Below are 61,840 nucleotides of genomic sequence, written 5' to 3' on the forward strand. Positions count from 1 at the left end.
TGCAACTCCCAAATACCGGAGGAACACTTAGTGTGCTATCAAACGTCACAACATAACTGGGTGATTATATAGATGCTCTACAGGTGTCTCCGATGGTGTTTCTTGAGTTGGCATAGATCGAGATTAGGATTTGTCACTCCGATTGTCGGAGAGGTATCTATGGGCCCTCTCGGTAATGCTCATCACTATAAGCCTTGCAAAGCAATGTAACTAATGAGTTAGTTGAGGGATGATGCATTATGGAACGAGCAAAGAGACTTGCCGGTAACGAGATTGAACTAGGTATGTGGATACCGACGATCAAATCTCTGGCAAGTAACATACCAATGACAAAGGGAACAACGTATGTTGTTATGCGGTTTGACCGATAAAGATCTTCGTAGAATATGTAGGAGCCAATATGAGCATCCAGGCTCCGCTATTGTTTATTGACCGGAGATGTGTCTTGGTCATGTCTACATAGTTCTCGAACCCGTAGGGTCCGCACGCTTAACGTTCGATGACGATTTGTATTATGAGTTATGTGATTTGATGTACCTAAGGTTGTTCGGAGTCCCGGATGAGATCTCGGACATGATGAGGAGTCTCGAAATGGTCGAGACATAAAAATTGATATATTGGACCATGTTATTCGAACACCTGAAGTGTTCCGGGTAGTTTCGGATAAAACCGGAGTGCCAAAGGGGTTACCGGAACCCCGCGGGGAAGTAATGGGCCTTAGTGGGCCTTAGGGGAGAGAGAGGGCAGCAGCCAGGAGGTGGCGCCCCCCCAAGGGGAGTCCGAATAGGACTAAGGGAGGGGGCGCGGCCCCTCTTTCCCTCTCCCTCTCCCTCTCCTTCCTTCTTCTCCTACTTGGACTAGGAAAGGGGGGACCGATTCCTACTTGGAGTAGGGATTCCCCCCCTTGGGCGTGCCCCTTAGGGATGGCCGGCCTCCTCCTCCCCTCCTTTATATACGGGGGAGGGGCACCCCATAGACACACAAGTTAATCTTTAGCCGTGTGCGATGCCCCCCTCCACAGTTTTACACCACGGTCATATCGTCGTAGTGCATAGGCGAAGCCCTGCGCCGGTAACTTCATCATCACCGTCACCACGCTGTCGTGCTAATGAAACTCTCCCTCGGCCTCAACTGGATCAAGAGTTCGAGGGACGTCACCGAGCTGAACGTGTGCAGATCGCGGAGGTGCCGTGCGTTCGATACTTGATCAGTTGGATCGCGAAGACGTTCGACTACATCAAGCGCGTTACTAAACGCTTCCGCTTTCGGTCTACGAGGGTACATGGACACACTCTCCCCGCTCGCTGCTATGCTTCTCCTAGATAGATCTTGCGTGATCGTAGGATTTTTTTTGAAATACTACGTTCCCCAACATAATCAACTACAAGATGTAATCAACACTACTAGTCACCCACAAGCACCAATCTATAGTTCCGATACAAAGATTGAACACAAGGGATGAACTAGGGTTTGAGAGGAGATGGTGTTGTTGAAGATGTTGATGGAGATTGCCCTCCGCAAGATGGGAGAGTTGTTGGTGATGATGATGACGATGATTTCCCCCTCCAAGAGGGAAGTTCCCCCGGCGGAATCGCTCCGCCGGAGGGCAAAAGTGCTCCTGCCCAAGTTCCGCCTCGAGACGGCGGCGCTCCGTCCCGAAAGTCCTCTCCTTATTTTTTCTAGGTCAGAATGACCTATATACCAGAAGATGGGCACCGAAGGTGGGCCTGGGTGAGAAAAACCCACCAGGGCGTGCCTGGGGGCCCAGGCGCGCCCTGGTGTCTTGTGCTCACCGGGGTAGCCCCCTCTGGTACTTATTTGCTCCAATGTTCCTTAAATATTTCATAAAAAATCTCCGTGAAGTTTCAGCTTGCTTGGAGTTGTGCAGAATAGGTAGCCTGACGTAGCTTCTCCAGGTGCAGATTTCCAGCTGCCGGAATTCTCCCTCTTTGTGTGTACCTTGCATATTATGAGAGAAAGGCATTAGGATTACTCCAAAAAGCATATTATGCATAAAAAATCATAAATAACAGTAGGAAAACATGATGCAAAATGGACGTATCAAGCACCAACACCCCACCTGACGAGTCTAAAAGCAAAGACAAGATACAGAGGAGGGATGAGTGCAAGAGTCCATCCAGCAAAGCAAAAATAAAAAAAATAAAGCAGCAGAGACGGCCGGGCACCCGGGGGGCTAAGTCCGGGCACCCGGGAAGCCGCCCAGCGGATGGCCGGGCACCCCGCCACAACGGACCAGGCACCCGGGGTGGGGAAGGGAAAGCCTCAGGCGATGGCCCAGGCACCCGGTCACAAAGGACTAGGCACCCGGGGTGTGGGAAGGGTGAGCCCCAGGCGACGGCCCGGGCACCCGGCTAAAGGCCGGCCAGCACCCGGAGACGCCACAGTTGTGGAGCATAGGGCGCACGCGGCTCCCACCGCACAAACAAAGAACGAAAAAACTACCATGCAAACCTAGATCAAATCCGACCTAAACATGAACAAGCTACATTTGACCAAGAAAACGAGGGAGATACCAGAGGAGGCCATGAAGGGAAGGGGAGAAACTCCTGGGAGGGAGCTCCGGGCGCCCGGAGAAGCTCCAGCGGCGACCGGCGGCGAAGGGTGAGGGAAAAAACCCTAGCCCCCCCCCCCTCATGCCCGACTAACGGAGGCCAAGCGGCCTGATCCCGTCCGGGTGCCCGAACCAAAGCTGTCCAGGTGCCCGGGGTGCCCAGAGAGTTTTTTTTTGAAAAAGGAAAGAAGAAAAGAAAGACCCAAGAAGGAAAAAAAGCAAAAGAAGGACGAACAACGAGAGCATGATCAAACGGGACTCTTGCAAGGGTGAAAGCATGTCTTTGGGGATGAGAGGGGCTTGGGATGGAACACAAACAATATTGTATAGCAAACAAATACACTCATAAGTGCAAGAACCAAACAAACGGAACCACATTAGTGCAAAGAATGCGAGAGAAATAAAATATAAATAGGTGAATAAAACTAATAAGAACCAACTCTAGTAGCTAACTCTCAAATAAGAGGGCGGTGGCCGAAGCCACCTATGTTTGAGTCAATTGGTATGGCATCGCGAAGATTTTAACCTTGGGCCCATGACCAAAACTCCTCTTTGAAGCACAAGTACCATCAACAATGGCTAATGTGAAAGACTTGATCAATTTATGCATAATGGGGGGAGGGAGAGTTCATTGAGAGAACACCACTCCCCCTATGTCCATGCCTACATCTAGAACAAGATAAAATGGTGAATGCGGTGGGGTGTGCCTAGATTCAAGCCACACTGCTCAAATCAATGATATTTAGCTCATGCCTTAACTCGCGAAATCTTGATTCATCTAGAGGCTTGGTGAAAATATCTGCTAGTTGCTCTTGAGTATTGATGTAGGTGATCTCAATATCTCCACGCTTGATGTGATCCCAAATAAAATGATGACGGATCTCAATATGCTTCGTCTTGCTATGTTGCACCGGGTTGTGAGAGATCTTGATAGCACTTTCATTGTCACATAGAAGAGGCACTTTGTCACAAGTGACACCGTAATCCTTTAAAGTTTGCCTCATCCATAGCAATTGTGCACAACAACTTGCGGCGGCTACATATTCGGCCTCTGTGAACAAGAGAGACACACAATTTTGCTTCTTCGAAGACCAACTAACCAAAGAGCGACCAAGGAATTGGCACCCTCCGGAAGTTGACTTCCTATCCACACAATCTCCCGCCCAATCCGAATCCGAGTAACCAATGAGATCAGAACTTGCTCCTTTGGGGTACACTAAGCCAAAGTTTGGGGTATGAGCCAAATATCAAAAGATTCGCTTGACCACCACATAGTGGCTTTCCTTAGGTGCGGCTTGAAATTGTGCACAAATTCCCACACTCAACATGATATCCGGTCTAGATGCACAAAGGTAAAGCAAGGATCCAATCATGGAACGATGTACCTTTTGACCCACCACTTTACCATTGGGATCACTGTCAAGCTTGCATTTAGTTGGCATGGGAAACTTGACCGGCTTGACATCATCTAGCTTGAATCTCTTGAGCATGTCTTGGGTATACTTGGCTTGGTTGATGAATGATCCTTCTTTTCTTTGTTTGACTTCAAACCCGAGAAAGAACTTCAACTCTCCCATCATAGACATCTCAAACTTCTCGGTCATAAGTGCAGCAAACTCATCATTGAAAGAATTGTTAGGAGAACCAAATATAATATCATCAACATATAATTGGCATATGAACAAATACCCTTTGACCCTCTTAGTAAAAAGACTGGGATCCATTTTCCCAATTTCAAACCCACGATCTTGCAACAACTCGGTAAGGTGCTCATACCACGCATGTGGGTCTTGTTTAAGGCCATAGAGTGCCTTTTTGAGTTTGTATACATGAGTGGGGAACTTGGGATCCTCGAATCCCTGAGGTTGTTTGACATACACCAACTCATTCAAAGGACCATTAAGAAATGCACTTTTCACATCCATTTGTTGCAATTTAAAGTCATGATGAGATGCATAAGCAAGCAACATGCGAATAGATTCAAGACGAGCAACGGGGGCAAAGGTTTCACCGTAGTCGACACCCTCGACTTGGGAGTAGCCTTGTACCACCAATCTTTCCTTGTTTAGAACAACCACACCATTTGCATCTTGCTTGTTCTTGAAGATCCATTTGGTTCCAATGACATTATGTTCCTCTGTTGGCCTTGGCAGTAATTCCCAAACTTGATTGCGCTCGAAGTTGTTGAGTTCATCGTGCATTGCTTCAAGACAATCCTCATCATCAAGCGCCTCATGTACCTTTTGGGGTTCAACACACGAAACAAACGCGTGATGCTCACAAAAGTTTGATAATTTTTTACGAGTAGTTACCCCTTTTCTCAAGCTTCCAAGCACATTCTCCATGACATGTTGTTGATGCTTTAGCTTGGAAGCCACCTTAGCGGCACGACGCTCCAAAAGTTCCTCAATGGGCATTTGAGGATCATCTTGAGCACCGTCTTGAGTTTTCTCTTGATCTTGAGCTTGCTCTTGACCTTGAGTTTGCTCTTGATCTTGAGCACCGTCTTGAGCTTGCTCTTGACCTTGAGTTTGCTCTTGATCTTGAGCGTGCTCAGAGGCATGAACTTGATCTTGGGCATCATTTGGTGCATCACCACCTCCATGGAGTCGATCTTGCCCTTGATCTTGTTCATTGGGTTGAGGGCCTTCATTTTGTTCTTCGGAAGCGTGTGGGTCTAGTGTAGGTGATGGCTCCACTTGTGTAGAGCACTGTCCTTCTCCTTCGGCCACAAGGGGTTCCTCAATGGGGAGTTGCTACCTCTTGAGCACTGCGTTGGTTTTCCCTTGAAGAGGAAAGGGTGATGCAGCAAAGTAGCGTAACTATTTCCCTCAGCTTTTGAGAACCAAGGTATCAATCCAGTAGGAGGCCACGCACGAGTCCCTCGCACCTACACAAACAAATAAATCCTCGCAACCAACGCGATAAGGGGTTGTCAATCCCTACACGGTCACTTACGAGAGTGAGATCTGATAGATATGATAAGATAATATTTTTGGTATTTTTATGATAAAGATTAAAAGTAAAGAAAGCAAAATAAATGGTGCTAGAAATAACTAGTTGACGGGAGATTAATATGATGGAAAATAGACCCGGGGGCCATAGGTTTCACTAGTGGCTTCTCTCAAGAGCATAAATATTACGGTGGGTGAACAAATTACTGTTGAGCAATTGACAGAATTGAGCATAGTTATGAGAATATCTAGGTATGATCATGTATATAGGCATCACATCCGAGACAAGTAGACCGACTCCTGCCTGCATCTACTACTATTACTCCACACATCGACCGCTATCCAGCATGCATCTAGAGTATTAAGTTCATAAGAACAGAGTAACGCCTTAAGCAAGATGACATGATGTAGAGGGATAAACTCATGCAATATGATATAAACCCCATCTTGTTATCCTCGATGGCAACAATACAATACGTGCCTTGCTGCCCCTACTGTCACTGGGAAAGAACACCGCAAGATTGAACCCAAAGCTAAGCACTTCTCCCATTGCAAGAAAGATCAATCTAGTAGGCCAAACCAAACTAATAATTTGAAGAGACTTGCAAAGATAACCAATCATACATAAAAGAATTCAGAGAAGATTCAAATATTGTTCATAGATAAACTTGATCATAAACCCACAATTCATCGGTCTCAACAAACACACCGCAAAAGAAGATTACATCAAATAGATCTCCACGAGAGAGGGGGAGAACATTGTATTGAGATCCAAAAAGAGAGAAGAAGCCATCTAGCTAATAACTATGGACCCGAAGGTCTAAGGTAAACTACTCACACATCATCGGAGAGGCTATGGTGTTGATGTAGAAGCCCTCCGTGATTGATGCCCCCTCCGGCGGAGCTCCGGAACAGGCCCCAAGATGGGGTCTCACGGGTACAGAAGGTTGAGGCGGTGGAATTAGGTTTTTGGCTCCGTATCTGGTAGTTTGGGGGTACGTAGGTATATATAGGAGGAAGGAGTATGTCAGTGGAGCAACAGGGGGACCACGAGGGTGGAGGGCGCGCCTAGGGGGTAGGCGCGCCCCCCTACCTCGTGGCCTCCTGGTTGATGTCTTGACGTAGGGTCCACGTCCTCTGGATCACGTTCGTTCCGAAAATCACGTTCCCGAAGGTTTCATTCCGTTTGGACTCCGTTTGATATTCTTTTTCTGCGAAACTCTGAAATAGGCAAAAAAACAGCAATTCTGGGCTGGGCCTCCGGTTAATAGGTTAGTCCCAAAAATAATATAAAAGTGTATAATAAAGCCCAATAATGTCCAAAACAGAATATAATATAGCATGGAACAATCAAAAATTATAGATACGTTGGAGACGTATCAGGAGTATTTGACCAATCCCCATTCTTCTTATGGCTTGGGGAGGAATTTCATCACCAACATCACAAATACCACTTTGCTCCACTTGGGAGCCGTTATTTTCATCAAACTCCACGTTACACGTCTCCTCAATGAGTCTGGTGGACTTGTTGAGGACACGATAAGCATGAGAGTTTGTAGCATAACCAACAAATATGCCCTCTTGAGCTCTAGGTTCGAATTTGGACAAACGAACACCTTTCTTGAGAATGAAACACTTACAACTGAACACCTGGAAGTACTTGAGGTTGGGCTTGTTGCCGGTAAGTATCTCATATGGAGTCTTGTTCAAGCATTTGCGGAGGTAGAGCCTATTGGATGCATGACATGCGGTGTTGATGGCTTCGGAAAAGTTGTACGGAGATTTGAATTCCGCCATCATGGTCCTTGCAGTGTCCATCAATGTCCGGTTCTTCCTCTCCGCCACACCATTTTGTTGAGGGGTATAGGGTGCGGCATATTGGTGCTTGATCCCCTCGTCACTAAGAAACTCATCCAAGGTGTAGTTCTTGAACTCGGTGCCGTTGTCACTTCTAATCATCAAGATCTTTGCTTCATGTTGACTTTGAGCTTCATTTGCAAAGTTGATGACGGTTTGTTGAGTCTCACTCTTCCTATTGAAGAAATATACCCATGTATATCTTGAGTAACCATCCACAATCACCAAGCAATACTTTCTTCCACCAAGACTATCAAAGGATGGAGGTCCAAAAAGATCCATCTGAAGGAGCTCCAAGGGCCTCTTTGAGTAGATGATAGTCGAGGGTCAGTGAGCCGTTTCATGAAGCTTTCCTTTGATACAAGCACTGCAAGCACGGTCTTTGGCAAAACTCACATTTGTTAGTCCACGGACGTGATCCCCTTTGAGGAGACTTTGCAAAGATCTCATATTGACATGGGCTAGTCGGGGATGCCAAAGCCAACCCACATCAACTTTAGTCATTAGGCAAGTCGCGGTCTTAGTGGGTCGCTCCGAAAAGTTTACCACATAGAGACCGTTCTCGACATGCCCAAAAAAGGCTACTTTAAGAGTCTTGCTCCACAAAATGGCCATGGTATCAAGACCAAAGAATGTTGCAAAGCCCATGAGTGCAAGGTGACGAACGGAAAGTAAATTGTATGCAAGGGACTCAACAAGCATGACCTTCTCAATAGATAAATCTTGAGAGATGACCACCTTGCCAAGTCCCAATACCTTAGAAGTTGAGGCATCACCAAATTGGACATGGGTGGGAATAGATGGAACTGGATGCACCTCCACCACCAAGTCCTTGCTTCCGGTCATATGATTTGTTGCTCCACTATCGAGCAACCATGATACCCCACCGGAAGCAAACTCCTACAAGAGATCAATGCTTGGATTTAGGTACCGATTTTTGAATGGGTCCTTTAATGTTGGTAACAAGGGTCTTAGGAACCCAAATAGACCATTCAATGTACTCATAAGAAGAACCGGCAAATTTGGCATAAACATGACCATCACTAGCACGACACAAAACATAAGAGGGGTTAAAGTCGCCGGATTTGTTGCTCGGGGCGGATTTGCCCCTCTTGGCATTTCCACCCACTTCCTTGGTCTTCTTCTTCTCATGAGCACCCTCACTCGCCTTGACAAAGGTGTCCTTGAGCGGGAGAGGTTGTTTGGTCTTGTTGTTGTTCTTCTTCTTCTTCTTCTTTGACTTGGGTACAAACCCAAGTCCTTCCTTTCCTACAACTTCCTTTTGATTGCTCAAAAGGTCATTGAGGTTCTTCTCGCCTTGTATGCAAGTCACAAGGCCCTTCTCAAGTTGCTCTTTCAACTTAGCATTTTCCTCCACAAGATGCACATGCTCGCAACAAGGGTTAGTAGCATGGGCATTATCAATTAGAACGAAAGGAGGGCAAGTGGAAATCTCCTTGGTTAGTTTCACTTGGAGTTGATCATGAGACTCTTTGAGAGAAGAATGAGCACCCTTCAAGACCTTGTGAGCCTTGTCAAGTGTATCAAATTCTTCCTTGAGTCTATCATGGCCAACCCCAAGTGCAACTTTCTCGGATTTAAGCACACGAGTAAGAACAATAGCATGATCAAGATCTTTTTGTAATTTAGCATGATCAACATTGTGTGACTCCTCAAGAGTCAAACGAAGATCTCGCTCTTCCTCTAGAGCAATGGAAAGATCCGCAATCTCATCGGCATAGTCGCGACTATGCCCCTCCAACTTGGAGATAGTATCCTCATGCGACTCAATGATATCATTGGCCTCACCAAGTTGTTCCAAGAGAGCAACAAAGTGCTTCTTGGACTCACCCTTGAGTTTGCTCACAAACTTGGTGAACTCATTCTCATTAACTTTCTCCACCTCACTATCATCAACACAATCTAACAATGAAGGAGTAGTAATGATGGTGGTTTTGATGTTGGGAGTTACCCTTGTTGATACTTCTGGCCAGAAGACACTTGGCAATGGTGTTTTCGTTGGGGGCGCCGAAGAGAGACACCTTGGAGGGAGAAGATGTAGCAATGGCAATGGTTGCCGTTACCATTCCTTCTCCACTTGTATCTTCCTCATCATTATCGGAGGGGCACTCTTCATGTGCCACCAAACCCTTTGGAGGAGGTTTCCTGGTGAAGTTGTTCTTGGTAGGGAAAGACTTAGCTTTGTCTTTGCGAATGAGTTTGCCACCATTGTCTTCCCTCTTCTCGTAGGGGCAATCCACCACAAAGTGACTCACATTGCCACAATTGTAGCAAGTTCTTACTCGTTGCTTGTTCTTTGACCCACTTGAGTTGTTCTTGGTGAAGTTGGGCCTTGAGTTCCTCTTATTGCTCCAAAATTGCCTTGACGCAAGAGCCATGTGCTCATGGTAAGCATATTTGGTGTCCTCGGGGCCACACTCTTGTTCTTCTTCCTCTTCTTCTTCCGAGATTGCCTTGGCCTTCAAAGCAAGGGTGGGAGTGCTTTTCTTTGACCGGACCCGAGCAAGAGCATTGTCGGCGGTCTTGTTCATGATGTTCATGGCAATAAACTCATCCAACACTTCACTTGATGTTAAGGAGTGAAAGTCTAGCCTTTGACTAATCACGGAAGACATGGCCTTGTTGAAGGGCATGATGGCCTTGAGGAACTTGCACGTTATCCAAGTATCATCCGTATCCTTGCTTCCATGGTCTTGGAGAGAAACCACAAGAGTAGTCACCCTCCGGTAAAGGTCACGCGGATCCTCATCTTCGAGCATCACAAATTCATCGACCTCATCAAGGACCACTTCAAAGTTGGATTGTTGGATGCTTGATCTCCCCTTGTACATCGAAACAATGTGCTCCCAACAATCCTTTTCATGAGTGAAAGGTCGAAGGTGTGCAAGGTCTTCGGGAGGGACCGCTTCTTGAAGGATGAACGAAGCAGAGTGATTGTATTGGTTGTCCACTTCTTCTCTTAGGGTGAAGTTGTTTGGATCATGCAGGTAGAAGCCTTGCTCAATGATTCTCCAAAGGTTAGCTGAGCAATTATTCAAATGAGACTTAATGCAAAAGATCCAATTAGCAAAATCACCCTTAACAAGCTTGGGAGGAGGACCATGAATATTAATGCGAGCTGTAGGGACCGGTCCTCCATAGACCGGGGGAGGGGGAACCGAGGCAAAGGTTCCTGTACCATTCATGAGTACCTTTAGCAACTTCCTTGGCGGAATTGGCCTCCGACTTTGATGCCGTGGGATTTACCACAAGCAAGGGATCGGGAGTTGATTTCATCCCCTCAAGTAATTCTTTAATCATGGACTTGACTTCGGCCGTCATAGACGTCTTAAGTGAAGCCATAGCTTCATTTAAGTCATCTCGAGTGATCGAAGTCAACTCCACGTCCTCGGGCACTTCCTCCTCGGAGTCAACCATACTCTTCGGGTGGTGAAACCCTTAATAAAGAGACGAGGCTTTGGTACCAATTGAAAGGATCAATATGGTTGACTAGAGGGGGGGTGAATAGGCAACTAACAATTTTTAGCTTTTCTGAACAAACTAGGTTTAGCAACAAATAGGTTGTCTAGAAGTGCAACTAGGTGAGCAACCTATATGATGCAAACAACGACAACAAGTGCAAGAAAGAGATACAACACAATAATAGCTTGCACAAAGTAAAGGGAAGAGATAACCACAAGTGGAGCCGGTGGAGACGAGGATGTGTTACCGAAGTTCCTTCCCTTTGGGGGAAGTACGTCTCCGTTGGAGTGGTGTGGAGGCACAATGCTCCCCAAGAAGCCACTAGGGCCACCGTATTCTCCTCACGCCCTCACACAATGCGAGATGCCGTGATTCCACTAGTGGTGCCCTTGAAGGTGGCAACCGAACCTTTACAAACAAGGTTGGGGCTCTCTCCACAACTCAATTGGAGGCTCCCAACATAACCACAAAGCTTCACCACAATGGATTGTGGCTCCGAGGATACCTCTTCTGTCTAGGGTGTCAAACACCCAAGAGTAACAATTTGATGATGATGTAGAAGCCGGGGAACACAAATCGGTTTGGTGGAAGTGTAGATTGGGGGAACCTCCTCCTATCCTCAAAGTATTGTGAAGTTTGGGTGGTTGAGGAGGGAGATCTCAAGCTTTTGGTGATTTGGGAATGGAGGAGCAAAGCTTGGGCAAAGGTTACAGTTGGGAGGAAGAAGAAGGGGGTATAAATACCCCCACGGAATATTTGCCCGTTGAGCAGCCGCCGCCCTGGGTACCCGGACTAAAGGGGTCCGGGCGTCCGGACAAAACAGAGGAAAACAGAGGAGTCCAAGCACCCCGGGGGGTCAAGGCCCCGTGCACCCGGAGTGGATAGGGGAGGCGCAAGGACCGGGACCGGGCACCCGGGGGCCGCAAGCCCCGGGCACCCGGAGCAACCAGAGAAGGGGGTGAAGGGGCGCCAGGGAGGAGCCGGGCACCCGGGGGTCCCAATCCCCGGGCACCGCACCGGGTAGGGAGAGCGAGGAGGCGCTGGGCAAGGGGCCGGGCACCCGGGGCCCCAGACCCCGGGCACCCGCACCGAGCAGGGAGGGCGAGGAGGTGGCGGGCAAGGGGCCGGGCACTCGGGGGCCCCAGACCCCGGGCACCCGCACCGAGCAGGGAGGGCGAGGAGGCGGCGGGCAAGGGGCCGGGCACCCGGGGACCCCAGACCCCGGGCACGCGCACCACGCAGAGAGGGCGTCGGGCAAGGGGCCGGGCACCCGGGGGCCCCAGACCCCAGGCACCCGCACCGAGTAGGGAGGGGCGAGGTGGAGGCGGGAAAGGGGCCGGGCACCTGGGGCTCTAGACCCCGGGCACCCACACCGATCAGGGAGGGGCAAGAGGAGGGGAGAAGAGAGGGAGGCAGCCCCTGCAAATGGAGAAACTTCCGATAAAGCCCAAAACGGATGGAATAGAAGGAAGAGAGAAATTTGAGTTCCCCAACTCCGAGATCATAGCAACCCCTCTTGATAGTACGGTTGTTCCTAAGACTCAAAAAGAAACCGAAAAACTTCTTGAGCCGACAACGAACACCGTCTTTTCTCTTTTTGGTCTTGATAGGGTTACCGACGTCCGTTGACGCACAAGAGGCGATAATGTCCTGAAATAAACTTGACAACCGACATTAGTCCTCGCAAATCATATTGTGATCAATCATCAAAATGTAATTGAGTGACGACTGCACTTTCAGTTACAAAAGAGCTAAAGGATGAGAAGCGGAAGAATCAAGAAATTTATCTCCGAGGAAGAAAAGTTTGATTGTTGATCATGAAGATGAAGATGGCGATGGTGGGGGCGAGGAGAGAAGAATGAGCCTCACTCCTCACTCAACGACCAAATCATATAGGTCGGACGGAAGTGAAAAAAGCAAAGGGTTCAAAGGCCAGAGACAATGATCTTAAAGAAGGACTTGATGTCATTGTCATTCAAGGAAAGGGTATGCTGAAGAAAAAAATTGTTCAAATTGAAAGAAATGGAGGAGGGTGGGGGAGAATAGCGACGGAGGGCGGCCGCCGAGGAGAGAAAGGTTGAACCAGAGGAGAGAAAGGTGGCGGCCAATGAGCTCAAGATGATGGAGGAGAAGGCCCTCAAGTTTATGTTTATGGACACAAGTGGCCTCGCCCCCAAAGCAAAAGCGTATGTCGAGCTTTGTCGCGACAAAATGATTATGAATAAGACCATGCTAACGAGAAACATGATGAGAGGGGGAATGGGAGGAACAGAATGTGCCATTATTGGTGGAATTGGAGGAGGAATGGATGGAATAGGAGGTGTCATGGGCGGATGGGAGGAGGAATGGGAGGTGCCATGGGTGATGGCTTTGGTGACAACATGTGTGGTGCCTTCGGTGGCAACATTGAAGGTGCCTTTGGTGGCAACATGGATGGTGGCTTCGGTGGCAACATGAGTGGCATAGGAGGTGGTTTCGATGGCAACATGAGTGGCATGGGAGGTGGCTTTGATGACAACATGACTGGCATGGAGGTGCTTCCGGTAGAGGTGACGGCATCAATGCATCAACGAATTGAGAGCGTCGACAAAGAAGCCATTGAAGATGATGATGATGCAATGTTTACAGTGTGACTAATGATAACGAAGAGGATGAAAGTTGAGATGCTATGTTTATATGCATTTTTATTTATTGGACCCGAATTTTGTTTGATATGATGCACTTCTATTTGTTGCATTATGACTATCTTTGGTATGAAACTTGAGTTCAGGTTGAGTTTAAAAATATTGTTCATTTTATATATCTATGGGATAATTTTGATTGAAGGAGTGCGGCTATACAACGGTTGGAGCGCGGCTGAAATGCTTATGTACATCGGCTATAGCGCGACCATTGGCCGTTTTACATTATTTGTTGGAGCACTACCTTTACATTATCAATTATAGGTGAATTGAATGTTTTTTATGTAAGAGCATATTTTGATGATGTAAATTACTCCCTCCATCCGAAAATACTTGTCATCAAAATAGATAAAAAGAGATGTATCTAGAACTAATATAGGTCTAGATACATATCATTTTATTCATTTTGATGACAAGTATTTCCGGACGGATGGAGTATTTATCTATCACTTTTTGACGATGTACTTTACATATTGGAGATGCTCTTATAGAAGCTTTGGATAAGTTCATTTTTTTCTGGTAAATTTCGAGCTGCTTATCTTATCCATCGTAAGAACAACAAGAGAGGATTAGCTTCATTTTTACCATGATGATGATGATGATGGGTTTCTTTCTTCGTATTAGCAGCAGCAGCAGCAGTCAACAGAGCAGCACAGGCGGCTAGAGTTTAATCCCCACACGGCATCAGATGGCCGGCGCGGGCTCGTCGGACGCGGAGGCGGAGCTGCGGCGGGGCTTCAAGGCCCTGGCAGTGACGCGGCCGGACCCGGCGGGCGCGGTCTACGAGGTGCGCCTCAGCCGCCCGGCGCAGCTCAACGCGCTCAGCCCGGACTCCTTCGCGGAGATCCCGCGCGCCATGGCGCTGCTCGACCGCATCCCCGCCGCGCGCGCCGTCGTGCTGTCCGCCGCGGGCCCCCACTTCTGCGCGGGCATCGAGCTCGGCGGGCCCGGGAACCCGCTCACTGCGCCCCCCGCCCGCGGCGCCGACCCCACGGCCATGGCCGAGGGGCTCCGCCGCGCGATCCTGGGCATGCAGGCCGCGCTCACCGCCGTCGAGCTGTGCCGGAAGCCCGTCATCGCGGCCGTGCACGGCGCCTGCGTCGGCGGCGGCGTCGAACTGGTGGCCGCCTGCGACATACGCTACTGCTCCAGGGACGCCACCTTCGTGCTCAAGGAGGTGGACATGGCCATCGTCGCCGACCTCGGCGCGCTGCAGCGCCTGCCGCGGATCGTCGGCTACGGGAACGCCGCTGACCTCGCCCTCACCGGCCGCAGGATCACCGCCGCGGAGGCCAAGGAGATGGGGCTCGTCAGCAGGGTGTTCGATTCAAAGCAGGAGCTGGATGCCGGTGTTGCGAAGATAGCCAAGGGTATAATTTCTCTCTGCTCTTTTTTCTTTTCAGTGCTGTTGCCCGCCTCTGTTCTGTACTCTGCTAAAATATGTAACATGAATTGTGCAATTCAAAGTTCAAACTAATAAGGGATGTTACTTGGAATTTCACATCCTACAGAAGAGTCCTTGTTTGGAGTTGAGAACTTGAGATTCCATTACATCATTATGTAGTTCATGTCGGTAAGAAAATGAACAAGGGTGTCTCTCTTGGGTATCCATCACTCTTCAGATCGGTTGCAGAGTTGAGAACAAAGCTGTAGTATATGCTGTCAATAAATCTTGTTTGTACTCTAGTTGCAGTTGATCTAACTGGAATTGGCAGATCCATTTTACTGGAAAATCTTTGATTTTATGTTAGTAGAACCCGTTGGATGTTGGTTCTGATTCTGAAAAAGAGAGAGGTTAAACTACATGTTAGTAACATTCACAGCACACATGAATTGTATCGTTAAATACAGTTAGTGATTTGCCGGTATTTTAGAATTTCACAAGCTTTCTTTCTCGAATTCCAACTCTACCAGCTTTCATAAATATTTATCTATGTTCTCATTCCGTGGTTTTTGTGAATTTGCTCTAGTGTTCCGTGTACTACATTAAGCAGCAAAATCCATCACTCTTCAGATCGGTTGCAGAGGCAGGCTGCTCTATTTCCAGTGTCATGGAAGTAAACTGGAAAGTTTGGATCATATAGTTAGTGCTGTTAGTTCGATGACACTTGAATCAATCAAATGAAGCATTGTATAATGATTTGAAGGGTTCGAAATTCACCAGTGTCACCCCTCTAATGAGTCAGAAGCAGGCTGGATCTGTTCATCCAAGTCGCAAGTAAATGCACATATGTAGGTGTGACTGTAAGACAGTTCCATGTGCATGCATAAGACATCCCTGCGCAAAGCTGTTCCTTGTTTACTATGCATGCCACCTTTTGCTACATTTTTCTCCAGCAACTATGTTAACTTAATAAGCTGAGACAAATTTGTGTAATTGTTTCAGAAATATCAGAGAAGTCAGCAAATGCAGTATTGGGAACGAAGGCCGTTCTGCTGAGAAGCAGAGATATAACAGTAGAGCAGGGCCTGGAGCATGTCGCGACTTGGAACTCAGGAATGCTGAGATCTAATGACCTGTTGGAGGCCATCAAAGCTTTCATGGAGAAGCGGAAGCCTGTTTTCTCTAAGCTCTGATGATCTTCATCACAGGCGAAAATTTATATGTGAATCCTAGCAACCTAAGAATAAAATGAGACGGTAGAAAGTAGACAAGAAATACAATTTCTGCAATTTGGAAAACAAGGGCTCTTTTTGGTTGTATCTTGTATATTTATATCATATATAAAGCGAGGATTTTCTGAAATTTCCTTAGCATTACTGATGTCCATATTGATTTGTTGTTATGCTGGGATGCCTGTAGATTGACCATTCCCACTTACAAGTGTGACGCGCTTTTGCAGAGAATTGACGGCCTTCACAATAGGCGTGTGATTGACATGATCTGAGGGACCGAGGAAAGTTCGCTGAGCTTATATTTGGGTTGGGTGACCCTGGTCCAGTGAGCCTGCGATGGCCCCATAGCTTGTCTAGGTATAAGTTGAATTTCAGTCCTGAAAAGGTGAGTCTGGTACTCTAATGTGTTCGCACTACCACCACCCCATTTTGCTACCATGTTAATTTGTTATTTATTTATAGCTCTGATGTGTTTTAAGTTTGCCAAATTTAGCTTACAACATTTGTTTCATTTCAGTGCTCACACTTTGTTGGCCATTACTCTTTTGTGTTGATATCCGTTGAAATTGCATTTGTAATATATTTGAGCAGGTATTTGTGGGTTGGTTAGTAATAGGACTTTAAAAAAATATATTCAAAGATAACCCTTGAATAAGTGAGAGAATGGTACACTTTTTTCTGGTTTAGGTTAATACCATGAATCAATGATTGTTCAGGCGATTTCCTTAAGTGTTGGGTTCTTAAACAGTCTGGTTAGCACTTCCCAAGACAGAGCTCACTAAAATTTCCCTTGTAAACTCGGTGATAGCCTGGTGGTTGACTTGAACAAGCTTCATTCAAAGTTCTCATCCATACTGTGCTAGGGAGCTCGTAAACCCTGCCGGCTAGCACATGGTTTTTATTGTTACACTGCCTTGTACTACCTCTGTACCAAAAATAAGACATTTTTGCAGCTCAATTTAAACTGCAAAAATGTCTTATATTTTGGTATGGAGGGAGTATATATGTACTACATATATAGAGAGATACCATGTGGGTGTACAGCTGCCAAGTTCAACTGGCAGCTCAAGTGGGTACAGACGTAGTGCTGTCCTAACCAACAGTCTGAGTTTTATACCAAATTGAACTACCAAAGCGACATATATTTAGGAACGGAGGGAGTAGATCCCAAGTGGCTTCCCGTCAGTTAGCTGAAACATGTACTGTTTGATATATGCCTTCATCCTAATTGTCCATTCTATATACTAGGTGATATCCCACGCATTGTTGCGGGAACTTGTGATTTTCTTACCAGTATATAGCAAAAAGTTTGAACAATGTGATGGTACATTAGCATGCCAAACTACCTAAAGAGACAATATATTAAAGTTTGAGGCAAGGAGAAGAAAACATAAAACAGAGGGTACATTGCGAAAACTTTTGAACTTGTCCATACAATTAACTTTTTTGTTGAGCGTACAAAGAAATTATATATTCTATTTCAAATTCACCATTCGAATTAGGGTCCCTTCTATTTACTATGAATGCCAATACAGTTGAGAAGGCCTTCGACTTGGCAACTCCCCGGAACAATAACAAATGTTGAATGACTAAAAACATATGAACTTAGTTATGGAGCAAAGTCACGCTCAAACACCATGAGGAAACCATAGATATGCCATCTTGAGTAAACCCCAAAATAGCATGTTTTGACGACAATCTCTAACAAAGTAGTTGACACACTGTTATTCAATTGCATAAATTCTTTGTTATTCAATTACATAAATTCTGATGAGAGAAATATATTTACTTTTACATATGAGAAGATGGCAATAGGGTCAGTCAGAAGTTATTAGTTGCTTCAGTGTAATTTTTTTAAGGTATATGCTGCAATAGTTTTTGGATGCAGATTGTGCAGTCATGATAAAAAAACATGTTGTATGCATACTTCTCCCAAATATCTCAAAGTGAATAATTTTATTCACATCAATTGAAACAGTAATGTTACCTGGCCCGATGACTTCACAACCTGGGATTACCTGGCCCGATGACTTGAGAATCAATAACGTAAAAATCTTAGAATAAACAATCTTACATCAGACAAATTGATGACCTAAACTGTTGAATGCCAATGTATTTTTTCTTTTCTTTTCTTGTTGAATCCAGAAGAGATCAAGATGGACTGCAATACTTAGGATAACCTGCTATCAAGATAAAAATGGTTTAAACCATGCATTTTTTTTATGTCCAAAATCCTACAGCGAAAATTCTTAACACATGTCCTTCAGAAAAAACAATTACGGGATCTCTCACCTTCTCAAACTGTATATGATCACGATTTTACAACACTACACAAAATTGGAAGAAGATTGGCAGGGGATCATCCCAGCACCTTGCCATTGATTATGGCGATTGCGAGGCTGGCGAGATCGGATGTAGAGTCATAGCCGTCGGGTAGCGAAGATCTAAAGGCATCCGCCGATTCATTGAGGAGAGGGAGAGATGAACTGCAGAGTGCAAACCAAGAACATCGATCAGACAAAGATATAGGTGGAAAGATTTTCAGTCGCGGCAAACGATGGTGATTACGTTGCGATGAGACGGCGTTGATCCACTTGATCTCAATTAGAGAGGAATGCGTAGCTGGTGCCCACAGTGGAAGAGATATGTAGGAGGGGGGAGAGAAAGAACCCATATGCGCATCTTCCTCACCTCCTTTTGCACGGCGTGGCCACCAATGTCGTCAATGGCCTCCACCGGCCCCTGAACATGCCCTACCCCAACGCCGCCACGCACCACCGCTACGCACCTCCGCCGGAGTCCTCTGGAGTGGGGAGTTCCCAAACATGGCCGGGTAGGATATGAGGGCGACGCTGCAGGCGATGGTTGCGCGGCAGAGGCAGTGTCTCCCACAGACAGCCAGCTGGTCCTATAATACTTGTGGGAAGAACAACCCATCTATTACTACCCCATCTATTTGGTGGAGAAGAAGAAACGGGAGCGGTATAGAGATGGAGAGATTAATGGGAAACCAATCGACCGAGGAATTAATTTGCGCTCGCACTTGTTCGATTCGAGTGGCCTAACGCCAAAGTGTTAGGCAGGCCATAGTGGGGGTAACATAAGTAGTATCATGCACTTGGACTCGCAAACATGCTTATGTGGCAGGGAATTAAAAAAGAGAGAGATGGTTATAGTAACATAGGTAGATAGCGTAACATAATAAATGTGATGCTACTATGTGTCATACATGGCAATAAATGAGACCACCTATAATACTAATCTATGATATTATGCACTATAGATGTAGTATCATACACTAGTATCATATGAAAGATACTAGTATATGATACTCCCCACTATGACCAGCCTTAGTATCCCTAATTAGGGAGGTGATAAATGTGTGTGGTTCCTATATGGCGCGGAGGTCCCCGCGTAGCACCGTAGCGCGTACCCCCTGTGTCTTTCCTTTCGTTATCGGGCCGGCCCAGTTCACTTCCCTTCCTCTGGTTCTGCCGGTTTTGGGAAGGTTCTAGAACCTTCCCAAGACCGTTTTTTTTAATGTTTTCTATCATGGTTTTTTTCCTTTTTTGTTCTTTAAAAAAATTCCTTTTTTCCTTTTCTTTTTCGTTTGTTCTTTTTTTTTCTATTTTCTTCTTCTTCTTCACTTTTTGAATATTTTTGGCATTTTTTATTTCGCATTCGTTAAAGACTTTTTTGTTCATCGAATTCAAAAAATGTTCAACCATGCAAAAAATGTTCAACAATCCAAAAAATGTTCATTCAATTCAAATTGTTTACAAAAATTCAAAAGCTGTTCATCAAACTAAAAACATATTCATGGGTTTCTTTTTTTATTGAATTTTTGTTCATCAGATTCAAAAAATGTTCATCAAATTCAAAATTTGTTCATCGATGTTCAAAAATATGTTCGTCAAATTCAAAAAAAAATTCATTCTTTGGAATCATGAATGTTCATTCTTTGGAATCATGAACATTTTTTACAAATTCGTGAACATGTTTCGAATTCACGAACATTTTTTTGAAGCATGAACATTATCTGAAATTCAAGACAATTTTTTTAATCATGAATATTTTTTGCAAATTCGTAAACATTTCGCGAATGCATGCACTTTTTTTTGAAATCTTGAACATTTTTTTAAATTCGTGAACATTTTTTAAATTTGTGAAAAGTTTTTGTAATCATGAACATTTTTTGCAATTTGTGAACATTTTCGCGAATGCATGAACTTTTTTTGAAATCATGAATATTTTTTGAAGTTCGTGAACATTTTTTAAATTTGTGAACAACATTTTTTTTACAAATTCATGAACATTTTGTTAATTCCAGAGCATATTTTTTAAATAATGATTTTTTTCGGAATCATGATTGTTTTTTTCAAAATTAGCAACTTTTACTGAAATTTAGAAGCTGCTGATATCCTGAATTATTGAAAAGAAGGAAAAAAAACGCAAAGGTAAAGACAAAAAAAAAAACAGGTGGCGTGCCAGCCGCACATGGGCCGGCCCAGAAGGGCGCGAAGAAGCGGGGGGTGTGTGCCCGCTGCGTTCTCAGCGCGTGGTGCGCCATATAGGAGCTCCCATAAATGTGTGGGGTCGTGGCAATGCCAATGGAAGGGAAGACTGGAACGATGGACCTTACCATGGGCTTCCGATGGGCTTCTTAGTGTCCAGTTTTGGTGAAGCAAAGAAATTCCAGTCTAAGGCTTAGCAGCGAGCGCTGCGACGTCTAAAAAAAGCAACGCAGCGAGCGATGAGGCTGGAAAAGAACGTATCGTTATCTTGACTTAGCGGTGGCAACTCTTAGTAATTTGCTCAATCTTTCATCAGACATCTGCACACACCTCATCTTTACTAAATCAACGGCTATATAACAATTGAAGTGACTTGGCATCATGAGAAGGCACAAAAATCATCTAGTGGGGTGCCCCTATTTAGATATACAAAATACATCCTCTTCCTCCTCCTCCGTATAGAAGAGAAGAGCAGAGCAGAGCATGCATCCATCCAGGGTGCTTTAACCAGCCATACTTCCTCTCTTCCCCAACTCATTCGTCCATGCCTCCCCTCTACATATTGCTCGGGCTTCTCCTCTTGCACATCACTTCATGCTCCTCTGCAGCAAACTATACTCTTACGGGAGGCCAAGTGCTCGCCATCGGTGCCAAGCTTGTCTCAGAAAATGGCAAGTTCGTGCTCGGCTTCTTCCAGCCAGCAAGCACCATCAATAATGAAGTCCCACAAAGCCAGCTGGTACCTTGGCATATGGTTCAACAAGATCCCAGTTTTTACTGCTGTGTGGGTTGCAATAGGGAGGAGCCCATCACAGACCCCCTAACACAGCTCAAGATCTCAAGTGATGGCAAACTTGTCATCGTAAACCATGTTGGCACTCGGTCCATAGTTTGGTCCACTCACAAACCAACATAAATAGGACTAGTGTCGTTCTCTTGAACAGTGGAAACCTTGGCCTCAGAGAGAGCTCTTCATGTGACATATTGTTGTTGCAGAGCTTTGACTACACAACAAATGTATTGCTTCCTGGCGCCAAGTTTGGTAGGAACAAGGTCACTCGTTTGAATAGCCTGGCCATCTGAAACAAGAGCCTCATTCCTCCGGGTCTTGGCTCATAAAACATTGAAATAGACATCAGTGGTGTCAGGGATCCATGGCGGGCCAAAATCACTGTTCTGATCTTGTCAGAAAACTATGGACAAAATAAACTCTGAACGAAATTATTTCACGATCTGACCCTTTTTGCAACGCTAGAGACCGTGGGCCAGGGCAGCAGCGCGAGCTAGCTCGGTGTTTCTATGTGGAGCAGGAAAGCCACGGTCTCTCTGGCGTTGCGAAAAGGGTCAGATTGTGAAATAATTTCGTCCAGAGTTCATTTTGTGCCATAGTTTTTTGACAAGGTCAGAACAGTGATTTCGGCCTCCATGGTGTGGGCTGAACTCGGTCCCAGGGTGGTCCTGGAGTTAGGTGCTTGGGGCCTATGCACAAGCGCAACATGGGCACGGCAAACCCTCGGGGACTCCACCTCAGGCACGCCCACAGGCTTGCGCGCCTTCTGGCCAGTTTTCCGGGTTGGCAGGGATGTCCTCAGGGCCTCGTGGTCCGTGGTAGACAGAGGGGAGACCTGACGTCTCTTCGGTAGCCTACACTGTAGGCTCGTGGCAATGATGAAGAGGCACGCGCGGGCGCATGTCTCCCGAACTTTGAGGGTTGCCATTTGTATAGACATGACGGGACGACACCCTCTTGACTTCGACCGTGCTTCCATGTGGCACCCCTCTCCTGTCAACAAGGGAAGGTGGACATACAACAACACGTCACTACAGGGTTTGCCATCGATCTGACCATGGGACAGGGCAGCAACGCGAGCTAGCTCGGTGTTTCTATGTGGAGCAGGAAAGCCACGATCTCTCTGGCGTTGCGAAAAGGGTCAGATTGTGAAATAATTTCGTCTAGAGTTCATTTTGTGCCATAGTTTTTTGACAAGGTCAGAACAGTGATTTCGGCCTCCATGGCGTGGGCTGAACTCGGTCCCAGGGTGGTCCTGGAGTTTGGTGCTTGGGGCCTATGCACAAGCGCAACATGGGCACGACAAACCGGGGACTCCACCTCAGGCACACCCACAGGCTTGCGCGCCTTCTGGCCAGTTTTCCGGGTTGGCGGGGATGTCCTCGGGGCCTCGTGGTCCATGGTAGACAGAGGGGAGACCTGACGAGCTAGACTGGGTCAAAACCGCTTGACCAGCACGAAACTGAGTCAAGGGGTGTAATTTGAACCTTGTGACAGCTTGAGGGTTGAATCCGACCGGTTTCAGAGTTCAGGATTGAAAATCAAACCTTGTGGTTAGTTGAGGGTTGAAATGTGGACTTTTCTCAATAATGAATACTTCAGCTTTGAAAAACCATAGTTTTTTCTTCTTCATTTTAGAAAAAGTGGTCCAGACATCTTTTCTTGAATACTACAAATAAAATGGTATTAGAGATAATATGTTTATAAGACCGTGATATTTGTTGAAGCCAAACACCACAAAGTTTTGAAAACTGTGGATTATGAGAAAACCATAATATTCTTCAAATACTTAAAAAAACTAGTCTAAGTCTTTGTAGTGGCATCTTTTATTTTACCTTTTACCATTTTTTATCTTTCCACTGTAAGTTTTTTTAGGGGTACCTTTCCACTGTAAGTTGCCTGGCAAGTTTACATTCATTTATTTCAATCAGTTCTCCGTTGAAAACTTGCACCACTTTGTCAGTCAATGTGTGAGTTAAATGCGCTGGGTCCAGTTCAATAATAAATGAGTATGGGTCCACTTTAGGCTGGTCATAGTGGGGAGTAACTTAGACTAGTAACATATGCATGTTATTAGTCTATGTTACTACCTCTATAGTGCATAATATCATAGATTAGTATCATAGATGGTCTCATTTATACCATGCATGACACATAGTAGCATCACATTTATTATGTTACGGTATCTACCTATGTTACTATAACCATGTCTCTCTTCTTTAATTAACTGCCACATAAGCATGTTTGGGAGTCCCAAGTGCATGATACTACTTATGTTACCCCATTATGGCCAGCCTTATGAAGTCACTGCCAATTCAAGAAAAAGTTGCACCAATCCCAAAACTAACGACGAGCGGTTTAGATTCTGGTGGGTGTGGACGCCGTGTGCTACTCGTCCGTGTCCTTGTAGTAGGCCTGTAGAAACCGACGGAATGCCGGCCCTAGTGTAGAAGCGAAAGAAAAATTCAAAGCTGGGAGACATATCACATCGAGCCTGCGTGGCGCCACTTGATCCTGAAGCTGTCCGGGCGGAGGTGCCACTAGAACCGAAGGAAGCTAGTTATAGATGTCACACCCCGTCTCTCGATCCCGAGCCAAACATCAACCATAATGAGGCCACATCGCCTCCTACCCGTCTCCGTGTACATTTGCTTCAGCTACTCATCGTCCTTGTTAATGGCTACCGCGCTCTCCTTCAGCTTCAACTTCTTCAGCTCCGGCGACCTTTGTGACACGGAGCTCAGGTGCGAACGCGACGCGCACATGGGCTTCGACGCTATATCGAGCTAACAAAGAACGAGCTCAAAGCCAACTTCTTCAGCGTCGGCCGAGCGTCATATGCTCGGCAGGTGCCGCTCTGGAACAACGCCACTGGCGAGGTGGCCAGCTTTTCCTCCAACTTCACGTTTCGGATCAGGCCCAAGAACGAGACGGACGAAAATCTTCGTCTATGCAGCTTGAGCCACGTCACTCGTGACGGTGCTGGTGACGGCATGGCTTTCTTCCTGGCGCACTTCCCGTCGAGGCTCCCTCCCAACAGCGTCGGGGAGAACCTCGCTCTCTTCAACGACAGCAACCGCTTCAACGCCGCCGGCGATGACCGCATCGTCGCTGTGGAGTTCGACGCCTACCCCAACTCCTGGGACCACAGCGACAACCACATCGGCATAGACGTGAACAACATCAACTCCAGCGCCTACACAAACGTGACGAAGCGCTTGGTCTCTGACGACGCGGTCATGACTGCCGAGATCAGCTACGACAACCGCACAGGTGTCCTGATCGCTCGTCTTCGCATCGACGATGACGAGCCGTACATGATGAACACGTCGGTGGACATGAAGGCGGATTTGCCTCATGAAGTTGCAATCGGCTTCGCCGCATCAACTGGCCTCTGCAGCGAGCTGCATCAGGTGATGTCTTGGTCATTTAGCTCCACTCTAGATGATGCCACGGTGGCTACTAGCAGCACCAGTCCCCCGCGGCGACTAGTGCGTGTACTAGTGCCTTCCGTAGTAGTAGCTTTTCTTGTGTTGCTCTGCGCCATCGTTGTCGTTCTAGTCCGTCGGCGACGCATATGGGAGAAGCTAGACGATTCCGATGACGAAAAACGCGAGCAGGCTGAGTTCGAGAGAGGGATAGGCCCTAGACGGTACCGCTACCGTGAGCTCGCGGCTGCGACCAAGGACTTCGCGGAGGAGGGGAAGCTCGGGCGAGGTGGCTTCGGCAACGTGTATCGGGGCAGCCTGAGCGACCAAGACCGCCCAGTGGCCATCAAGATGCTCTCCGCGGAATCATCTGCGCAGGGGAGGAAAGAGTTTGAATCCGAGGTGAAGATCATAAGCCGGCTGAGGCACCGGAATCTTGTGCACTTGTTAGGCTGGTCTGATAGCCGCAAAGGACTCCTGCTCGTCTACGAGCTTGTGCCGGAAGGCAGCCTTGATCGATACATATACAACACTGATCGTCTACTCACTTGGTCAGAGAGGTAATGTACGCAACAAAACCATCATGGCATGAAATATCTCTTTTTTTCTACCATTCCCATTACTAGTTAACCTAACCCACCACACTTTCAGATACAGAATTATCCTTGGCTTGGGATCTGCACTACACTATCTCCACACAGAGTGGGATCAGTGTGTGCTGCATGGTGACATCAAACCAAGCAACATACTTCTCGACTCATCACGCAGCGCCAAGTTGGCGGATTTTGGCCTGGCGAGGCTCGTGGAGCATGGAGCCGGACCGCGGACAACGCATGTTGTCATGGGCACCGCAGGGTACATAGACCCGGAGTTCGTCCGCACACGCAGGCCGACCACCGAATCCGACGTCTACAGCTTTGGCATCGTCGTGTTGGAGGTAGTGTCCGGCCGCCGGCCGGACACGGAGATGGAGATGGAGCAACCAACAGCAGCTGACAAAGTATACATGGCACTGCCGCTGCTCAAGTGGATCTGGAACCTGTACGAGAAGAGCGCCATTGTTGAAGCGGTGGATGAAAGGCTAAAGGGAGACAAGCAGCTCGACGATTGCAAGTGGCAGCTACACCGGGCGCTGGTTGTCGGGCTCTGGTGCACGCACCCGTGCCCGGGTGTGCGGCCGTCCGTTGTGCAGCTCATGAACGTCTTGCAATCTGAGGACGTCACGCTGCCGACCCTGTCAAGGCCGGGGCCGTCCGACATTTCTCCTGGATCACATGCCTACAACGCGTCGTCGTCGGTCAATGTCTGCAGTGATGATGTGTCTTGGGCCACCACTGGCAGATGACCAAATTTGCCTTACTGTAGCCTGTTACAGAACTACACAAAGATCTCAACTTTTTTGTATATTTTTTTGGTACAAAAAGATAAAAATATACATATGTTGTTGTTTACTACGACCATTACAATAATGGAATATAGTGGTGAATCCAGGATGAAAGTTGAGGATGGGCTCAAAAGACTAAAGCACTAAGCTTATTTGAGTTGATCACATGAAATTTCTGGAGCGGACCATCATCTATAGTGTCGTGGGAAATGCCGCTTGTTCCTCGCTGTATATACACCCTATATTGGAAAAAAAAAGGTTTAATAATTACAAAAAAGTTCAAAAGTTTTTTTGAATAAACTTGACATTCTTTGCACTAGTATATAAATGGTCATGAATAAAAACCTAGCATTGACTTCAGAGCAAAAAAATAAAAAAAATATTGCTATATACAAGTCACTCTTCACACTATTTTGACCAAATATTTTGTTTTTTGCCCTAAAGTCAAAGGGGCGTTTTTCTTATGTGGAATTCTTTTTATGAGTACAATGGAAGCTCAAGTTTATTTCAAACATATTTTTTGTTTTTTTACTTTTCATTTAATTACTATTTTTTCCATATAGGGTGTATATACGCCCATAGAACAAATGACCGCGCCCATAGTGTCGTGCAATAACATATACTATTAGGCAATAATAAGAACACAATTGGTCTTACACATATACTGGAATTGTTTTACAGTTCAGTTGAATTTCTTCCAGAGAAGAACAACGTCAAATGTTGAGCGGGAGATGGGGACGCCACCACGACGTCCGTGAGAAGGGCTCGTCAGGACCTTGCCGGAGATGAAAACGACGGAGATTCGACCAAGGCGGGACCGGCGCCTCAGCTGATCGTACTTGGGGGAGGGTGCGGTAACTAGCTGGAGGAAGAAGATGAAGGCCGACCGTCATTGGATTCAATCTAACGGTCCATGCAAAAATTGTCTGAAACTCAAAAAGGAAAAATCCATTAGCATGTTTAATAGTGGGCCCCTAATAAAATAAGAAATAAAAATAAACACCCACAAGATACTCTCAACTTGCTAACTAAGTGACAAGTTGACAAAATGACAAATGGAAGCCGAGCTTGATACGTCTCAAACGTATATATAATTTTGGATTGTTTCATGATATTATATTATCATTTCTATACACTTCAATGATCATTTTATATTATTTTTTGGACTAATATGTTAATTAGTGCCTAGTATCAGTTCCTGTTTTCTGCTTGTTTATGGTTTCGTATGAAATTAATATCTACGGAGGTCCAAATATGTTGTCGATTTAACACAATTTTTTGGGCAACAAGAAACACCAAAAACTTTGGGAGAGATCGAGACGAGCCACGAGAGACCCACGTGAACACGTGGTTGCGCCCCCTATCCGTGTGGGGCCCACACTTACCGCCTTAAATTATTCCTATAAATCCCAAAACCATTTGTGGTGCCTCCAGAAGAATTTTATCGCCACAACAAGCCTCTGTTCCGAAGAAATCCCATCTGGAGCCCTGTTCCGGAGGGGGAAGCCATATCCGGAGACTTCTTTATCAACCTTGCAGCCTACATGGCCATGTGTGAGTAGTTTCCTTACGACCTTAGGGTCCAAAACAGTAGTTAGATCTCTCTCTCTCTCTCTCTCTCTCTCTCTCTCTGATTTTGAATACTAAGTGCCCATGAGCTGTCTCACATGATCAGGATCAATTCGATCAAATTGTTCATTGAATTCAATTGAATCTTTTTGAGGTTTTTTTGCTGTATAATTAAATAGCTTTGCATGTTGTCCGATCTATCTATCGTCTTTAGCCAAGTTCGACGGATTTTTCTTCGAAGGGAGTGGTGCTTTGTAGTGGGTTCTAATCTTGCCGTGATCTATATCCCAATGACAGAATAGGGACAAGACACATATTGTATTGTTGCAACTAAGGATAAAATGACATTGTCTCTTCATATTGCTTGATATTTTGTTGTCTATATTATGTCATCATACTTATTGCAAAGCTCTATTTATTGTAAACTTAATACTTTGAGATGCATACTGGATAGCGGTCTTGGGGTGGAGTAGTAGTAGATGTAGTTGGATTAACGGTCTACTTATCACGGACGTAATGCCTATATGAGATTATACCATGAATGGTCATGATCATAAATATAATATGGCAATTTAATCGCCGCCCAACTGCAATTTTTTCACCACAGAACACTTGTATGCTTGAGAAAGATGCCACTAGTGAATCTATGGCCCTTGGGTCTATTCTCCTTTACTGAGACAAATATATTCTCTACTGCCATGTTGCCTCCACTCTTACTTTGCTACCTACTATCTCTATTAGTTGTAATTTAATCTTGTACATAGCATGACAAGGGGCTTGACAACCCTTTTTCCATGTTGGGACAAGTGTATTTTGTGTTTTATGTGTAGGTACCGCTCATTTTGTTTGCTAGGTGGCTCAAACTGGTTCGATAAATCATGGTTCTCTAACCGAGAGAAATACTTACGGCTAGGTTACATCATTATGTAGTTCAATGTCGGTAAAAAGATGAACAAGGGTGGCTCGCTTGGGTGTCTATAATATATGTTGTCGATAAATCTTATGTGTACTCTAGTTGCAGTTGATCTCACTTGAATTGGGAGATCCATTTGACTGGAAATTTTTGGTTTCATGTTAGTAGAACCTGTTGATTCTGATTCTGAAAAAGAGAGGTTAAACTACATGTTAATAACATTCACATCACACACAAATTTTGTTGTAAGATACAATTGGTGATTTGCCGGTATTGAATTTGACAAGCTTTCTTCCTAGAATTCAACAATACCTACATTCGTAAAGATTTATCTATGTTCTCATTCCGTGGTTTTTGTGAATTTGCTCCGGTGATCTGACTGCTGAGGGTCATATAATTGTGGGATTAAAAGATCCATGTACTACATTAAGCAGCAAAATCCATCACTCTTCTGATCGGTTGCAGAGACACACTGCTCCATTTCTAGCGTCATGAAAGTAATCTGGAAAGTTTGGATCATATAGTTAGTTTTGTTAGTTAGATGTCAGATGCACTTGAATCGATCCAACAAAGCATTTTAAGGGTTTGAAATTCACTAGTGTCACCCCTCTAATGAGTCAGAAGCAAGTTTGATCCGTTTATCCAAGTCGCAAGTAAATGCACATATGTAGGTGTGACTGTAAGACAATACTCCCTCCGTCCCAGTTCGCAAGGCAAAATCCCAAAAACTATTTGTCCCAAAATCTTCCACCCCCTAGGCACATTTGTATTCAATTTGGCACTAGTAGTCCATCAATGTTTGCATGCAAAAGCTGATCCACTCCTCTTTCACCGTGGGAAACCACTCCACTAAATCTGCATGCACCACAACACTTACTCCTCTTCCCACGCTGCATGCACCATAATTCTAATGCGTGTTGTAGTACTTCCTCTCATCTTCCTCTTCCACAATGCAGTGTGAAACGGTTACTGTTTTGCATGCTGAAACTTGTATAAAATGGCAACGCATGTTCCTCCTCTTCCCACACATTCAGTTCATTGCCTCATCTCCCCCCAACTATCATGGACGTGGAGGGCATGGAGGAGGTCTGTGCCGAGGTGGGGGAGGTAGATGCCGAGGTAGAGGAGGCAGATGCCGAGGTGGAGGAGGCAGATGGCGAGGTGGAAGTCACACAAGGCGAGGTGGAAGAACTTGAGGATGAATTTGAGAGGACTTACACAACCATTCAAGATCTTTTTCAGAAAGTAGATCATGGAACGAATGTCGGAGCTGGTGATTCAAGGTTCTCGGCTAGGGCAAGGTACATTCGCAACACCAATCTTGCGATTGGACGGAGGACTACGTTGGAATCTTCATGTGATGGATGCTTGTTCCCGGCAATGTGCCGTAACTGTGGTGTTCGAGGTGATTCTTCGATATTCCGTTGTCTAGCTTGCTCCTTGCCGGTGCCAATGGAAGTGGTACCTTGTGATGTGTGTGGAAATCCACTTCTCTGTGACGACTACTGGTGCAAGGACTGCGCGACGATTGTCGGAGTAGGTGAAGATGGTGTGTGTTCTCGTTGCGGTCGCAACACCACTGCAGTTGCCGAAGATGAGAATGCATTTGTGGCTGACACCGAGATGAATTAGGGTTTATGTTGAGGAAGAAATAGCCATGTCTCTTGATGTGTGAAGATGGTGTGTGTTTTATGAATCATGATCTTGTTGCAGTGGAATTTATTTTCGAATTATGAATCTTGATGTGAATCATGGAATCATGGAATTTATTTTTGAATTATGAAACAAAAACTTAAACCAAAGATGCTGCTGGTAAAAAATTGATCACAATATTTGTATACTTGTCTCACGTACTCATCTAAAATGACCACAACATTTGTACACCATGCTTTGAGAATGTGCAGTCATGGGCGGGCATTGTATAGTGAGCACGACCAATTCTTGTGATCACATGAGTTTTGTTGCTGCGATTAAACAACAAAGTGCAACTGTTCCAGTGATAAACTAAAACACTCATTCCTCCTAAGGTGAGTTCAAATACTCAATGGCAGCGTCAACATAATCTTTATCAACCGTCAGACGGACCGACAGTAGACCTAGCCTCTCTAATGTTTTTTTCTTCATGTGAGGTGTATCATAGTGCATCGACCCATTGTGCTTAATAATTTCCCTCATACAAGCTTGATGGCTTAACCAGATTCTATTAAGCTTACGATGTGGGTACTGAGCAAGGCTTTCATTAACCTGTGGAACAATTGAAAAAACATGAAGTTAGGTCGCTTTGCACAAATATTAAGAAGTTGCATAGCTAAAATGCAGTGCTACCTTCTGAACAATCTCTGGAAGGGTTTTGGGCATTTTCCTATGGAACATAGATTGAATGGAGGCAAACCACCCAAGATCAAGTATGTTACAGTCAGGTGAATTTGGTGGTTGATTTACAATTCTGATATCCCAACCTCCCTTTGCCGCTTCCATTGCAAAAATGGGATCATTTGCTAAAACATGAGTTCTTGCATTGTCTTGCTGAATGCACACGGTGTTCCATCTATCACTCTCAGGCCATTTTTCCTTTATAGCAGGCAGTACATACTGCACAATGTACTCCCTACTTTTGTTCCTGTCCACTGAAGATGAAGGCTTGAGCTCCCATTCTCCTCTCCCTCTACATTGAAAGAAAAAATATGTTACTTTAGCAAACGAATTTCACACTTGATGTAGATCATGCTTAGAAAAACATCATGGTAGTTTACCTGTTAGCACTCTTCTTTTGAGCTTGCACCCAATCAACAAATGCCCACACACCTATTTTTCCATCAAACACACAATTTCCTTGAGAATCATACCTTGGCCTTGCCATAGCCGACAAGAACATGATCTGCGGGATGTGGTTTTTATGTTTGCATTCTCTTTTTGGTGCTTCCTCTCTATGACTCAAGTACATTTTCTGTGTCTTCCTTGTACGGTAGAAGATCTTCTCATCCAAATGAACCTTGTTAAAACTAGCTTTAAAAGTGGGATTGTCCTCCAATGAACTTGGCTCCAAATTCTCAAGGCAATACGCCACACGTGCCTTCTTGTTGGCTTCAGTTAATGAAGGTTTCAGTTCATTTGAAACTCGTCTCATTACCTTCTCCTTCAACCTAGACAGAAACAAGAAAAGTTTATCATGATTTGGGTCATCATCGAAATGTAAGAACTAATGCTTTTTTTTCATACCTACGGTGAACTGTGCTTTTGGACATGTTAAGTCCAGCAGCAACTTGTCGAATTGTGGTCCTCTCACCAGGTGGAATGGCTTCTAATGCCTCAATATCCAAACTCATTTTCTTCCTTCCCGTTTTTAACTTCAAATTGTTCTTGATAGAGTTAACGCCACCTCCTGTCTTTGTTTCTTTCCAAATCTTACTCGCGCACCTCCGAGAACAATTTCCATCACGTACAACAGAATCCAAAACCCCCTTCTTTAACCTTCCACGCTCTCCATTTCGAGCAAGCAGCATAGCGTAAATATTACGCTTGTCTTCGACAGTGTACTGTTCTCTGTTATTCTTGTTAGCCAAAGCATCTACACACATGAAAACAAATCATAAGCACAAACCAAATATGCTGCTACTAAACAAAACTGAAAACAAATCATGGTTGAGTTGGAGATGAAAAACCTACTCAAATCAATCTCTTTTGCAGAAGGTGCTTCTACATGTTCCGGGCGTGGAGGATACTCGTCAGCGTTCTCAAAATTTGGATTATATCCAGCGCCACGCCAGCCGCCTTCTCTGCCGTTAGTAGATGCAGCAAACTCACTGGTACGGTCTACATAGAACAAATTATTTGTACACTTGAGTATGCAAGGATATCACAGTCACAGAACAAATTATTCCTAACAAAACATAGCGTCTCTCATGTTGTGGCTGACGAAGGCCTTTTATTCTTCACTTCACACAATCGATGGAGAGCTAAGATCTACGTACGTACATTACACGGCTCACAGAACCTGACTCCCCAAACTGAAAGATAGTTCAGAACGAAACAACATAGAAAGAACTAAAACAACAGCAAAACAGTAAACAGCTACAAGGAAGGAGATCAGCGGAGGCAAACATCCTGCAGCAGCGACTCGCAGGCAGTTTCCTGATGCAATCGTCGAACGAGACAGCATATCCTCATCAGGCAAGAAGGACTACGTACCTCTCGTGCAGAATACGGACGAATTTGGTCCGACGCAGATGGAGCCGTTCATGATGTTCAAGCCAACGTAGGAGGACGTCCTTCCGGCGGCGTTTGCCCTGCCGCTCCCGCCCGGCGAGGTGGCCCAGTTCGACGAGCCTGCCTGATTTGGAGAAGGAGGTCGAGGTGGGCGCGACAGACCGACGCGGCGTCTCCCTCCGATGCTGGGGTTAGACACCGGTGTAGAGGCAGCCGTTCCAATGGAGAACGACGGCAGTGGTCCTCGACCTGCAAGACCGAGTGGAGGAAGGCCGCCGCCATGACGAGTATGAAGTGGAGGAAGGCCGCCGCCATCGCCGGAACGAGGAAGGAAGGCAGCGCGAGTCAGGCCTCGGAGGCCAAGAGGCGGCGGACGACGATGTCCCTCGTCTCCCCCGTCCGATGCCATGAAATCGAGGAGGAGAGGAGATGAGATTGGCGCTAGACTGGGCTGTTCGTCTCCGTAGGTCCATGGCTATATAAAGAAATCTGGGCGCTGCTTTCGTTTGAGTTTGGAACGAAATCCTTGCGCGCGGAATCAAATCTCTGGTTTAGGAAAGAAATCTGGGCGCGATAGCAAAATTTAAGGGGAAAATATCGCGCCGAAGAAGGAAGGAGCGCGCGAGGCGGAAACAGCGCGCGGGGCAGAGGAAGGAGCGCGAGATTGGCGCTGCATGCAGCGATCGGGCGGTTTTTTACGTGGAAAATCAGAGCCAATGAAAATTCACCTTGGGCCAAGATATTTGAAAACTTTGCCTTGCGAACTAGGACGGAGGGAGTACTAACTATAAGAGTGTTTATATTTCTTTACGGAGGGAGTACCATGTGCATAGGGTGTGAACATAGCTGCATGCATAAGACATCCCTGCGCAAAGAAGTTCCTTGTTTACTATGCATAGAACCTTTTGCTGCATTTTTCTAGAGCAACTATATTAACTTACCAAGTTGAGACAAAAGTTGTGTAACTGTTTCAGAAATATCACAGAAGTCAGCAAATGCAGTGATGGGAACGAATGTCATTCTGCTGAGAAGCGGAGATATAACGCTAGAGCAGGGCTGGAGCATGTAGCGACTTGGAACTCAGGAATGTTGAGATCTAATGACCTGATGGAGGCCATCAAAGCTTTCTGGGAGAAGCGGAGTGTAACGCCCCGGTAGTTAAGCTACAGTAACAACACACTAATGGTGGCATGTCATCGCAATTAAATTTCTCAACCTCACTTTGATCCAAACCGAATTCAAATTCAAATTGAAAAGAAAGTCAAATTATTATTTCTGCAAACGGTAAAACAAAAATGTTCACTGGGTTGCAATAATTCACTAACTAATTTTCATAAATAATCCAATATTATCTGGAATATTAAGTTGCCCCTAACCTATTTAAAGCAGTGCCCAAAACAGCCTTTTTAATCCATTTGTATTTAAGCAAAATTCAAATGAGTTTAGTTAAGCTCCAAACTTTTTGTGGCTTTCACAAATATTACGTAGTAATTGTATGGCAAGTTTCATATATAACAAAAATCATTTGATGGCCCAACCTAATACAAAATAGGATCTGAAAATGCAAAGAAAAGAAAAGAAAGCGAAATGGGCCTAAACTAAGGTGCCACTGGGCCATAAGTGGCCAGACGGCCCAGCCCACCAAAACCTTCCCCTAGCTCCCGCTACAGGAACAGAGGATCTGCGTGGCGCACATCCACGACGGCCATGGCCGTGGATGCCCTCCACGTCGCCTCCCTGGGCTTATAACTACGTCGACCGAAACCCTAGCCCCCACCTCGTCCAGCCCCTCCTGGATCCCCCTTCGCCCCACTCCTCATCTGCTCGTTTTCGAGCTCGAAAGCTCTGCGGTCACCATTGTCTCGCCCTTGTTACCGCGGCTACCGTCCTCGCCGTCCCTCAGGAGCACGTCCAGGAGGTCCGCCAAGGTCGCCTTCGTCCGTTCCGGTCATCGATTCGAGCCGAGGCGCTGCGTAGCCGTCTTCATCTTCATCTTCTCCGCACGGCCGCCACCACCTCGTCGTCGTTGCCGCTGCTCCGAGACTCCCCCGACCTCCTAACCTCGTCCACAAGAACCGGCATGAGCTCCTCCCTCGGATCCCTTTTTTTCCCGTTCGATTTGAACGCCGTAGGCCGCCTTCACCGTAGTGCCCGATCTCGGGCGTACACGTACGTATGTGCGTGCGTGCTATGCGCTGCTGCTCTACCTTGCACTGCTACTACTACCTCTAGCCGCTGCTACTGCTACCTCTAGCCGCTGCTACTGCTGTTTCTTGTTGCCGCTAGCTGCTACCCACTACTGCTACTCTACGGCTCCTGCTAGTGGCCGTTGCCGTTGCTCTAGGCTGCTGCTGCCGCACGAGCTGTTCTTGACCGCACGCCCGCCTGCGCCTCTGACCGCGCGTCGCCGAACCCCCTGCTCCTCGCGCCGCCGCCCCCCTTCTGCTAGAGCGCGCGCCCGCGCCGTTTCGTTGCCCCCCGCGCCACCGCGCCTCCCCCGCCGCCTACCGCTGCTCGCCTGCCGGCGTTCTCCGCCGTCGTCGCCCCCAACCGCCCCGCCTCCATCACCGAGCCGCCGCGGCCGCCTCTGCTTCGCCTCCGCCGCTCCGTGACCAGCTCCCGCGGGGCTCGGCCTCTGCCCTGCGGTGCCGTGCCCCGCACCTGGCCATGCCCGCAGCCGCCAGGCTCGCCGCCGTCCAGCGCCCCGCCGGGGACCGCCCTCGCCCCGCGGCCATCCCCTGTGCCCGGGCGGGCTTCGCCCCGCACACGCCCACTACACTGCCGCCTGTTTTGGCCCCCTGGGCCACTGACCCAGGGGCCCCACGCCCTTTTTTTTAAAAAATAAAATAAATGAATAATAATATAAAAATTAATTAGTTAATAATTAACTTAATTAAAATAGTTTAACTAAACTAATTACTTAGTTAGCCTAACTAATCTGTAATTAGTTAGATGTCTCAATGACAGGGGCCCCACCACCTGTTGACCAGTCAAACCTTGACTGGTCCACTGGGTCCCCCTTGGCCCATCTGTCATCCCCTGGGTACATTTCTGTGTACCCTGTGCTGGGTGCGCATAGCATTTTTCCAATTAATTTCGAATTAATAATAATTTCAGAATATTGCTAAAATTTTAGAAAATCATATAAAATAAAACGTAACTCGGATTAAAATAATTTATACATGAAAGTTGCTCAGAACGACGAGACGGATCCGGATATGCAGCCCGTTCGTCCGCCACACATCCCTAGCATAGCAAACACGCAACTTTCCCCCTCCGATTCATCTGTCCGAAAACGCGAAACACCGGGGATACTTTACCGGATGTTTCCCCCCTTCGCCGGTATCACCTATCCCTACGTTAGGTCACCCCTAGCACAACGTAGTGCCGCGTCTTGCTTTGTAATGCTTTGATTGCTCTGTTATTTATTGCGTTCCCCCTCCGTTACTTCTTTCCGGTAGACCCCGAGGCTGCCGGTGACCCCCAGTACGACTACGGTGTTGACGACCCGTCCTTCTTGCCAGAGCAACCAGGCAAGCCCTCCCTTGATCACCAGATATCGCCTATTCTTCTCTATACTGCTTGCATTAGAGTAGTGTAGCATGTTACTGCTTTCGGTTAATCCTATTCTGTTGCATAGCCTGTCATTGTTACTACAGTTGTTACCCTTACCTGCTATCCTACTGCTTAGTATAGGATGCTAGTGTTCCATCAGTGGCCTTACACTCTTGTCCGTCTGCCATGCTATACTACTGGGTCGTGATCACTTCGGGAGGTGATCACGGGTATATACTATATACTTTATATACATGACACATGTGGTGACTAAAGTCGGATCAGCTCGTTGAGTACCCGCAAGTGATTCTGATGAGGGGGCTGAAAGGACAGGTGGCTCCATCCCGGTAGAGGTGGGCCTGGGTTCCTGACGGCCCCCGAATGTTACTTTGTGGCGGAGCGACAGGGCAGGTTGAGACCACCTAGGAGAGAGGTGGGCCTGGCTCTGGTCGGCGTTCGCGGATACTTAACACGCTTAACGAGATCTTGGTATTTGATCTGAGTCTGGCCATTTGGTCTATACGCACTAACCAACTACGCGGGAACAGTTATGGGCACTCGACGTCGTGGTATCAGCCGAAGCTCTTCTTGACGTCAGCGACGGAGCGGTGCGCGCCGGATTGGACTGGAACGCCTGCTAGGCTAGGCCTGCTTCCGGCCGCGTACGCAACGTGTAGGTGTGCAATGGGCGATGGGCCCAGACCCCTGCGCGCATAGGATTTAGACCGGCGTGTTGACCTCTCTGTTGAGCCTAGGTGGGGCTGCGACGTGTTGATCTTCCGCGGCCGGGCATGACCCAGAAAAGTGTGTCCGGCCAAATGGGATCGAGCGTGTTGGGTTATGTGGTGCACCCCTGCAGGGAAGTTTATCTATTCGAATAGCCGTGTCCCTCGGTAAAAGGACGACCCGGAGTTGTACCTTGACCTTATGACAACTAGAACTGGATACTTAATAAAACACACCCTTCTAAGTGCTAGATACAACCCGGTGATCGCTCTCTAACAGGGCGACGAGGAGGGGATCGCCGGGTAGGATTATGCTATACGATGCTACTTGGAGGACTTCAATCTACTCTCTTCTACATGCTGCAAGATGGAGGCTGCCAGAAGCGTAGTCTTCGACAGGATTAGCTATCCCCCTGTTATTCTGGCATTCTGCAGTTCAGTCCACCGATATGGCCCTTTACACATATACCCATGCATATGTAGTGTAGCTCCTTGCTTGCGAGTACTTTGGATGAGTACTCCCGGTTGCTTTTCTCCCTCTTTTCCCCCTTTCCATTCTACCTGGTTGTCGCAACTAGATGCTCGAGTCCAGGAGCTAGAGATCCCGAGGATGATTCTACATGGAGTTCGGCTTCGAGGAGTAGTTAGGAGGTCCCAGGCAGGAGGCCTTGCCTTTTCGATCGTTGCTACTTTTGTGCTAGCCTTCTTAAGGCAAACTTGTTTAACTTATGTTTGTACTCAGATATTGTTGCTTCCGCTGACGCGTCTATGATCGAGCACTTGTATTCGAGCCCTCGAGGCCCCTGGCTTGTATTATGATGCTTGTATGACTTATTTATGTTGTAGAGTTGTGTTGTGATATCTTCCCGTGAGTCCCTGAGCTTGATCGTACACATTTGCGTGCATGATTAGTGTACGATTGAATCGGGGGCGTCACACGGAGGCTCGTTTTCTCTATGCTCTAATGATCATCATCAATGGTGAAAATTGATACGTGAATCCCAGCCACTTCCCACTTGAGAGTTGGCAAGAAAATACAATCACTGAATATGGAAAACAATTGCTCTTAATGGTTGTATCTTGTATGTATATCATATATAAAGCGAGGATTTTCTTGAATCTCCTTAGCACTACTGCTATCCGCAAAGGTTAGGGTTATGTTGAGATGATTGTAGATTAACCATTCAAATTTACAAGTGTCATGCGCTTTTGTAGAGAACAATATGTGTGTTATTGGCCTGATTTGTGGGATGAGGGAAGTTCATTGACCTCATATTTGTGTTGGGTGAACAAGACATTGGTATGACGAGTCTGCAACGGTCCCATAATTTGTCTAGGTACAACTTGAATTTTAGTGCTTAAGAGGTGTCTAGTACTCAGGTATTCACATTACCACAACCCCCCATTTTGGTTACAATGTTAATTTGTGCTTTGTTTATAGCTCTTATGTGTTTTAAGTTTGCAATAGTTTGGTTACCAATATTTGTTGTATTTATGTGGTCACACTTTTGTTAGTCTCTACTCTTTTGTGTTCATATCTGTTTTCATTTATAATATATTCATTGTATCGAATATCTGTGATTTGATTTGTTAAAGTATTTTCAAAACTTTGTATTCAAAGATATTGAATTCATGCTCCAACCAACCCATCCAAAAGTCCAAACTATGGGAGAAGGCCGGACATTATACTCAACACTCGCCCTGCGTCTATACTCCTTTGGAGTATATGACGTGGGCAGCAAAAGTGGGGGCATGCCGCAATTTACCGCGTTTACCGGATTTTGAACCCTGAACCTCTTGGTTGCAAGTTCATGCACCTAACCAGTTCACGCATCAAATCCGAATCGGTGGAGAGAGGCGGGCAATATAGACGTGGGACCGATGTAGGCCGAAAAATCTTTTTATTTTAGTACCGCGGGCAATATATTTCAACACCCCTCCTCGCGTCTAGGCTTATTTAGTCCAAGTTTATGCACGATTCACCCATCAGGCCGGATTGATGTTGGGAAAAGATGGGATATGCATTTATACATCAACACACCCCCTCACGTGTGGCTCCCTCGGGCCTAAACATGGACCGAAATGTTGGGGAACGTAGTAATTTCAAAAAATTTCCTACGCACACGCAAGATCATGGTGATGCATAGCAACGAGAGGGGAGAGTGTTGTCCACGTACCCTCGTAGACCGATAGCTGAAGCGTTATCACAACGCGGTTGATGTAGTCGTACGTCTTCACGATCCGACCGATCAAGTACCGAACGTACGGCACCTCCGAGTTCTACACACGTTCGGCTCGATGACGTCCCTCGAACTCCGATCCAGCCGAGTGTTGAGGGAGAGTTTCGTCAGCACGACGGCGTGGTGACGATGATGATGTTCCACCGACGCAGGGCTTCGCCTAAGCTCCGCAACGGTATTATCGAGGTGTAATATGGTGGAGGGGGGCACCGCACACGGCTAAGAGATCTCAAGGATCAATTGTTGTGTCTCTGGGATGCCCCCTGCCCCCGTATATAAAGGAGCAAGGGGGAGGCAGCCGGCCAAGGGGAGAGGCGCGCCATAGGGGGGAGTCCTACTCCCACCGGGAGTAGGACTCCTCCTTTCCTTGTGGGAGTAGGAGAAGGGAAGGGGAAGGAGAAAGAAGGAAGGGTGCGCCCCCCTTCCCTAGTCCAATTCGGACCAGATCATGGGGAGGGGTGCGGCCACCTTTTGAGGCCTTTCTCTCCTTTCCCGTATGGCCCATTAAGGCCCAATACGAATTCCCGTAACTCTCCGGTACTCCGAAAAATACCCGAATCACTCGGAACCTTTCCGAAGTCCGAATATAGTCGTCCAATATATCGATTTTTACGTCTCGACCATTTCGAGACTCCTCGTCATATCCCCGATCTCATCCGGGACTCCGAACTCCTTCGGTACATCAAAACTCAATAAAACTGTCATCGTAACGTTAAGCGTGCGGACCCTACGGGTTCGAGAACTATGTAGACATGACCGAGACACGTCTCCGGTCAATAACCAATAGCGGGACCTGGATGCCCATATTGGCTCCCACATATTCTACGAAGATCTTTATCGGTCAGACCGCATAACAACATACGTTGTTCCCTTTGTCACCGGTATGTTACTTGCCCGAGATTTGATCGTCGGTATCTCGATACCTAGTTCAATCTCGTTACCGGCAAGTCTCTTTACTCGTTCCGTAACACATCATCCCGCAACTAACTCATTAGTCACAATGCTTGCAAGGCTTATAGTGATGTGCATTACCGAGTGGGCCCAGAGATACCTCTCCGACAATTGGAGTGACAAATCCTAATCTCGAAATACGCCAACCCAACAAGTACCTTTGGAGACACCTGTAGAGCACCTTTATAATCACCCATTTACGTTGTGACGTTTGGTAGCACACAAAGTGTTCCTCCGGTAAACGGGAGTTGCATAATCTCATAGTCATAGGAACATGTATAAGTCATGAAGAAAGCAATAGCAACATACTAAACGATCGAGTGCTAAGCTAACGGAATGGGTCAAGTCAATCACGTCATTCTCCTAATGAGGTGATCCCGTTAATCAAATGACAACTCATGTCTATGGCTAGGAAACATAACCATCTTTGATTAACGAGCTAGTCAAGTAGAGGCATACTAGTGACACTCTGTTTGTCTATGTATTCACACATGTATTATGTTTCCGGTTAATACAATTCTAGCATGAATAATAAACATTTATCATGATATGAGGAAATATATAATACTTTATTATTGCCTCTAGGGCATATTTCCTTCAGTCTCCCACTTGCACTAGAGTCAATAATCTAGTTCACATCGCGATGTGATTTAACATCAATAATTCACATCACCATGTGATTAACACGCATAGTTCACATCTCTATGTGACCAACACTCAAAGGGTTTACTAGAGTCAATAATCTAGTTCACATCGCTATGTGATTAACACCCAAAGAGTACTAAGGTGTGATCATGTTTTGACTGTGAGATAATTTTAGTCAACGGGTCTGTCACATTCAGATTCGTAAGTATTTTGCAAATTTCTATGTCTACAATGCTCTGCACGGAGCTACTCTAGCTAATTGCTCCCACTTTCAATATGTATCTAGACCGAGACCTAGAGTCATCTAGATTTAGTGTTAAAACTTGCATCGACGTAACCCTTTACGACGAACCTTTTGTCACTTCCATAATCGAGAAACATATCCTTATTCCACTAAGGATAATTTTGACCGTTGTCCTGTGATCTACTCCTAGATCACCATTGTACTCCCTTGCCAAAATCAGTGTAGGGTATACAATAGATCTGGTACACAGCATGGCATACTTTATAGAACCTATGGCCAAGGCATAGGGAATGACTTTCATTCTCTTTCTATCTTCTGCCGTGGTCGGGCTTTGAGTCTTACTCAATTTCATACCTTGTAACACAGGCAAGAACTCTTTCTTTGACTGTTCCATTTTGAACTACTTCAAAATCTTGTTAAGGTATGTACTCATTGAAAAACTTATCAAGCGTCTTGATCTATCTCTATAGATCTTGATGCTCAATATGTAAGCAGCTTCACCGAGGTCTTTCATTGAAAAACTCCTTTAAAACACTCCTTTATGCTTTGCAGAATAATTCTACATTATTTCCGATCAACAATATGTCATTCACATATACTTATCAGAAATGCTGTAGTGCTCCCACTCACTTTCTTGTAAATACAGGCTTCACCGCAAGTCTGTATAAAACTATATCCTTTGATCAACTTATCAAAGCGTATATTCCTACTCCGAGATGCTTGCACCAGTCCATAGATGGATCGCTGGAGCTTGCATATTTTGTTAGCACCTTTAGGATTGACAAAACCTTCTGGTTGCATCATATACAACTCTTCTTTAATAAATCCATTAAGGAATGTAGTCTTGTTTATCCATTTGCCATATTTCATAAAATGCGGCAATTGCTAACATGATTCAGACAGACTTAAGCATAGATACGAGTGAGAAACTCTCATCGTAGTCAACTCTTTGAACTTGTCGAAAACCTTTTGCGACAATTCTAGCTTTGTAGATAGTAACACTACTATCAGCGTCCGTCTTCCTCTTGAAGATCCATTTAATCTCAATGACTCGCCGATCATCGGGCAAGTCAATTAAAGTCCATACTTTGTTCTCATACATGGATCTCATCTCAGATTTCATGGCCTCAAGCCATTTTGCGGAATCTGGGCTCACCATCGCTTCTTCATAGTTCGTAGGTTCGTCATGGTCTAGTAACATAACCTCCAGAACAGGATTACCGTACCACTCTGGTGCGGATCTTACTCTGGTTTACCTACGAGGTTTGGTAGTAACTTGATCTGAAGTTACATGATCATCATCATTAACTTCCTCACTAATTGGTGTAGAAGTCACAGGAACAGATTTCTGTGATCCAATAAGGGAGCAGGTACAGTTACCTCATCAAGTTCTACTTTCCTCCCACTCACATCTTTCGAGAGAAACTCCTTCTCTAGAAAGGATCCATACTTAGCAACGAATGTCTTGCCTTCGGATCTGTGATAGAAGGTGTACCCAACTGTCTCCTTTGGGTATCCTATGAAGACACATTTCTCCGATTTGGGTTTGAGCTTATCAGGATGAAACTTTTTCACATAAGCATCGCAACCCCAAAATTTTAAGAAACGACAACTTTGGTTTCTTGCCAAACCACAGTTCATAAGGCGTCGTCTCAACGGATTTTGATGGTGCCCTATTTAACGTGAATGCAGCTGTCTCTAATGCATAACCCCCAAAACGATTAGTGGTAAATTGGTAAGAGACATCATAGATTGCACTATATCCAATAAAGTACGGTTATGACGTTCGGACACACCATTATGCTGTGGTGTTCCAGGTGGCATGAATTTGTGAAACTATTCCACATTGTTTTAACTGAAGGCCAAACTCGTAACTTAAATACTCTTCTCCACGATCAGATCGTAGAAACTTTATTTTCTTGTTACGATGATTTTCTGCTTCACTCTGAAATTATATGAACTTTTCAAATGTTTCAGACTCTTGTTTCATTAAGTAGATATACCCATATCTGCTCAAATCATCTGTGAAGGTCAGAAAATAATGATACCTGCTACGAGCCTCAATATTCATCGGACCACATACATCTGTATGTATGATTTCCAACAAATCTGTTGCTCTCTCCATAGTTCCGGAGAACGGCGTTTTAGTCATCTTGCCCATGAGGCACGGTTCGCAAGCATCAAGTGATTCATAATCAAGTGATTCCAAAATCCCATCAGTATGGAGTTTCTTCATGCGCTTTACACCAATATGACCTAAACGGCAGTGCCACAAATAAGTTGCACTATCATTATTAACTTTGCATCTTTTGGCTTCAATATTATGAATATGTGTATCACTACGATCGAGATCCAACAAACCATTTTCGTTGGTGTGTATGACCATAGAAGGTTTTATTCATGTAAACAGAACAACAATTGTTCTCTAATTTAAATGAATAACCGTATTGCAATAAACATGATCAAATCATATTCATGCTCAACGCAAACACCAAATAACACTTATTTAGTTTCAACACTAATCCCGAAAGTACAGGGAGTGTGCGATGATGATCATATCAATCTTGGAACTACTTCCAACACACATCGTCACCTCGCCTTTTACTAGTCTCTGTTTATTCTGCAACTCCCGTTTTCGAGTTACTACTCTTTAGCAACTGAACCAGTATCAATTACCGAGGGGTTGCTATAAACACTAGTAAAGTACACATCAATAATCTGTATATCAAATATACCTTTGTTCACTTTTACTAGTCTCTGTTTATTCTGCAACTCCCGTTTCGAGTTACTACTCTTAGCAACTGAACCAGTATCAATTACCGAGGGGTTGCTATAAACACTAGTAAAGTACACATCAATAATCTGTATATCAAATATACCTTTGTTCACTTTGCCATCCTTCTTATCCACCAAATAGTTGGGGTAGTTCCGCTTCCAGTGACCAGTCCCTTTGCAGTAGAAGCACTTAGTCTCAGGCTTAGGACCAGACTTAGGCTTCTTCACTTGAGCAGCAACTTGCTTGCCGTTCTTCTTGAAGTTCCCCTTCTTCCCTTTGCCCTTTTCTTGAAACTAGTGGTCTCGTCAACCATCAACACTTGATGTTTTTCTTGATTTCTACCTTCGTCGATTTCAGCATCACGAAGAGCTCGGGAATTACTTTCGTCATCCCTTGCATACTATAGTTCATCACGAAGTTCTACTAACTTGGTGATGGTGACTAGAGAATTCTGTCAATCACTATTTTATCTGGAAGATTAACTCCCACTTGATTCAAGCGATTGTAGTACCCAGACAATCTGAGCACATGCTCACTAGTTGAGCGATTCTCCTCCATCTTTTAGCTATAGAACTTGTTGGAGACTTCATATCTCTCAACTCGGGTATTTGCTTGAAATATTAACTTCAACTCCTGGAACATCTCATATGGTCCATGACGTTCAAAACGTCTTTGAAGTCCCGATTCTAAGCCGTTAAGCATGGTGCACTAAACTATCAAGTAGTCATCATATTGAGCTAGCCAAACGTTCATAACGTCTGCATCTGCTCCTGCAATAGGTCTGTCACCTAGCGGTGCATCAAGGACATAATTTTTCTGTGCAGCAATGAGGATAATCCTCAGATCACGGATCCAATCCGCATCTTTGCTACTAACATCTTTCAACATAATTTTCTCTAGGAACATATCAAAAATAAAACAGGGAAGCAACAACGCGAGCTATTGATCTACAACATAATTTGCAAAATACTATCAGGACTAAGTTCATGATAAATTTAAGTTCAATTAATCATATTACTTAAGAACTCCCACTTAGATAGACATCCCTCTAATCCTCTAAGTGATCACGTGATCCATATCAACTAAACCATGTCCGATCATCACGTGAGATGGAGTAGTTTCAACGGTGAACATCACTATGTTGATCATATCTACTATATGATTCACGCTCGACCTTTCGGTCTCCGTGTTCCGAGGCCATATCTGTTATATGCTAGGCTCGTCAAGTTTAACCTGAGTATTCCGCGTGTGCAACTGTTTTGCACCCGTTGTATTTGAACGTAGAGCCTATCACACCCGATCATCACGTGGTGTCTCAGCACGAAGAACTTTCGCAACGGTGCATACTCAGGGAGAACACTTATACTTTGATAATTTAGTGAAGGATCATCTTATAATGCTACCGTCAAACAAAGCAAGATAAGATGCATAAAGGATTAACATCACATGCAATCAATATAAGTGATATGATATGGCCATCATCATCTTGTGCTTGTGATCTCCATCTCCGAAGCACCGTGCTTGTGATCTCCATCTCCGAAGCACCGTCATGATCACCATCGTCACCGGCGCGACACCTTGATCTCCATCGTAGCATCGTTGTCGTCTCGTCAATCTTATGCTTCTACGACTATCGCTACCGCTTAGTGATAAAGTAAAGCATTACATGGCGATTGCATTGCATACAATAAAACGACAACCATATGGCTCCTGCCAGTTGCCGATAACTCGGTTACAAAACATGATCATCTCATACAACAAATTATATCACATCATGTCTTGACCATATCACATCACAACATGCCCTGCAAAAACAAGTTAGACGTCCTCTACTTTGTTGTTGCAAGTTTTACGTGGCTGCTACGGGCTTAGCAAGAACCGTTCTTACCTACGCATCAAAACCACAACGATAGTTTGTCAAGTTGGTGCTGTTTTAACCTTCGCAAGGACCGGGCGTAGCCACACTCGGTTCAACTAAAGTGAGAGAGACAGACACCCGCCAGTCACCTTTAAGCAACGAGTGCTCCGAACGGTGAAACCAGTCTCGCGTAAGCGTACGCGTAATGTCGGTCCGGGCCGCTTCATCTCACAATACCGCTGAACCAAAGTATGACATGCTGGTAAGCAGTATGACTTATATCGCCCACAACTCACTTGTGTTCTACTCGTGCATAGCATCAACGCATAAAACCAGGCTCGGATGCCACTGTTGGGGAACGTAGTAATTTCAAAAAAATTCCTACGCACACGCAAGATCATGGTGATGCATAGCAACGAGAGGGGAGAGTGTTGTCCACGTACCCTCGTAGACCGACAGCGGAAGCGTTATCACAACGCGGTTGATGTAGTCGTACGTCTTCACGATCCGACCGATCAAGTACCGAACGTACGGCACCTCCGAGTTCTACACACGTTCAGCTCGATGACGTCCCTCGAACTCCGATCCAGCCGAGTGTTGAGGGAGAGTTTCGTCAGCACGACGGCGTGGTGACGATGATGATGTTCCACCGACGCAGGGCTTCGCCTAAGCTCCGCAACGGTATTATCGAGGTGTAATATGGTGGAGGGGGGCACCGCACACGGCTAAGAGATCTCAAGGATCAATTGTTGTGTCTCTGGGGTGCCCCCTGCCCCCGTATATAAAGGAGCAAGGGGGAGGCAGCCGGCCAAGGGGAGAGGCGCGCCATAGGGGGGAGTCCTACTCCCACCGGGAGTAGGACTCCTCCTTTCCTTGTGGGAGTAGGAGAAGGGAAGGGGGAAGGAGAAAGAAGGAAGGGTGCGCCCCCTTCCCTAGTCCAATTCGGACCAGACCATGGGGAGGGGTGCGGCCACCTTTTGAGGCCTTTCTCTCCTTTCCCGTATGGCCCATTAAGGCCCAATACGAATTCCCGTAACTCTCCGGTACTCCGAAAAATACCCGAATCACTCGGAACCTTTCCGAAGTCCGAATATAGTCGTCCAATATATCGATTTTTACGTCTCGACCATTTCGAGACTCCTCGTCATATCCCCGATCTCATCCGGGACTCCGAACTCCTTCGGTACATCAAAACTCAATAAAACTGTCATCGTAACGTTAAGCGTGCGGACCCTACGGGTTCGAGAACTATGTAGACATGACCGAGACACGTCTCCGGTCAATAACCAATAGCGGGACCTGGATGCCCATATTGGCTCCCACATATTCTACGAAGATCTTTATCGGTCAGACCGCATAACAACATACGTTGTTCCCTTTGTCACCGGTATGTTACTTGCCCGAGATTTGATCGTCGGTATCTCGATACCTAGTTCAATCTCGTTACCGGCAAGTCTCTTTACTCGTTCCGTAACACATCATCCCGCAACTAACTCATTAGTCACAATGCTTGCAAGGCTTATAGTGATGTGCATTACCGAGTGGGCCCAGAGATACCTCTCCGACAATTGGAGTGACAAATCCTAATCTCGAAATACGCCAACCCAACAAGTACCTTTGGAGACACCTGTAGAGCACCTTTATAATCACCCATTTACGTTGTGACGTTTGGTAGCACACAAAGTGTTCCTCCGGTAAACGGGAGTTGCATAATCTCATAGTCATAGGAACATGTATAAGTCATGAAGAAAGCAATAGCAACATACTAAACGATCGAGTGCTAAGCTAACGGAATGGGTCAAGTCAATCACGTCATTCTCCTAATGAGGTGACCCCGTTAATCAAATGACAACTCATGTCTATGGCTAGGAAACATAACCATCTTTGATTAACGAGCTAGTCAAGTAGAGGCATACTAGTGACACTCTGTTTGTCTATGTATTCACACATGTATTATGTTTCCGGTTAATACAATTCTAGCATGAATAATAAACATTTATCATGATATGAGGAAATATATAATACTTTATTATTGCCTCTAGGGCATATTTCCTTCAGTCTCCCACTTGCACTAGAGTCAATAATCTAGTTCACATCGCGATGTGATTTAACATCAATAATTCACATCACCATGTGATTAACACGCATAGTTCACATCTCTATGTGACCAACACTCAAAGGGTTTACTAGAGTCAATAATCTAGTTCACATCGCTATGTGATCAACACCCAAAGAGTACTAAGGTGTGATCATGTTTTGACTGTGAGATAATTTTAGTCAACGGGTCTGTCACATTCAGATCCGTAAGTCTTAAGTCATCACTTTGCTCTGCTCAAGACTTGGGGGCTACAGGTAATATGGATATAAGGGAAAAATATCTTTAAATTCTTAGCTTCGAGCAAATCAGATTGACCCGGTGTCTGCAACAATCATGACCCGGTGTCACCAATAATTATGACCCGGCGTCGGCAACAATTATGACTCGGCATCATTTGTTTATAACCCGGAAATTTTGGTAATCATAAATGGGCAAGATCTGCATCTTCAAGCCGACTGAAAATCAGATGAGCATTTCAAGACCAATATTTTTTTAAGCATTGGGAGCTGAATCAAATGAATTATTCTTCATAATATTTCTGTAAGAAGCCAATATCCGCAAATTGATTATGAAGCTGGTCTATTGACCCGGACTGTCCAGAAGAAGGAAATGACAAGAACTTAAGGATTATCAGGTACCGGCTTACAAGAATTTTTAACCCGGAGCACAACCTATCAAATTTGTTCTTGTGTTTATTTTGCAGGATCAGTTTAACATGGATAAATCCAAATTAAACTGGGGGCTAATGTCGGGGATATACCCCATGGTATAACCCGGCCGGAAGTATAACCCGGCCGGACTTGGCGACTCACTAATGACCCGCCCTGACTCGACGACTCACTAAGTGACCCGCCCGAGCCTGGTGATACGTCTCCAACGTATCTATAATTTTTGATTGTTCCATGCTATTATATTATCCATCTAGGATGTTTTATATGCATTTATATGCTATTTTATATGATTTTTGGGACTAACCTATTAACCTAGAGCCCAGTGCTAGTTTCTGTTTCTTCCTTATTTTGAGTATCGCAGAAAATCAAAATCAAACGGAGTCCAATTGACCCGAAATTTCACGGAGATTATTTTTGGACCAGAAGAAGCCCACGGAGTATCAGAGATGGGCCAGAAGAGTCCCGAGGCACCCACGAGGGTGGGGGCACGCCCTACCCCCTGGGCGCGCCCCCTACCTCGTGGCCGCCTCGGGGACCCCCCTGACTTGTTCCCGACGCCAACACCTCTTATATATACCCAAACTTCCAGAACATAACCCAGATCGGGAGTTCCGCCACCGCAAGCCTCTGTAGCCACCAAAAACCAATCAGGACCCTGTTTCGGCACCCTGCCGGAGGGGGGATCCCTCACCGGTGGCCATCTGCATCATCCCGACGCTCTCCATGACGAGGAGGGAGTAGTTCACCCTCGGGGCTGAGGGTATGTACCAGTAGCTATGTGTTTGATCTCTCTCTCTCTCTCTCTCTCTCGTGTTCTTGATTTGGCACGATCTTGATGTATCGCGAGCTTTGCTATTATAGTTGGATCTTATGATGTTTCTCCCCCTCTACTCTCTTGTAATGGATTGAGTTTTCCTTTGAAGTTATCTGATTGGATTGAGTCTTTAAGGATTTGAGAACACTTGATGTATGTCTTGCGTGGGATACCCGTGGTGACAATGGGGTATTCTATTGATTCACTTGATGTATGTTTTGGTGATCAACTTGCGGGTTCCGTGACCTTGGAAATCTATGCATAGGGGTTGGCACACGTCTTCGTCTTGACTCTCTGGTAGAAACTTTGGGGCACTCTTTGAAGTTCTTTGTGTTGGTTGAATAGATGAATCTGAGATTGTGTGATGCATATCGTATAACCATACCCACGGATACTTGAGGTGACATTGGAGTATCTAGGTGACATTAGGGTTTTCGTTGATTTGTGTCTTAAGGTGTTATTCTAGTACGAACTCTAGGGTAGATCGAACGGAAAGAATAGCTTCGTGTTATTTTACTACGGACTCTTGAATAGATCAATCAGAAAGGATAACTTTGAGGTGGTTTCATACCCTACAATAATCTCTTCGTTTGTTGTCCGCTTTTAGTGACTTTGGGGTGACTCTTTGTTGCATGTTGAGGGATAGTTATATGATCCAATTATGTTATTATTGTTGAGAGAACTTGCACTAGTGAAAGTATGAACCCTAGGCCATGTTTCAATGCATTGCAATACCGTTTTCGCTCACTTTTATCATTAGTTACCTTGCTGTTTTTATTTTTTCAGATTACAAAAACCTATATCTACCATCCATATTGCACTTGTATCACCATCTCTTCGCCGAACTAGTGCACCTATACAATTTACCATTGTATTGGGTGTGTTGGGGACACAAGAGACTCTTTGTTATTTGGTTGCAGGGTTGTTTGAGAGAGACCATCTTCATCCTACGCCTCCCACGGATTGATAAACCTTAGGTCATCCACTTGAGGGAAATTTGCTAGTGTGCTACAAACCTCTGCACTTGGAGGCCCAACAACGTCTACAAGAAGAAGGTTGTGTAGTAGACATCACCTGGCGACTCATGGGTGACCCGGCAAGCGGGTCAGAGGAGCGACAAGACCCGGTGGCCCGGAAGGCGGTTCATGGAAGGCCGGCTTACGTTATGTTATGCCGGCTTAAGAGGAAAGCATAAGGAATATTCCCTTATAAAGGAAGCAAGACTAAGACTCCACTTGTAATAGATAGTCCTAATCCTACTAGGACTCCACATGTAACCCGCCCCTCCAACTTATATGAGGAGGGATAGGGTACCCCAAGAGGGAGAGGTGGGGACAAGTTAGGTTTAGACAGACAAGTCAATAGCTCTCGAGATAGAGCACCCTTGTAACCATGATCATCATCATCAATATCAATGAAGCAGGATGTAGGCTTTTACCTAGCACCGAACATACGACACCTCCGAGTTCTGCACACGTTCAGCACGATGACGTCCCTCGAACTCTTGATCCAGTTGAGGACGAGGGAGAATTTCGTCAGCACGACAGCGTGGCGACGGTGATTGCTACCTCTTGAGCACTGCGTTGGTTTTCCCTTGAAGAGGAAAGGGTGATGCAGTAAAGTAGCGTAAGTATTTCCCTCAATTTTTGAGAACCAAGGTATCAATCCAGTAGGAGACAACGCTCGAGTCCCACGCACCTACACAAACAAATAAGAACCTCGCAACCAACGCGATAAAGGGGTTGTCAATCCCTTCACGGTCACTTACGAGAGTGAGATCTGATAGATATGATAAGATAATATTTTTGGTATTTTTATGATAAAGAGTAAAAGTAAAGAAAGCAAAATAAACGGCGATAGAAATAGCTAAGTGTTGGAAGATTAATATGATGGAAAATAGACCCGGGGGCCATAGGTTTCACTAGTGGCTTCTCTCAAGAGCATAAGTATTACGATGGGTGAACGAATTACTGTCGAGCAATTGATAGAATTGAGCATAGTTATGAGAATATCTAGGTATGATCATGTCTATAGGCATCACGTCCGCGACAAGTAGACTGAAACGATTCTGCATCTACTACTATTACTCCACACATCGACTGCTATCCAGCATGCATCTAGAGTATTAAGTTCATAAAAACAGAGTACTGCTTTAAGCAAGATGACATGATGTAGAGGGATAAACTCATGCAATATGATATAAACCCCATCTTTTTATCCTCGATGGCAACAATACAATACGTGCCTTGCTGCCCCTGCTGTCACTGGGAAAGGACACCGCAAGATTGAACCCATAGCTAAGCACTTCTCCCATTGCAAGAAAGATCAATCTAGTAGGCCAAACCAAACTAATAATTCGAAGAGACTTGCAAAGATAACCAATCATACATAAAAGAATTCAGAGGAGATTCAAATATTTTTCATAGATAAACTTGATCATAAACCCACAATTCATTGGATCTCGACAAACACACCGCAAAAGAAGAGTTACATCAAATAGATCTCCAAGAGAATCGAGGAGAACTTTGTATTGAGATCCAAAGAGAGAGAAGAAGACATCTAGCTAATAACTATGGACCCGAAGGTCTGAGGTAAACTACTCACACATCATCGGAGAGGCTATGGTGTTGATGTAGAAGCCCTCCATGATCAATGCCCCCTCCGGCGGAGCGCCGGAAAAGGCCCCAAGATGGGATCTCACGGGTACAGAAGGTTGCGGCGGTGGAAATAGGGTTTTTGGCTCCGTATATGATGTTTCCAGGGTACATGGGTATATATAGGAGGAGGAAGTACGTTGGTGGAGCAACGAGGGGCCCACGAGGGTGGAGGGCGCGCCTGGGGGAGGTGGACGCGCCCCCCTACCTTGTGCCCTCCTCGTTGATTGCTTTACGTAGACTCCAAGTCCACTGGATCACGTTTGTTCCGAAAATCACGTTCCCGAAGGTTTCATTCCGTTTGGACTCCGTTTGATATCCTTTTCCTTCAAAACACTGAAATAGGCAAAAAAAACAGCAATTTGGGCTGGGCCTCCGGTTAATAGGTTAGTCCCAAAAATAATATAAAACTATATAATAAATCCCAATAAACATCCAAAACGGAATATAATATAGCATGGAACAATAAAAAATTATAGATACGTTGGAGACGTATCAGTGATGATGAAGTTACTGGTGCAGGGCTTCGCCTAAGCACTACGACGATATGACGGAGGTGTTAACTGTGGAGGGGGGCGCCGCACACGGCTAGGAACAATTGATGTGTGTTCTAGGGGTGCCTCCCCACGTATATAAAGGAGGGAAAGGGAGGGAGGCAGCCTAGGGCGCGCCCAAGTAGGATGAATCCTACTTGGGCCCCTAGTCCAATTCGCCCCCCTACCATATTTGGACAAGGGGGAAAGGGAGGAGGGGGGAGGGGAAGGAAGTAGGAGTCCTACTTCATACTTCCCTTTTCCTCCTCTCCTTTCCCTTTCTCCCCACGTGGCTGGACCTATAGGGGGCGTACCAGCCCCTTGTGGGCTGGTGTGTTCCCTTACTTGGCCCATTAAGCCCATATCTTTTCCGGGGGTTGCCCGGAACCCCTTCCGGTGACCCGGTATCACCCAGAACACTTCCGGTGTCAAATGTAGCCTTCCAATATATCGATATTTACCTCTCGACCATTTTGAGACTCCTCGTCGTCCGTGATCTCATCCGGGACTCCGAACAAACTTCGGTCATCAAATCACATAACTCATAATACAAATCGTCATCGAACGTTAAGCGTGCGGACCCTACGGGCTCAAGAACTATGTAGACATAACCGAGACACATCTCCGGTCAATAACCAATAGCGGAACCTGGATGCTCATATTGGTTCCTACATATTCTAGGAAGATCTTTATCGGTCAAACCGCATAACAACATACGTCATTCCCTTTATCATCGGTATGTTACTTGCCGGAGATTCGATCGTCGGTATCATTATACCTAGTTCAATCTCGTTACCGGCAAGTCTCTTTACTCGTTCCGTAATGCATCATCCCTTAACTAACTCATTATTCACATTGCTTGCAAGGCTTATAGTGATGTGCATTACCGAGAGGGCCCAGAGATACCTCTCTGAAACTCGGAGTGACAAATCCTAATCTCGATCTATGCGTACCTAACAAACACCTTCGGAGACACCTGTAGAGAATCTTTATAATCACCCAATTACGTTGTGACGTTTGATAGCACACAAGGTGTTCCTCCGGTATTCGGGAGTTGCATAATCTCATAGTCAAAGGAATATGTATAAGTCATGAAGAAAGCAATAGCAATAAAACTTAACGATCATTATGCTAAGCTAACAGATGGGTCTTGTCCATCACATCATTCTCCTAATGATGTGATCCCGTTCATCAAATGACAACACATGTCTATGGTTAGGAAACTTAACCATCTTTGATTGACGAGCTACTCTAGTAGAGGCTTACTAGGGACACAGTGTTTTGTCTATGTATCCACACATGTATCAAGTTTCCGGTTAATACAATTCTAGCATGAATAATAAACATTCATCATGATATAAGGAAATATAAATAACAACTTTGTTATTGCCTCTAGGGCATATTTCCTTCAGTCTCCCACTTGCACTAGAGTCAGTAATCTAGTTCATATCTCCATGTGATTTAACACCAATAGTTCACATAACATGTGATTAGTACCCAAAGGGTTTTACTACAGTCAATAATCTAGTTCACATCGCTATGTGATTAACACCCAAAGAGTACTAAGGTGTGATCATGTTTTGCTTGTGAGAGAAGCTTAGTCAATGGGTCTGTCACATTCAGAGCCGTATGTAGTTTGCAAATTTTCTATGTCTACAATGCTTTGCATGGAGCTACTCTAGCTAATTGCTCCCACTTTCAATATGTATCCATATTGAGACTCAGAGTCATCCGGATCGGTGTAAAAGCTTGCATCGACGTAACTCTTTACGGCGAACTCTTTATCACCTTCATAACCGAGAAATATCTCCTTAGTCTTCTAAGGATAATTTTGAACGCTGTCAAGTGATCCATTCCTGGATCAATATCGTACCCCCTTGCCAAACTCATGGCAAGGTACAGAATAGGTTTGGTACACAACATAGCATACTTTATAGAACCTATGGCTGAGTCTTACTCAACTTTACACCTTGCAATACAGGCAAGAACTCCTTCTTTGACTGTTCCATTTTGAACTACTTCAAAAACTTGTGAAGGTATGTACTCATTGAAAAATCTTATCAAGCGTCTTGATCTATCTCTATAGATCTTGGTGCCCAATATGTAAGCAGCTCACCGAGGTCTTTCTTTGAAAAACTCCTTTCAAACACTCCTTTATGCTTTCCAGAAAATTCTATATCATTTCCGATCAACAATATGTCATTCACATATACTTATCAGAAAGGCTGTACTGCTCCCACTCACTTTCTTGTAAATACAGGCTTTTAGCGCAAGTCTGTATAAAACTATATGCCTTGATCAACTCATCAAAGCGTATATTCCAACTCCGAGATGCTTGCACCAGTCCATAGATGGATCGCTGGAGCTTGCACATTTTGTTAGCACCTTTAGGATTGACAAAACCTTCGGGTTGTATCATATACAACTCTTCTTTAATAAATCCATTAAGGAATGCAGTTTTGATATCCATTTGTCAGATTTCATAAAATGTGGCAATTGCTAACATGGTTCGGACAGACTTTAAGCATCGATGCGAGTGAGAAAATCTCATCGTAGTCAACATCTTGAACTTGTCAAAAAAACCTTTTCGACAAGTCGAGCTTTGTAGATAGTAATACTACTATCAGCGTCCGTCTTCCTCTTGAAGATCCATTTATTCTCAATAGCTTGCCGATCATCGGGCAAGTCCACCAAAGTCCACACTTTGTTCTCATACATGGATTCTATCTCAGATTTCATGGCCTCAAGCCATCTGCCGGAATATGGGCTCATCATCGCTTCCTCATAGTTCATAGGTTCGTCATGGTCTAGTAACATGACTTCCAGAACAGGATTACCGTACCACTCTGGTGCGGAACGTACTCTGGTTGACCTACGAGGTTCGGTAGTAACTTGATCTGAAGTTTCATGATCATCATCATTAAGTTCCTCACTAATTGGTGTAGGCATCACTGGAACTGATTTTTGTGATGAACTACTCTCCAACTCGAGAGAAGGTACAATTACCTCATCAAGTTCTACTTTCCTCCCACTCACTTCTTTCGAGAGAAACTCCTTCTCTAGAAAGGATCCATTCTCAGCAACGAATATCTTGCATTCGGATCTGTGATAGAAGGTGTACCCAACAGTCTCCTTCGGGTATCCTATGGGGACGCATTTCTCCGATTTGGGTTCGAGCTTATCAGGTTGAAGCTTTTTCACATAAGCATCGCAGCCCCAAACTTTAAGAAACGACGGCTTTGGTTTCTTGCCAAACCATAGTTTCATACAGTGTCGTCTCAACGGATTTAGATGGTGCCCTATTTAACATGAATGCAGCTGTCTCGAATGCATAACCCCAAAACGATAGTGGTAAATCGGTAAGAGACGTCATAGATCGTATCATATCTAATAATGTACGGTTACGATGTTCGGACACACCATTATGCTGTGGTGTTCTAGGTGGCGTGAGTTGTGAAACTATTCCACATTGTGTTAAATGAAGGCCAAACTCGTAACTCAAATATTCTCCTCCACGATCATATCATAGAAATTTTATTTTCTTTCTATGATGATTTTCCACTTCACTCTGAAATTCTTTGAACTTTTCAAACGTTTCAGACTTATGTTTCATTAAGTAGATATACCCATATCTGCTCAAATAATCTGTGAAGGTTAGAAAATAACGATACCCGCCGCGAGCCTCAACACTCATCAGACCGCATACATCAGTATGTATTATTTCTAATAATTCAGTTGTTCGCTCCATTGTTCCGGAGAACGAAGTCTTAGTCATCTTGCCCATGAGGCATGATTCGCAAGCATTAAGTGATTCCAAAAGCCCATCAGCATGGAGTTTCTTCATGCGCTTTACACCAATATGACCTAAACGGTAGTGCCACAAATATGTTGCACTATCATTATCAACTTTGCATCTTTTGGCATCAATATTATGAATATGTGTATCACTACGATCGAGATTCAATAAACCATTCACCTTGGGTGTATGACCACAGAAGGTTTTATTCATGTAAACAGAATAACAATTATTCTTTGACTTAAATGAATAACCGTATTGCAATAAACATGATCCAATCATATTATGCTCAACGCAAACACCAAATAAAATTTATTTTAGGTTCAACACTAATCCCGAAGGTAAAGGGAGTGTGCGATGGCGATCTTATCAACCTTGGAATCACTTCCAACACACATCGTCACCTTGTCCTCAACTAGTCTCTGCTCATTTTGTAACTCCTGTTTCAAGTTACTAATCATAGCAACTGAACCAGTATCAAATACCCAGGGGCTACTATGAATACTAGTAAAGTACACATCAATAACATGTATATCATATATACTTTTGTTCACTTTGCCATCCTTCTTATCCGCCAAGTATTTGGGGCAGTTCCGCTTCCAGTGACCATTTCCTTTGCAGTAGAAGCACTTAGTTTCAGGCTTGGGTCTAGTTTTAGGCTTCTTCATGGGAGTGGCAACTTACTTGTCATTCTTCTTGAAGTTCCCTTTCTTTCCCTTTCCCTTTTACTTGAAACTAGTGGTCTTGTCAACCATCAACACTTGATGCTTTTCTTGATTTCTACCTTCGCCGATTTCAGCAACGCGAAGAGCTCAGGGAATCGTTTTCGTCATCCCTTGCATATTTTAGTTCATCACGAAGTTCCAGTAACTTGGTGATAGTGACTAGAGAACTCTGTCAATCACTATCTTATCTGGAAGATTAACTCCCACTTGATTCAAGCGAATGTAGTACACAGACATTCTGAGCACATGCTCACTGGTTGAGCTATTCTCCTCCATCTTGTAGGCAAAATACTTGTCAGAGGTCTTCATACCTCTCGACTCGGGCATGAGTCTGAAATACCAATTTCAACTCTTGGAACATCTCATATGCTCCATGTCGTTCAAAACATTTTTGAAGTCCCGGTTCTAAGTTGTAAAGCATGGTGCACTAAACTATCAAGTAGTTATCAAACCGAGCTTGTCAAACGTTCATAACGTCTGCATCTGCTCCTGCAATAGGTCTATCACCTAGCGGTGCATCAAGGACATAATTCTTCTGTGCAGCAACGAGGATAATCCTCAGATCACGGACCCAGTCCGCATCATTGCTACTATAATCTTTCAACTTAGTTTTCTCTAGGAACATATCAAAAACAAAACGGGGAAGCTATAACGCGAGCTATTGATCTACAACATAGATATGCAAAAACTATCAGGACTAAGTTCATGATAAATTAAGTTCAATTAATCATATTACTTAAGAACTCCCACTTAGATAGACATCCCTCTAGTCATCTAAATGATCACGTGATCCATATCAACTAAACCATGTCCGATCATCACCTGAGATGGAGTAGTTTTCAATGGTGAACATCACTATGTTGATCATATCTACTATATGATTCATGTTTGACCTTTCAGTCTCGGTGTTCCGAGGCCATATCTGCATATGCTAGGCTCGTCAAGTTTAACCCGAGTATTCTGCACATGCAAAACTGGCTTGCACCCGTTGTTTGTGAACGTAGAGCTTATCACACCCGATCATCACGTGGTGTCTCAACACGAAGAACTGTCGCAACGGTGCATACTCATGGAGAACACTTATACCTTGAAATTTTAGTAAGGGATCATCTCATAATGCTACCGTCGTACTAAGCAAAATAAGATGCATAAAAGATAAACATCACATGCAATCAAAATATGTGACATGATATGGCCATCATCATCTTGTGCCTTTGATCTCCATCTCCAAAGTACCGTCATGATCTCCATCGTCACCGGCATGACACCGTGATCTCCATCATCTTGATCTCTATCAATGTGTCGTCACATGGTCGTCTCGCCAACTATTGCTTTTGCAACTATTGCTATCGCATAGCGATAAAATAAAGCAATTATATGGTGCTTGCATCTTATGCAATAAAGAGACAACCATAAGGCTCCTGCCAGTTGCCGATAAATTTAACAAAACATGATCATCTCATACAACAATTTATATCTCATCACGTCTTGACCCTATCACATCACAACATGCCCTGCAAAAACAAGTTAGACGTCCTCTACTTTGTTATTGCAAGTTTTACATGGCTGCTACAGGCTTCTAGCAAGAACCGTTCTTACCTACGCATCAAAAACCATAATGATTTTTCGTCAAGTGTGCTATTTTAATCTTCAACAAGGACCGAGCGTAGTCAAACTCGATTCAACTAAAGTTGGACAAACAGACACCCGCCAGCCACCTGTGTGTGAAGCACGTCGGTAGAACCAATCTAATGAACACGGTCATGTAATGTCGGTCCGGGCCGCTTCATCCAACAATATCGCCGAATCAAAGTAAGACGTTGCTGGTAAGCTGTATGACTATTATCGCCCACAACTCGTTGTGTTCTACTCGTGCATATAACATCTACGCATAGACCTGGCTCGGATGCCACTGTTGGGGAACGTAGTATTTCAAAAAAATTCATACGATCACGCAAGATCTATCTAGGAGAAGCATAGCAACGAGCGGGGAGAGTGTGTCCACGTACCTTCGTAGACCGAAAGCGGAAGCGTTTAGTAACGCAGTTGATGTAGTCGAACGTCTTCGCGATTCAACCGATCCTAGCACCGAACATACGGCACCTCCGAGTTCTGCACACGTTCAGCACGATGACGTCCCTCGAGCTCTTGATCCAGTTGAGACGAGGGAGAGTTCCGTCAGCACGACGTCGTGGCGACGATGATGATGAAGTTACCGGCACAGGGCTTCGCCTAAGCACTACGACGATATGACCGATGTGTTAACTGTGGAGGAGGGCGCCACACACGGCTAGGAATAATTGATGTGTGTTCTAGGGGTGCCCTCCCCACGTATATAAAGGAGGGAGAGGGAGGGAGGTAGCCTAGGGCGCGCCCAAGTAGGAGGAATCCTACTTGGGCCCCTATTCCAATTCGCCCCCCCTACCATATTTGGACAAGGGGGAAAGGAAGGAGGGGGAGGGGAAGGAAGTAGGAGTCCTACTTCATATATACTTTCCTTTTCCTCCTCTCCTTTCCCTTTCTCCCCACGTGGCTGGCCCTATAGGGGGCGCACCAGCCCCTTGTGGGCTGGTGTGTTCGTGTGTTCCCTTACTTGGCCCATTAAGCCCATATCTTTGCCGGGGGTTGCCCAAAACCCCTTCCGGTGACCCGGTATCACCCGGAACACTTCCGGTGTCCAAATATAGCCTTTCAATATATCGATCTTTACCTCTCAACCATTTCGAGACTCCTCGTCATGTCCGTGATCTCATCCGGGACTCCGAATAAAACTCGGTCATCAAATCACATAACTGATAATACAAATCGTCATCGAACGTTAAGCGTGCGGACCCTACGGGTTCGAGAACTATGTAAACATGACCGAGACACATCTCCGGTCAATAACCAATAGCGGAACCTGGATGCTCATATTGGTTCCTACATATTCTACGAAGATCTTTATCGGTCAAACCGCATAACAACATACGTCATTCCCTTTGTCATCGGTATGTTACTTGCCCGAGATTCGATCGTCGGTATCATTATACCTAGTTCAATCTCATTACCGGCAAGTCTCTTTACTCGTTCCGTAATGCATCATTACGTAACTAACTCATTAGTCACATTGCTTGCAAGGCTTATAGTGATGTGCATTACCGAGAGGGCCCAGAGATACCTCTCCGAAACTCGTGAGTGACAAATCTTAATCTCGGTCTATGCCAACCTAACAAACACCTTCGGAGACACCTGTAGAGCATCTTTATAATCACCCAGTTACATTGTGACATTTGATAGCACACAAGGTGTTCCTCCGGTATTCGGGAGTTGCATAATCTCATAGTCAGAGGAATATGTATAAGTCATGAAGAAAGCAATAGCCATAAAACTTAACGATCATTATGCTAAGCTAACAGATGGGTCTTGTCCATCACATTATTCTCCTAATGATGTGATCCCGTTCATCAAATGACAACACATGTCTATCGTTAGGAAATTTAACCATCTTTGATTGATGAGCTAGTCTAGTAGAGGCTTACTAGGGACACAGTGTTTTGTCTATGTATCCACACATGTATCAAGTTTCCGGTTAATACAATTCTAGCATGAATAATAAACATTTATCATGATATAAGGAAATATAAATAACAACTTTATTATTGCCTCTAGGGCATATTTCCTTCAGTCTCTAGTTTAGATTAAGGGCATTACCAGCCGTTCGGCCCCCGAAGGGCGATTTTAGGCGAAAAATAGTGCCTCTTGGGGGCCTGCCGACGATAATTTGGGTGTGGGGGCGAACCGATACCCAGCCGAGACCGTACCGGCATGGGCAAAATCTTTTTTAAAAGCACAAATTCGACGAAGTTCAGTAACATTTGGACGAAATATAGGCGATTTCATTAATATTTGGCAAATTTTTACATAGATAAAAAAAATAGAAAATTAACTACTCCTAGTTCATGCCGAGGAGTTTGTAGAAGGCGGTGTAGTCATCGCCGCCGTCGCCGTCGCTCGGCGGCCCGTCCTTCGGAGCACCGTCCTTGCTGCAGCCTGGGTCGTCGCTGTGGACCGGCTGGCTCGGCGCAGCGACCTCGTCGTTGTTGTTGGAGAGCACGACGACGCCGCCCTCGTCACGGCCGCGGCGCCGCGCTGCGATCTCCTCCAGAGCGAAGGAGAGAAGGTGGTCGGCGCTGGAGGCAGGCGAGAGAGAGAGATGGCTGTGGCGAGTGTGCGGCGAGTGGCGACGAGGGCCGGCTTTTATAGCAGCGAGGGGGCGGCAGCAGTGTGGACGCGTGGCGGGAAAGGGCGGGACGCGCGGCGGCTCGCTATCACTGCGCCGCCCGTGATCAATGGTAGGCTGACCGGCAGCAGCCTTGGCATTGATTCGCGCGGGAGCCGAGGCAAGGCGATGAGGATGACAATGCCTAGTCGCTGACTCGGCGGGCCCACGGGAAGGGAATCTGGCGCGGAAAGTTTTGGCACCATTTTTCTTTCCCCCGGTGCCCCGGTCGGCCCCAGCGCGTTGGATTTGGCCTAAGTCCACCAGCGCCAATTTCAGTCGAAACAGGTGAATTTTGGGCTCCTGGGACCGTGACTGTGTGGTTTTTTT

At 45.4% G+C, this 61,840-nt stretch overlaps 2 protein-coding genes and 1 pseudogene across 2 annotated transcripts; 2 read left to right on the forward strand and 1 right to left on the reverse strand.

Moving 5' to 3' along the window:
• Nucleotides 1-14,170: 14,170 nt before the first annotated feature.
• Nucleotides 14,171-16,293, forward strand: LOC123080350 (delta(3,5)-Delta(2,4)-dienoyl-CoA isomerase, peroxisomal). The gene is made up of 2 exons (XM_044503261.1): nt 14,171-14,917; nt 15,934-16,293. The coding sequence occupies exons 1-2, from the start codon at nt 14,236-14,238 to the stop codon at nt 16,122-16,124; spliced, it is 873 nt and encodes a 290-aa protein (XP_044359196.1). The 5' UTR covers nt 14,171-14,235; the 3' UTR covers nt 16,125-16,293.
• A 7,596-nt stretch (nt 16,294-23,889) lies between these two features.
• LOC123075295 (L-type lectin-domain containing receptor kinase IX.1-like) lies at nt 23,890-26,364 on the forward strand (annotated as a pseudogene).
• A 3,432-nt stretch (nt 26,365-29,796) lies between these two features.
• On the reverse strand, nt 29,797-33,282 carry LOC123076475 (uncharacterized). The gene is made up of 9 exons (XM_044498703.1): nt 33,130-33,282; nt 32,863-32,892; nt 32,751-32,768; nt 32,428-32,599; nt 31,981-32,329; nt 31,515-31,904; nt 31,087-31,426; nt 30,956-31,005; nt 29,797-29,974 (listed from the first exon to the last, which is right to left on the reverse strand). Exons 1-9 carry the CDS (start codon nt 33,280-33,282, stop codon nt 29,797-29,799), a joined length of 1,680 nt encoding a protein of 559 aa, XP_044354638.1.
• Nucleotides 33,283-61,840: the final 28,558 nt, after the last annotated feature.

Source organism: Triticum aestivum, chromosome 3D (assembly GCF_018294505.1).
Source record: "Triticum aestivum cultivar Chinese Spring chromosome 3D, IWGSC CS RefSeq v2.1, whole genome shotgun sequence".
Lineage (NCBI taxonomy): Eukaryota > Viridiplantae > Streptophyta > Magnoliopsida > Poales > Poaceae > Triticum > Triticum aestivum.

Bases quoted from the DNA above. Each gene is read 5' to 3' on its own strand.
- LOC123080350 (XM_044503261.1), top strand. From the start codon at position 14,236: ATGGCCGGCGCGGGCTCGTCGGACGCGGAGGCGGAGCTGCGGCGGGGC. The intron at 14,918-15,933 runs GTATAATTTCTC...TAATTGTTTCAG, and splicing joins TGTTGCGAAGATAGCCAAGG to AAATATCAGAGAAGTCAGCA.
- LOC123076475 (XM_044498703.1), bottom strand. From the start codon at position 33,282: ATGGCGGCGGCCTTCCTCCACTTCATACTCGTCATGGCGGCGGCCTTC. The intron at 32,330-32,427 runs GTAGGTTTTTCA...TCATGTGTGTAG, and splicing joins TGCAAAAGAGATTGATTTGA to ATGCTTTGGCTAACAAGAAT. The intron at 31,905-31,980 runs GTATGAAAAAAA...GTTTCTGTCTAG, and splicing joins AAAAGCACAGTTCACCGTAG to GTTGAAGGAGAAGGTAATGA.